Source organism: Chelon labrosus (genome assembly GCF_963514085.1).
Source record: "Chelon labrosus genome assembly, chromosome: 13".
Classification (NCBI taxonomy): domain Eukaryota; kingdom Metazoa; phylum Chordata; class Actinopteri; order Mugiliformes; family Mugilidae; genus Chelon; species Chelon labrosus.
The window spans coordinates 23,402,953-23,463,900 of NC_140346.1; the positions used below are offsets into that span (position 1 = coordinate 23,402,953).

The 60,948-nt window shown below is 40.9% G+C and overlaps 3 protein-coding genes across 4 annotated transcripts; all 3 read right to left on the reverse strand.

The window, feature by feature from the left end:
• Positions 1–3,818: 3,818 nt before the first annotated feature.
• Positions 3,819–11,144, reverse strand: spartb (spartin b). Its single transcript, XM_084558987.1, has 8 exons — positions 10,860–11,144; positions 9,555–10,373; positions 8,064–8,261; positions 6,632–6,773; positions 6,334–6,528; positions 6,085–6,243; positions 5,889–5,979; positions 3,819–4,979 (listed from the first exon to the last, which is right to left on the reverse strand). Exons 2-8 carry the CDS (start codon positions 10,368–10,370, stop codon positions 4,775–4,777), a joined length of 1,806 nt encoding a protein of 601 aa, XP_084415113.1. The 5' UTR covers positions 10,371–10,373; positions 10,860–11,144; the 3' UTR covers positions 3,819–4,774.
• Positions 11,145–33,511: 22,367 nt separating this feature from the next.
• Positions 33,512–45,979, reverse strand: postnb (periostin, osteoblast specific factor b). 2 transcript variants are annotated; one of them, XM_084559287.1, is made up of 20 exons: positions 45,815–45,979; positions 45,288–45,386; positions 42,126–42,190; positions 41,364–41,521; positions 41,120–41,284; positions 40,881–41,027; positions 40,620–40,761; positions 39,621–39,833; positions 39,392–39,526; positions 38,672–38,820; positions 38,389–38,525; positions 38,070–38,200; positions 37,821–37,951; positions 37,506–37,608; positions 37,302–37,369; positions 37,120–37,165; positions 36,586–36,834; positions 35,273–35,341; positions 35,158–35,190; positions 33,512–34,118 (listed from the first exon to the last, which is right to left on the reverse strand). In XM_084559287.1, exons 1-20 carry the CDS (start codon positions 45,931–45,933, stop codon positions 34,090–34,092), a joined length of 2,388 nt encoding a protein of 795 aa, XP_084415413.1. In that variant the 5' UTR covers positions 45,934–45,979; the 3' UTR covers positions 33,512–34,089. The 2 variants fall into 2 exon arrangements, with proteins under 2 accessions (XP_084415413.1, XP_084415414.1); XM_084559288.1 differs by lacking the exons at positions 35,158–35,190; positions 35,273–35,341.
• Positions 45,980–49,486: 3,507 nt separating this feature from the next.
• On the reverse strand, positions 49,487–58,477 carry trpc4b (transient receptor potential cation channel, subfamily C, member 4b; the record flags this gene model as incomplete). Its single annotated transcript, XM_084559191.1, has 10 exons — positions 49,487–50,654; positions 50,753–50,842; positions 50,940–50,981; positions 51,119–51,313; positions 51,408–51,603; positions 51,706–52,052; positions 52,162–52,301; positions 52,411–52,747; positions 56,849–57,367; positions 58,100–58,477. 10 exons carry the CDS (start codon positions 58,475–58,477, stop codon positions 50,109–50,111), a joined length of 2,790 nt encoding a protein of 929 aa, XP_084415317.1. The 3' UTR covers positions 49,487–50,108.
• Between the last annotated feature and the right edge of the window lie 2,471 nt (positions 58,478–60,948).

The following is a 60,948-nucleotide window of genomic DNA, read 5'->3' on the forward strand; positions in this document are numbered from 1 at the left end:
AACGCAGGATTATTCGGATTTTAGCCAACTATTTATTAAAAAAAAAAACAACAACTGTAATATACAACTGAAAGTTAATGAATAGTTAATATTTGTCTATTTTTCATGGGTGGGACAACACATCCCGACGAGGAAACCGATTCTGACACAACACCGTCAGTTATGCTCGTGCACGCTGCTGCTGCTGTGAGAGCGCGCACTTGGAGGAACCCCTTTTTTCCTATTAAGCACGTTCACTTTTGTGACCTATTTTAGTTATCCTACATTTACGATATTTATATAGTAATAAAATGTAAACGAGTATAACACAGTTCAATAACTGTCCCACTAATTAGTTTACAACCGCAGAAAAACATGCGGCTATCAGTTAAATGACAGTAGTTCACCATGGCAACAAGATGGCAACGCTATCAGCTAGCTAGCAAACTACAGAAAACTTACAAACAGGCTAAAGTGAATTAATTACTAACATAAAGTTTAGAAGAAACGTAAAAAGTCGCATACTAGTTATTTTTGTTGTTGTTAATGCAATTAGCTTACCATTTTCGCTGATGATGTAAAGACAGCTAGCTAGTTTTCACCTCACAGCTAACCAAGCTAGCTTTCAGACTAGCATGCAGCTTCGAACTTTCCATACTGGTGCTTATTTCCGGGTTCAGCTGTTGTTAAAAACTACATATAAAATCATAACCAAGACGAAAGAGACGGTTACAGATGGAGCTGATGGACTACTTTAGGTCCTGTTTTCATAGAAGCTCACTCAGGTGTAAGTGATGAATGCAATTAATTGCTTCAGTCAGACTTCCTGTGCGTGAAAAGCGCGTGGGGAGTCTGAAGGACCACGTGGAAATGAACAAGTGGCACTTAAGTACGACCAGAAGACCACCTAATGGGTAATTTGCAAATTTTTATATCAGTTCTTCACTGCAGATTGTCATTAATTCATCAGTGATTTCAGAGGATGACATCTTGCGTGTATTAACTAGAGCAGAAGGACACAGGCCTCACTTTTATGACTATCAGCATTTTTGAGTTTGTTCAAACTCATGCCAACAGTTGCATTATCGTCAGGCTTTTGTCCAACTGGCTTGCTGAAGACATGTTATCCGCAAAGTATAAGCCTTTAAGATTATTGCAAGAAAGTTAGTTTGCTGATCAAGCTTTACCACTAAAAGGTCCTAAAATAGGTTGCATGTAATGTGTGATGTGTGGCTATGGCATATTTAGGCTTTGACTGCACTTTATTTTGTTTTTTAGACAAACCTGGTAACAGCTCACTGCAATCGTTTGACGCGTCAGCACCTGAGCAGTAAGTGAAGAGCAAGAATAATTTTCACTTGTCTAAAGCATAGCCAAATCTGCAAATCAAGTTTTTTTTGTTTGTTTTTTTTTTTTGAGTGCAGAGGAGACGGGTTTATGTGTTTTGAGGAGTTGTGTTCGTTTTCAGGTTAAAGAATGAACTTTCAAATGAACCTGCTCAAGGAAAGCGCTCTAATCTGCAGAAAAGTGAACCCCAGACATCTCTTCATTCACGCAAGAAACCAAAACGGAGGTTGGACTTCTAAATTGTGCATTAGATTGACTAAAGTTGGTTATCTTCTAAATACTTTGGCGTGTTTTACAGTAATCTTAAATTAGGAATGAACTAATTGATTGGTGAGACATGGGTCATTTACTGTACATATTAACTTAATCTCATGTAGTAATTTGCATGTGTTCCCAGGCTTCAAATCAAATCATGTTGCCAACGCTTGTGTGAGCTTTTGTTTTTTTTTGTAGATGGTCAGTTGGATACAGCAGTCACACTAGACTCCTAGCTCTAGGGAGGTTTTTTTTTTTTTTTTTAGCTTTTTAAATCATAATTTTAAGACCTAACTGTTCTATCACAGACAAACAGTCCTGAAGAGGAATACCTCCAAGACAGCAAAGCTGGCTGCCAAGAAGTCAAACAAGGGTATTATTTCTATTATTACTTTTTTTTGTATATTTGTCTGTTGATGGAGCATTAATTATTAACGTAATATTTATTTTCAGACTGTGGCCCTTTAAAAGGCCCTCAGCAGAAGACCTGTAAATGGGTAAATCAACCATCTATCACAATAACTCATGCGAAGATGGATCAAATGCTGCCTCAAATCGACAGCTTGACCACAGTGCATGCCCCACCAATACTGCTGGACAAATCGACTGTTCCCCGGGGACAGATGCTGCCAGTGTGCCAGGATCAATTTCTCTCTGCCTCATCTCACTTTGTGGAAAATAACTGGATAAACCCATCCTCTGCGTTTATGAACCCCACCTCATGTGCTTTCACACCAGCAAGGAGCAGCCACACTTTTGCGCCACAGATGGGACCGGACCCATCCACAAGCCATATGGAGGTCACTTCTGGCCATGCGGATCCTGTTGCTTTCCCATCGGTTGATTTTGGCCAAGCCTTCAGCTCACCTGGACAGAGTGCTGTAACAAATTTCATTGTCTCGTCAGTAGGACAAAGTCAGATTGGCTCACCTCTGGTCGACGCATCTGACAGCGTTTCAGCAGAATATTTTGCAAACCATCTGTTCTTTTCTCCATCTATATTTCAAAGTTCAACTTCAAGTTCTGATGACCTTACTCCAGAAAATGAAGTTTGTTCAGTGTCAGAAGCTCCATGTGATTCAAGGCTTGTCCAAGAAAGTGACCCCTGCAGTAGTAGCCCTCTGACACATGGTCAGTATGATATGATGAGTCCCTTTTGGCTGGATTTGGTTTTTGATGCCAGCAGTAACTTGCGCTGTCCTGATGCTAATCTTGTAGATCTTGATCTTTCATCTGAAACGAGGTCCGACTGACTACACGTTTTTACATTTCACTAATGACAAATACAACATGTTTGTAGTTTTGAATGCCCAACAATTGGAGAATAGATGTAGATATTGTCTACAATGCATATATATTCACCTGGGGATTTAGCAGCATTGATATGTTACACACAGTAATTTGATGACGTGATGAATATCTATATACTATAGATTTACAACAATATGAAGTTTAGTTTGACAGAATGCTTTCCAGTTGCATTAAAGACATCTTTAGTTTTGCTGTCTCTTTAAGGTAAATATAGATGATCCATTATATTTTTCCTGCTAGACCATTTAAGAGTAGACTATTGATGTTCCATAAATGGGGAATCCTTTGCAGGACTGCTGTTTTTGTTCCATTTTGCAGCTGAATAAAATATTTTCTCTTATACTTCATGTAGCTAAGAATGTTTTACTCATTTACAATTTGCCTCTCCTTCCATGTGCACCAAAGGTGGGAAACTAAAGGTGCTGCCCTGGCCCTGCCAGGAGTAATTAGAGCTCAGTGGCTTTTGCCCCAGGACACTTGGACACAAGAAGAGGAGAGGGTTCAAACTGTGAACCCTGTAGGTGGATAACCTGCTAGACATCCTGAGCGGCGTGTTAGATTTTAGTTTTGTAAACAAGCCCTAGTAGTGTTTCCACCAACTCTGGCAGAGAAATGTACAAATAATTAAATCTGTTTTCTCCATCATTCTCTACTTGCAGACAGGAACTTACAAATTTTCTGTTGTACTTCACGTTTCAAAACATCCAGCCACTAGGTGGAGGTAATGAGCTGACTAGATAGGTTTTATTTGTCACATGCACAGTGAAATGTATTCTTGTACCTGCAGCCAGCAGTGAACAAATATAAGTACTACAGTAAAACAGAGTTCAGTGTCACAACTGCTTTAATCAAATGCTGTGGAATGAAAACACAAAATTGCTACTCGCCATGTGCACACTTCATATGCCACAAAATAGTCTCCAATACACTTGATTCCAGTTTCTCTTTAATAGAATTATTTCAGGCAGCAAAGAATCTCAATGTGCAACTCGACGTAACAAAAACGCCATCTGGAAATGACAATCACATGCTGAGGGGTTTAAAGCTACGGTAGACTTCAAAAAGACAAAACCAGAGCACTCAAAAATAAAGCTTGTTTAGAAAGTTAACATCACACTTCAAAATGTCATTAAATGTCATTTAGTTCACACATTACAGTGAAGAAATACAGTTTTTTTTTTCAGAAATACTATAGACATTGAAAACGTGGCTACACCTGACTGGAGTATAGAACACAGCACTGCAGATTGTAGCGGAACATATATTAGATATTTTACAGTTTTAAGCTACGTTTTGAAGCTCTTAGAAAAATACAGAGTATGGACAAGTTTTACAAAATATGAGATTTTTGCGTTACTTCATATTTGCAGGCACAGTTAGCAGTAGAGATAAATGTACATTTTAAACGCCACAGAAAAAAAAACTGTAGCTGACAACGTTATGTCTGAAACAGATTAATTATAAATGAAGATACTAAATATACATACTCGTATTTTCTTTTAAAATATATAGCACACATATATATTTTATTATTATTAAAGGATTCTGTCTAGTCAAGAACAATTTAATTCTTTCTTCATACAAACGGCAGTGTCAGTGTCAAACTGTTACTTTCAAAGCTCAGTGAAATTACCCGAATGTTACACCGTGCAGCAGCACACTATATAGATTAATGTTTGGGTTATATATATATATTTTCTACCTTATATGACATAAAAATTAAAGTGCATACAAACTATATGATATGTATTTAATTGTATCTTGTATCTATCTAAAGAAGATAGAAGATGTTATATAAATAAAAATAAAATAGATTAATTTAATAGAAAACTCTAATTTTGTTTTAAGGCGCTGCTGAGAGAATGAGGCAGAAAACTAGCATCTACTTATTCAGTTTCTCCACCTGCTTCTCTTTCTCCGGTTTCTCCTGGAGCTTGTAGTCTTCCAAAATGGCCTGCGCCGTCTGCTTGCCAGTCCTTTTCGCCACGGCTTTGATCCCCAGGTTGTCAATATTGAAGGCAGTGATACCGACGTTAATGGCAGAATTGACTGCGTGGTCTGTGGCCTGTCCGACGGCTGCCCCGTACCTTGATCAGAGTTAGATTGGGTGAGAGGTCACAGCAAGAGTTGGAAGACAGAGGATTTGGGGAGAATAAATTAATATACAGTGGAGTTGGACTGCAAAAAATGCCATGCTGTATGTGAATTCCAGTGTGAGGATTAGACCCATGCAAGTGCACAACCTGGAATAAAAACTTATCTGTCTGGTAGAATCTGATTTTCATCTCCATAAAATGTAATTTAGCACCCAATTAAAGGCTAATGACACAGATTGGCATATTTGCTTTTAGAAAAATCCTGTAACTGTAATGCCTTTTGATCTCCCACAAAGGCCTAATACAGCTACATTTATGAAAGAGAGAAGGGCACAGCAAATTTGTAATCAACCCTATTGTGTAAATATCTTATCATCAATGAAAAAGTGTAGGACCAACTCATAGAAGATGGGAAAGGTGTTAATGTCAGGCAGGACAGAAACGTGGTCAAACGTGAGGTTTCCTTTAGAAAGCAGCACCGTAATGTGAATTGGCACACGGGGAAGGGAAGTTTAATTGGTGCAGCAGAGAACTCGAGAGCACTTTGTGCAAGAGCAAAGTCATTACAAAAAAGAGAGAGGCTCACGTCATGTTTGTGATTAGTGGGGGTAAAGAGTTAAGCAGCAGTGTATAATTAGGAAAAATTACACATCTCCTCATTAGGTGTGTCAAAGATGTTTTGTAGACCCCTAAATCTGCAAAGCAAATTGAAGAGGAATACATACAGTGAGTGAGTGCACATTAGATTTTGCTTGTATAATGCAGGAGGACGTTTGCAATACACGCATCAAAGACCGGTCTAGCAAGCAGTGTCGAGCAAAAATTTGAATAGTGCATATTTATTTTTTTTAAAAAGCGACCGTGCTCACAAGAGAGGCATAACACAAAGGGAAGACTTACTTATGTTTTATGGTGGTGACTGTCTCTGATGCTACACTTGTAGTAATGTCCTTTGCGGCAGTTTCCAAACCAGTCCACATGGTAGCAAATCCTGGGCAAACACACAAAACTCTCTCATAAATATAGAATAAATAAAAGGCTCGCTAGGCAGATTTTTAACACTCTTAGAGAATATAAAGTCTCGGGGTTACTGTACCTTGCACTCCACTGGCAGCCACCACCATGGCTCCATCAATGTTGGAACGCCCATCCTTGTCTTTCTTCATGGACTCCGGGATCAGCTTGCCGCCGTGCTTTTTCACGTGTGGCGCCAACTCCCGGCCCACGCAGCCAGCAACAGTACACACGCCATCCACTGCAGCAACACAGCATTAACTCAATTAGAGGTCCACTGGCCAGACAACCACGCAAGGTCAGTGAAACATGCTGACAGAAGATGACTCACCTAGAAACTGGCTGACTTTGACAGCTCCCCCTGTCGCCTGCTTTGCAACATGGAGGCCTTTGGTGACTGTGGGGCTGACCTGGGCGGGTTTGTCCTCCGGAGTGATGTGCTCTCTGAGTTTAGACGCACCTTTGTGAATGGCCTTGCCTGTGAACTCGGCACCCTTCACCAGACCCCAGCTTAACCAAGACGCACCTGAGAGTATCGCACACAGGGTTAGTCATTCCGGATGTTTATTTATATGACAAAAAATGCAATCCCACACTAATTACTAAGAAATCTAAACGTATGACCTCACCTGTTAGGATCCCATTTGCCACCTTTTCACTCCATTCGGGCAGAGTTTTATCATCCTCGGTTTCTACTGGTGCAGCCTCCTCAGGTGGAACAATGGAGACCTTCTGACTGAGATTAATGGTGTCTTCTGCCTCATCCGGAGCCTGATCAAACAGACACATTGGTTATTGTCTACTGGAAATCCAAGGCAGAAAATGTGGGCTGAAATAAAACCTACGCGTCACAAAAATTCTTGTGTCACTTTGCGCAAGCTGCACAGATCTCCGTTCAGATGCTCGTCTCCCAATGCACACAATACCTCCTGTCATTGTGGTCCTCTCATTACAGTGCTCCATTTGTTTGCCCCAAACACACTGCCATTTTAAAATGTCACAGTGCAAACAGAAAGCTTTGGGCCGAAAACCTCAAATCATCTACGTCCAAGAAACAGTCCAAGAAGTGCTTACGTTTTGACAGGGTATCACGTCCATCAGAGACGATATCTAGCCTTACTGCATTAATCAAAGTCGACCTTGTTTGGCATCGGCGCCTCTACCTCCATCATGGATGAACTGGCACTTGTCTTTCAGCTGAAGCCCTGAGGTTGTTCTACTGCAGCGGATAAGAGCATTAAATCTGATTAATTCCCCTCACCTGCCTGTGTCAAATCCCCACAGTGCTGAGGCAGGGGTAACACAGGGAAAGGTGCCAGATCAGAAGTAAGCAGCAGCAACACTTTCATGCCAAACCGCTAAAAGGAAAAAGTTTTGGAATCCTCTGAGTATGCCTTGTGTAAGCCGGGAGGCACAGATTTAATTTTTGCAGTATTTCCCTCACTTGCTAAACTCCTTTCTTCATAATCAACTTGGAGAAGGGTGGAGGGTTTTGAAGGACTGTAAAACAGAAGTGAAACCACAAGCCAGCTAACAGCTGCACCATCTTGGAACATGTATTCACATCAGTTTTGCACTTTCCTCTGGATTTCAACACAGAACGTGTAAACACAAAAATGTATTTGTATTATGTCTGGGTAAATGATTTTATTTTTTTTGGTCAACATCAGCAGCTGAAACTCGGGCATGAATATCGCGGAAGAATCTGACTCACGGAGGAGGATCTAAGAATTTAAAGTCCTTGAAAAACTAAAGATGATGGCACATTAACATGCTTGTAGCCACCAATAGTGGGCAGAGCTCTGTAATTTTGCTGTGTCACTGACTTAAAATAGCTCTTTGTGCTCCCCACTGGCACAAGAGGATTTGCCAAAAAGCATTGTGTAACAATTCTTCAGTGACTCCACTGTGGACTTATATTTCACAGAACATTTTCTCAAAACATTCGGAAAAACTGAGCTGATGAGCAGTATTTGCTCATCTCTAATTTAATGTCACGTATATGTACTCAGTTTTTCCAGATATACTGGCCCGCAGCTATGAATACCCAGAAATACTGACCTGAACTCTGAGATCTGTCATCTGGGACAACAGGTCCTGGAACAGTTTTCTGTCTGCATTAGGAAGCTCGGAGGACAACACCACCCCTACGTAATACCCTGGACCCGGCGCCATCATGTCCGGAAACATAAACACCCCAGTGTTACACAGCAACACCGGAGAGTCCGTGGCCATGAGAGGATACAGCCAGTCGCACACCTGCCGGGAAGCAAAATAAAGTTACAAAAACTGTGAAGTAAATAAATAACATGTAAATGTATGGTGCCTTTGCAGTGTGTACAATGCATGCAGTGATCAGTGAATTTACACAGAAGTCAAACGTGACATGGGGAAAGACAGATTTCTAAATTACACATTCTCAAATGTAACATCAACATGACAAGCCTGAGGTTTCTAGCAGTGACGACACAGTAAACAGTCCAAGATAAACCAGAGGACACTGTCGTCCTCTGACTGCTGCATGTCTAACAGGATTACAGGGCAGAACAGTGTAAGCAGGGTTTATATAATTACTTGCACTCATGTGAATCACTGATGTCTCACACTGGCAATAACACCTGGGAAATACCCCAATGAAGAGTCAGGTTTCTGTCTCTTCACCCGCTAGAGTCAGAGAATACAGTGAGAAAGCTACACTGTCATGTTGGAGAAATATGATATGGTATTGATTTAGTCTCTTAACATGGATCTAAGCTGATGCCTTTGCACAGCTTCAGTTATTTCCTTATCAGTGCTTGTAGTGTTTGCATATGACCTCCACATTTACAGATCTACTCAGTGGTTCAAAGACCTTACAACCGGTATGTTACCTGGAGAAAAAAATTACGTAGGTCAATGTGTTCTTGAGTTTGTTCTAACTTTCCATCAAAAAAAAAAAAAATCTGATCCAAATTTGCGCAGTTATCTTTTGAGTATCAAACATTTATGCATCATGAAAAGGCCATTTTTCACACATATTGTCATTGTGTCTAGGCTTGTAGGGTATTTGACTGCATTAGCTCTACCTATTTTACTAGTATTTTTATAACACCATCCACCAAAGCTAAAACTAAAATATATTTTAACACAGATCAATTTTTCCTCTTCAAGTTTTGAGATCATTCAGGTCATAACCAAACTTTCTTACATGCACTCATTTCTGCAGCTTAATAAAAAAGCCACGACTGAGGCACCATTTTCCCCCAGCTTTCAGCCAGATCTGATCCTGACGTGGGATTCCCCAGCAGATGACCTCACTACATAAACACTAGATAAACAACTCACATGATCAAGTCCTCAGGGTGACGGATATTGATCATTAACGAGTCTATCTTCTCATGCTGATGACTCACTGTTTAAAAGATCTTGACGAGCTGTGTAAACATCTTACAAAATCAGGTTAAAGGGCATAAGACGGACTGGAGAGAACCAGTGACACAGCAGTGATGACATTCCACTTTTGCACCAAAAAGATGGCTTATCTCATTGGAGATCATTTTTTTTTAATCTCACCTGCAGAAATGCTGGAGGTCGATTGGGCATGCTGTCAGAGTGATCACTGGTAAACTTCACCAGCCGCAGGTAGCCCGGGTACGATGGAGCGCTCACTTGCCCCTCGGGCGTGACAAAAAATATCTGTACACCATGAGGAATGTACAGCAGCTCCTGTCCCTCTTCCCCCATGCTCTGGGGAGATGGTGTCGAGTTTGACGTACGACTGTAGAACTCATCCCCAACCAGTGACCTCTCCCCTGACTCGGTTCCGTACGAGATAGATAGGTGGCCATCAGCCGCCTGAGGAGTGTAAGCTGGAGGCTGTTCGATTTGGACCGCAGGCTGTCTGGTAGGTGAGAGAGGCAGATTCACACCGTTGCTCACAGGCATGCCTCCTACAGCTCCAGCCAGCTGGCCTTTCTCAGAGAGCAGGTTCTGCGGAGCCGGCTTCTCTTTGGTGAGCAGTTTTGGGTAAAGACCTTCTGTGGCCCCGGCCTCGCTGCCGGAGCTCAGAGTGGGTGCAGATGCGAGGTCAGAGCTGGTCTCGAGTATGGCCATACGAGTGGTTATGTTGTTCAGCGTCTCCTGCATCTTCTGCTGCATCTGTCTGGCTGATTCCCAGGAGCTGCCAACGCACTCGTCTCCCCGTGAAGGCACACTGATGGCCCTGAGAAGGTGCTGTCGTCCTCGCTTGTAAAGCTCCAGGGCCTGTGTCTTGTCGCCAGCTTCATCAACTGTCAGTCCTTTGTTGATGCACTCGAAGGCTCTTTCATAGCCATCTTTGATCACTTGGAGTCTGGCATTATCAAATGCCTTTTGTTTAGCTTTCTCCATTACCTGTCAAACAAGATTTACAATAGCATGTAATGAAAGGATGCTGTGCTGCAAAACAAATTTACACATAACAACACTAGCAAACAAGTGGGCACACTGTCATCTCTGCTACACTTACTATTTCACTTTGCAGCTACAGGTTACTCTACTTAGACTTTACTACTTTCTCAACTTTGCCTACAATCAGAAATAACTGCTATCACTCTTTATGGCATGTGACTGACCCCACAAGCCTCTCAGAACGACAAGTCAGCTAATTGATGACAGTTCCCTGCGTTGGTGTATCCGGTGTAAACCCGTTCGCTAAAGAAGGCTAAAACAAGCTAATCTCGAGGATAAAGTTGCTAGCACAAGTCAACGGCAGCTAACATCACTGTTCATATAACTTTAAACTGATGCCATTGTACCAGGAGCGACTTAAATAAATCACGAGTGACATTGTGACTTAGCATTAGCTCCCCCCTTTTAGCTAGCTGCGTACACACTTACCCCAGCGAATGGAAAAACTCCAAACAACTTAATCAGCAACTTGGCTAACTCGTAGCTAACGCTCCCTGCTAGCTACGGAGTGGCGTGGACGTCCACCAGACACAAGCTTCCTGAGTATAAAGGACCCCGCTGTCAGTTACACGATCTGTATCTTGTGATGTTACGCTAACTATTCACCACAGTCAAGACCTTTCAAATGAAAAGTACGCTGACAGGACGTGCACACTTTAATCAGGAATCAGCCTCGAGCTTAACTACGTATTCGGTTTTATTTTGAAAGCAACGACCGGAAAGGAGTTGCGCGGCACCATGGTTACGCTTGACCGCTTTTGCTGTTCACCACCGCGGCCACTAGGGGACAGTAAACATTCATTCTAAATAGATAGATAGGTTTTATTTGTCACATGCACAGTTATACATAGTACAATGCACAGTGAAGTGTACTGTTGTACCTGCAGCCAGTAGTAAGAAAATATATAAGTACTACAGTAAACAGTAGTTACTACAGTAAACAGTAGTTGCACACAAGGTAAGCGATATAAGTGTAATGTACACCGATAGAGAAATAGAATATAAAAAAAAATAAAATAAAAAAAATGAGAATAAAAATAAAAATATCGACTGAATAAAAATATAGACTGGTAAACTTGGGAGGTGGGGGGGTAGTTGTATATGTACATAATTTACAGTATTAAATATTAAATATTAAGCAGCTACATGAATAAAGTGCAGTGATATTTTAAGTCCAGTTAAGGCTCAGAGTTGAGCAGGCGGATGGCATGGGGATAAAAACTCTTCTTCAGCCTCTCAGTCTTTGTCCTCAGGCAACGGAAACGCCGGCCTGATGGCAGTAGGGAGAAGAGAGAGTGTCCGGGGTGACTGGGCTGTTTCAGGATCTTTGTGGCCCTTAACCTGCAACGTTTGGTGTAAATGTCCTGCAGGTTGGGGAGGGGGGTTCTGATGGTCCGCTCCGCTGAACGGACCACCCTCTTGAGGGCCGGGAAGTCCTGCCTGGTACAATTTCCCATCCAGGTGGTGATGCTCCCACACAAGATGCTCTCGATGGTGCAGGTGTAAAAGTTTCTGAGCACCTTGAGAGGGAGCTTAAAGTCTCTGAGACGTCTGAGGAGGTAGAGACGCTGTCTGGCCTTCTTCACGATGGTGTTCAGATGGTGAGTCCATGACAGGTCCTGTGAGATGGTCACTCCCAGGTATCTGAAGGTGTCCACTCTTTCCACCTCAGAGCCACAGATAGTGAGTGGATGGAAGACCCTCTGCTGTTTCCTGCTGAAGTCCACAATCAGTTCCTTTGTTTTGCTGACGTTCAGCAGGAGGTGGTTCTCCCTGCACCAGTCCTCCAGGTGGGACACCTCCCTCCTGTAGGCTGTCTCGTCGTCGTGGGAGATTAGTCCTACAACAGCGGTGTCGTCAGCAAACTTAATGATGATGATAACTGATGAGGAGCTAGATACCGTTTTTTAACTACAATCAGACGCATTACTGCATATATTGATCATGATAAGAAACTGCAACCAACTAAAATCAGCATCATATGAAAAATATCGCATACACACAACACTTCCGGTGTGTGCTTGCAGTAAAAAACAAACGAGAAAGACCAGAAAGTATTTTATCCTCGTTTCAGATTTCTTGAAGCAAATGGGAACCTCTTAATGTTTGTTTATGCATTCATTTTTGTTTAAACTGATCTGAGAATCATAAAATGTCATGCTGGACACACAGGCATGCATTAAACATGAAGGTAAACTTTTACATTTGATAATTATACTTCATGTAAGTCACCTTTGAAATTGCACTAAGGACTACAACCTGCAGAGGGCGCCAAAACCAATCAATCTGCAAAACTGCATTTTCTTTTTTCTTTTTCTTTTTTCTTTAAATACTTCTACTGAGTTAATCAAAACCTTTCACAGCCCTCATAATTTAAACATTTCACCCAAGCCCGGGAATGATTAGGCCTACAGCTTCGTATAAATGTGCCACTAATGACCATTAAATTGCCTATTTTTAAGCCATCAAACAGAAAAGGCAGCAGACCTTAAAAGCCAGCCGTGCAAATGAGCATGCATAATTAACAAGAAGTCACTTGCTCACATTCTTTCATGTCTCAGTTTTACGTTCTGGCTGCCACCAGCTTTTTCTGTGACAGTCGCTGTGGGCTTGACACATACCTGCACAGATGCCACAGTGCCTGGGACAAGACCCGGACACACTACGCACATTTGGATTCAGTACACAAAGGCTTTCATACACTGTCTTGGATCCGTCACACCCAATTACATGTTCTTATCACATGCAAAACATGTTTATAAAAGAATTCAAGCTCTTAGAAATACTAGCACATGTGTATTTTTGGTCAATTACATGTTCACTGTTTTGCATATTAATTCAATAAAAGTCAAAATGAATAAAAAATTGGATCGTTTTCTTTGGAACAAATTCACAGTTTTCTGTATTTAATTATGTAGCAAGTGCATGCACAGCTTATGATTCATTTTGCAGGTTATTATATCATGTGTGGGAGGCACAGCAAGAAGGTTCTGGGTTGGAATCCATCAGCCGACTGGGACCTTTCTGTGTGGAGTTTGCATGTTCTCCCTGTGTCTGCGTAGGTTAGGTTAATTGGTGATTCTGAATTGGCCATAGTATGGTTGTCTGTCTCTCTGTGTTAGCCCTGCGATAGACTGGCGACCTGTCCAGGGTGTGCTCTCACCCAATCACAGCTGGGATAGGCTCCAGCCCCCCTACGGCCATCCAGTTACAGAAAATGAATGAATGAGTGTATCATATGTGCACAATACTCTGCTCCTTTGTTGTATCACTTGTCAACCATCTGACTTGTAATAACTATACAGCAAATACATGGCATGTCTACACATTGTTGATTATTTTACCAGACAAATCTCCATAAGGAAGTTGTAAATTTACTCCTGGTGAGCTTAACTACAGCCAGTGTCTGTCACGAAACAGGCTGGTAATACATGTCTTCTCTCTTTCATGCCGGTTCAACATATGAGGAACACATGTGCCCTTCAACATTTTGGAAGATTGATGTTGTTTAAACCTATAGAATCATTCATGTGGTTCGGTCACAGTAACGTTGTTTTTATTTTTTTGTTTCGTTCTTTTTTTTTTTCTTTTTTTTTTGCCAGAAAACATCAAAATAGCCTCAACAATCCAAGTAATGCATACTTTGGTAGGCCAAGTCAACAACCAATAGTTACTTCTTTAGCTGCACAGAGTAAAAGAGAATGGTAGAAACGCTCCAGGATGACATTTTAACCTCTTGTTATTACTACGGTTCAGTTTTGGTTTTCCGTGAACAGTCATCCACATGCAAAGAAGCAGCATCAAACTGAATTTAACCAGAAACAGGCTGTTTGCATTCTTTGTTTGAGGAGACTTGAGTGTTACTGAAAGAGATGATAAGGGTGTGATAAACGGGAATCTTCCCAGCCAACATCCAAATGATATGCATGTGGTTCACTGGTTTTGTTGCGCCTCGGTTACTCAAGTAATTTCAGCTCAGTAAGCTGTATTTTTAGGGAGTTTTTGATTTTGGATTCTCTCCTAGTTTTGGTGCATGAATTGTAGATAAACATGCAGTTAGACCTCCATAAATGTTTGCAATGGAAGAATTTGGCACTGAAACCTGTAATCATTGCACAGCTCTGCTTACTTTCACAGGCTGTGGATCTCTTCTACTTTACCACTATTAGCTTATATAATGTTCATTTTGCTCCCCCCAAAAAAGAAAAAGATAATAAAATTGTTTTGCCCCAGTTTCCCTTTGCCTGACCTCGTGTTTTGCGAGACTGCTGGTCTTCAGTTTAATCACTGTGCAGATCAAAACATGCCATTACTTTTACTCACTCATACATCACACACTTTTTATATCCTTGTTAATTTTCTTGTTCTTTGTGTGATCCTTTTTTTTTTTTACTATTTCATATGGATAAACTCCTGTTAATAATTTATTGTTGTATGTATATATTGCTCTATACTTTAGTTCACTTTCGCTTCAGACGTAGTTAAAATTCTTTCCATAACTTCTTCTATGGTGTTTGCATATTATTATGATCTGGAAATAAATACTGTACGGTCAAAAGTGATTGACGATCGCATCAGCTAATGATATGGCTCAATGTTTGGTATTTCTTTAAAACTCCTGCAGGATGTGGGTCAGAGGAAAATATGAGGAGTGAAGCAAGTGAGGTGTGTGTCGGCAATTTGATCAGGTATTTATTTCACCTGTGCAAACCAGTGCCTGCTTGTTTGACCAAAAAAAAAGAGCTTTTCTTTATTTCTTTATCTGTGAAACATAGCATAGGTGGCACATAAGTGGTCAGTCATGATAGATAGATAGATAGATAGATAGATAGATAGATAGATAGATAGATGCTTTATTATCCCAAACTGGGAAATTTCACTGTTGCAGCAGCAGTGTACAAGCACTGAGGACACAGTACACAATGCATAATGAGAGAAAAATCTATATACACAATATTTACTAGAATAATAAAGGTACTGAATGTTTAAAATTATGTGAAATTGTAATGAAATAAAAAGAAAACAACAACCATGTGCAAAATGTGACAGGAACAAGAAGTCCAGCATCTTCTGTCACACACAGATGTGGAGTTGTACAGACTGATGGCTTGTGGCACGAAAGATGTCCTTTAACGTGAGACAATAAAGTTGTCTGAGCCTTTTGGAGGAGGTGCTCCATTGTCTGTCTGTTATATGGCAGAGAGGATGATCAGGGTTATCTCAGAACCAGCCTTAATCAGTCTGTTAATGGCATTCAAATCATTTAAATGTAACTCTAATATTAGCGTTTTAAAGGTGACTGTACCACATATAATGAATCCTGCCAATCAGCATTAGTGATACTGACGTTTTCTTTTAGTATTTGCATGAGCTGCTCCACGTCCAAGGAGATTAATGTCTGCATCAACCGATTTATAGGTCCGCAGGCAAATCCATTAAATGAGCTGGCAACATGAAAAGCCAGCTATGGCTCTGCAGTACAATGTGACTGAAGTTAACTAGAAATAAACTATATGACTGGTGCAACGTCAAGGTGCATGGAGGAGGAAAAGAAATTGTAGAAAGGGGTCTTGTAGAAAGACTCCAGCAGCACTTGCAGTGTATGGAACAACTTTATTAGACCGACATGGCCTTTAACAGTCATCAAATCCATGTAGGCCACGAGCCGAAACGCATCGGTCTAATAAAGTTGTTCCATGCAAGTGATGCTAGAGTCTAGACCTCTTTATAATGGAAGTTACCTAGACGGGAAAAGCTATTTAGTTTAAACTATATAGAAATACCATAAAATAACATTACTGATAAATTAATCCCATGTTTCATGTCCATGCAACAGCTGAGAGTGTCCATGAATGAACTCTATAAACAACAACACCGGATGGAAAGTGTCCACCCAGGACCAAAAAAAACAAAAAGAAAAATGTGTGGGAGGTGGACAACAGACGATTCCAGTTAACACCAGTGTCAAAACAGATGGTGTCTCTTTGAATCTTGAAAAAAAAAGCGCAACAACCCGAAGCTGATGGGAAAAACAGACCCACTGTCCCACATTTTGATGTTTTTCAGTGAATCTATACCTCCTGTGCACCACTAATGATGCCCATATGAATTAATGCATTTTTCTAACAGACATCAGAGCCTCAAGTCACAGTTTCCTCTCAATCCTCCACTGAGGCTCATAAATATGTGGCCTCAAAGTGGAAGGATACACCGGCTGCAATAAGTCACTGCGGTTTCAGGAAAAGCTGTATCCCTCAAAAACCCTGTTCAGAATGAAAAGAGCCTTTTTGGTTTGTTTGGACAATTAGCAGCTAACATGTCAGGATAGTAAATGGGATGTAATAATTCTTTGGGTCATAAGACTGAATATGCTCAAGGAGCGTATCAGGCAAAAGTGTTTGGAATAAGAGCTTATCAAGTAAAAATCCTTGAGTCTCGTGACTCGCATTAATTTTAAAACACTTTTTTGAGATCCGGAGAGGCTGCATTAATCATGACACACAGACGGCAACGAGAAACAACAGACGAGCTTTGGATCATATCAGCAAATCTCTTGAGCTCACTTTAAACTCCTCAGATTTAGTTTGAGGACACTGAAATAGTCTGAAAGAGGTTCACTAACTCTAACTGTACCCATTCTGCTTTCTGTTTTAACAAATGCTCAGTGTTCTTGGTTGACATCCACATGGATGCTGGTGTGTGTTTTTTTTTAAAGTAAAGAAAAAAAAAACTAAGAAAATGGAACTGTATCACCATTCCCAGTAAATCTGCCTCCCCCGGTGATTTACGAGCAGAGAGATCCTGTTCTTTTCTGCCTCCAACAAGCTGCAAAGAGAGAGTGGAGCTATCATCTTTGAGGTGAAACAAGGAAAAAAAAAACACTCTGTCCCCAGTTTAACCGCTGCGACTGATGTGAAATTGTGTTAAATATGGCCCGGTTAATCCGAAACAGCGTTATAATAGAAGTGACCCAGTATAACATGAAGGTAAACTTTTAAGCGCTCCCTCGCAGTAGGCAAAACGTTAATAAATAAATCACCCAGCTGTTAAAGTTTATTAGCTATACCAGAGGCTATAGTAAGCCCCTTCAGCACTCTGACGGCCGTACATGCTCGACCACATTACCTCAGGAGAAACGAGCGAGGTAAAAAAAACAAAAAGTGCGGCTGAAAAGGTGAAGTCATTTGCACAAAACCAAGGTATGCAACCTTTAAAAATTCAGCGCAGGGAAGTAGTTGAGCCTGGCCATACAGTAGTTCAGGGTTCACACATTTCCCTTGGTATTAATCCTTCAAACGCAAATTAAACTTAATTTTTCAACTTGTTGCTTCTTGCATGTGTTCTCCCATTTTTTGTAATTGTCTAATTAAGAAGATTGAAGGGAGTGGCAGCTTCAGTTTTGGCTGCGCATGGCTCAACTACTGAACTGTATCCATGTGGTTAGGAAATATTCTCAGGCTAAAGCATATCTTTGCAGAAGTAATGTTGCAGCTACATTATATTTAGGAAAGATGTTTACACTTTCAGCCCACAGAGGCAAGTCATTTTTTTCACTTGCCAGTTGCTAAGTTGTCTTCTTCCTTCACTAATGTCCATAATCTAAACTGTTTCTGACAGAGCTCTACAAACATAGACACGTGTAATGGTGCTGCTTCCAGCCAGTCTGAAGTCATTACAATTTGCTCCGCATGCATCATTTTCTACCGTCATGGCTGAGGTTCTGCTCCCACAGGGCCAGATTTGCATGTCGACTATCATGCATGTGGGAACCTAAAGACACAGACCATACTGGAGGAGTGTTGGAGTGGATGAGGCGCGCTAATGACAAAGCCAGTGATGGAAGCTTCACAAACACATGCAAGACGTCAGTGCGGCGGATTCCCAAGACGGTAAAATATCACTGGCAGCGAGGAGCGGAAAGAGAGCCAAACATATTGGGTCTGCTACATAAACATCAACACAGCCAGCAACTGATCCGGGCGACAGAAAAATCAGGAACGTATTAAGGCGTCTTGATTTTTAAACTATATTTAGATGTGATGGTTATTTTGTAATTTGTCACATAAAGATGCACGCTACTACTAAAACATGAGCATTAAGTTTGCATAAAGATAACAGAACCACAGTCTTGTGCCATCGCTTGCCTTGACACATCATGACTCACGGCCCTTTTGGCTACGTTTCCAAGTGAGGAGAGCATAGATGTGTTCTGCATGCCAGCGCAGATAGAGGAATTCATTTGCTGCATTCAGGTGGGGCTCTGCTATATTGTCTTTTTCTCAAGGCGACAAGTGAAACCGCTCATTTTCTACACAGAGTTTTGAAAACAAGCTATTAAAAAATGTAATAAATTTTGTGAAATGGTGTGTAGATAACACGGAAGGATGTGATGTTAACGCATTGTAATGCACTGCGTACCCCGCAACCCTATGGCCTGCCAGTCGCTGTTTCAGGATCTTTTAAGGTACTTTTCCATTCTCTGCTACTTTTGCTGCCTTCAAAGGGAACTCAAGAGCTCTTGGTTCTGACCTGGGAAGTCGTGTATAGACTACAAAACCCTTGGTGGTCATCCGAGGACACCCCTGCTAGACAACTGCTGGTGCAAGATATTCACTTATCCACCTTTACCACTTTTGAAACGCAGCAAACACGTCACAACCCAATGGTCACAGCTCGTGAGCTCGGACGTTACTGAAAATTTCGACTTTTTTGGTTGTGAATGCCATAAGAATGGGGCATCCATAAGATCTCAACACCATTAGAAGGCAACACTACATCTGCTCCATTACATTTTGGAGGCAAATTTATTTATTTTTTTTCTATTTTCTATTTATACTTTGCAGATTATTTATTTAAATAGAACTGTGCTGCACCTACCCAACAGTATATACATTAATAAAATGACACCCACCATTACCATCTGGAACATTAAAGATGAACACATATTAACAGGGGGCGGCCTCACAGCAAGAAGGTTCCGGGTTTGAATCGATGGGCCGACTGGGCCCGATGACAGCTGGGATAGGCTCCAGCACCCCCCGCGACCCTTCACAGGACAAGCGGTTACAGAAGATGAATGAATGAACATATTAACAGACTGCTAATTTTGCATGTTTGGTCCTAAAAACAAAATAGAAAGAAAAGAATTACGTGAAGACGCCTTTGTCTCCCCCTTCTGGCAGTAAGATTAGTTACACAAACACTGTCTACATATACGTATAATGTATGAATACAGGCAACTGTATTTGAGTCTCCTCTTGTCATTTATACCATAATTCTTCCACATCTCGAGGATCAGAAATTTCTCTTGGGCCTTCTCTGACCACCAGAGACGGTGCATTCATAGATTCTTTATTCATAATTCTCATTTCTTTGCCGTATGCGCCGCCATACTTGTAGTTGCCGTAGGCTCAGTGACATAAAACACATTGCTAACAGTGCACTAGAGTGGAAACATCCCCACACGCAATAGATTTAAAAGCATGGTATACTGCGAAATATAAAATGTAAACGATTAAAGATTCACCTGGCAACGATTATAGCTTCATTTTGATGCTAATACTTTTGTACTTTTACTAAAGCGCGATTGTGAATGCAGGGCTTTTTCCTTTCTACCACTGGATTCACGTCACATTACATTTTTAGCCGTTATCTCAGTCGTGACTTCCCAGCCTGTCCCATAAACCCACAGGAAAAGTTTTAATACACTTTCCTTTGCCAGTGTGAAGAATATAATACTTCACAGTTAACATCTCAAACCTCACCATCAATCTTTTTAAACTCTTGACAGCTTCAGTGGTTGATTCAAGTCCCACCTCAAGTCAAAAATGTAATTAGTCTTTTGTTACTTTACTTGGCCAATTGACCTTGACAGGGCAGTATGATGAATGTGGAGAGCTTAAGGTTGTTTTCACATTTATCTGTTTAAGTGGGGAGGTTTTGCTACAACGATGCATGTAAAGACAAGAATGACTTTCAGTCATCACAACCAGTTTGACGTCCACAACCAAAAATGCAACTTATGTAATCTAAATCAAATGATCATTCCGCACCGAGTATTTTCATAAGAAATGTCTAGAACATGTTCGATTCCGCATGGACCCATCCCTCACATTATTTCATCCCGCCTGCAGGCTCTAGTCATTTCTTTTTATTGACTTCGCTATACGGGGCATTATGGAAAATTTGAAATAGGCTCGCGTGTGCATTATCTACACATTCTCCTGTGATTCCAGCTTGACATACATAATCCTGTTCTTGGGAAACTAAAAGAAATAAAGCTCTGTGGGTTTGAACCATGCTTGAAAAACTAATAACTGCATGTGCCATTAAAGTGTTTCCTTCCAGAGCAAACAACTTAGATAAAGAATCTTAGTATTTCTTATGCTATATAATTAATGATTCACTATGATTCACTCGGCTGGCTGATCAAAATATGACCCTGTTCACAGTTTTGTGTGTAACTGCGGACTTTGAATCCCCACATTGACGAGAAAACACACAAAGCTAAGAACCAGACCGTTGCTCTACCACTGTGAGAGGAAATAGCACTCTGGAAATCTGGACCCGAAAAGCACAGGGAATCCCATCTACGTGGCTCATGACTCCTAGAGACTGCTGGTAAAGGGGGAAGGGGAGTGTTTTTGGCCACCAGCTAACTTCTCCTGATGGAAGCAAAGAGTAAAATATTGCCTCTCCACTCCTGCGTCCAGCAGCAGAAGCAAAGCTCCTACTGTTTATGCAACCGATAATGAACCATGATTGTTCTGTGAACCATGTGAAAGCTCCCCGCATGCTACATTTTCCATAATATAACTTGAACTTCAATCTTAGGAGCCTCCAATAATTGCAGTGTGTTTTCATGGTGTCATTACTCAGGTTATTATGTCAGACAAAACAAACCCACAAAACCTCCTGCAAAGCCTCAAAACACAATAATCGTGGGTTTATGGAAAGATTCAGGCCTAATTATCGACGTATTTGGTATTTATTGGATAATGCTACACATCACCTTTTACATTCAGTGCATTGTTGGTTGCAGAAAATAAACTTGTCAAAAAGCCAAAGATCTGACATTCACACCCACTTCACACTGTGAATGACCAGAAGATGAAGGCGGAGTGTGTTGTCGTACTCCTTTTTTTATTGCTCTTGTTTATTAGTTACTCAACCTTTTGTGGCACATTTAGTGTGTTTATCCCAATCCAACAACATTAACACTTCTCCTCGGGAGACGATTTAAAAAACAATCCCCGTCTTGCTCTGAATTTTCCTCTCCCCTCCCCCTCCCTGCAGTTCCGCCTCATTGTGGTCTTAGCAGCGTCAAGCAGTGAGGTTGCAGTTTGCAACCAACTGAGTTGCTTCCACCCTTCCCTTCCCATGTGTGTACAAGGTGGCTTACTCATAAAAATCCGAAAGCTTCTGCCTAGAGCACATGTTTGTTTTATTCTTTCTGGACCAGAAGATACATGGTAGGTTTTCAACATGGCAGGCCCACTAACGAAAACACTCCTGTTTGTTGTTACAGGTGATTGTACACTATTCAACTTTGACTACTAAGTTAAGATACGATACCATACAATATAATACAATAATCCTTTAATTTAACCCGCAGTGGGGAAAGTTGCCATGTTACAGCAGCATACGATTAAGGACAGTGCACAAGCCAACTCCTACAGGTCCTTTAAGAAGTACCTGTAAGTTCTTAGAGCTCATAACCCCTAGTCAGAAATGACTGATACAAATTGTTCAGCGTCAGGGTCAGAGTGGGTTTACAATTCTCACCGATGCAGTTAGGCCAGAGCTTAAAGGGGAACTACCATATTTTACAACCTGGACCTTATTTCTGGCATAAAATACGATCGTTTACTCACCCATATAACTTTGGTGTCATTTGGAGTCATTCGGGATATATTTAGATCCGCGTATATCCATATAGTGGGAGTGACTGGGGCACCTAAACACAGCCTCTACATAACACATTATCTGCCGCGAAACTCGTCCATTTCACCAATATTTTGTTATGATTCGCTAGTGCTATTCCCCGTTGAGTCCGGAGTTACCTCTTATCTATTCGTGGACATGCAGCGGTTTGTTGTTCTTTGGCCAGCTGTTCCTCTCTCTGCCTCCGCATCCTTCTTTCATCGAGCTCCTCATCCGTATACTCTGGCCCAAAATGGTAAGGACGTCCATCATAAACAAAGTTGTTGTCCACAACCTCAAAATCGGAAAAATATTCAGCCATGTTTCAAAAAAACTAGCAGTAGCAAATTACAGGTAAACAACTGACCGTTGCGGGTGTGCGTGGCGCTCAGAGATGACATCATCCAGGTCAGAAGTTAGTGGGTCAATCTACAGAGCCAGGTATGATAACAGGTAACTCCGGACTCAACGGGGCATAGCACTAGCGTATCATAACAAAATATTGGTGAAGTGAACGAGTTACACGGCAGATAATGCGTTATTTAGAGGCTGTGTTTCGGTGCCCCAGTCACTCCCACTATATGGATATATGCGGATGTAAATATCTCCCGAACGACTCTAAATGACACCAAAGTTACATGGGTGAGTAAACGAACGTATTTTAAGCCAGAAATAAGGTCCAGGTTGAGCCTTTTTTAATCATGTTGTGATCATAAATTATTTGCATGAAGCAATACATTTTTGCCACCATATTCTATTATTATAAAGAAAGGCTCTCAAAGCATTGCCAATAAAAACAATCTTTTTTTTTTTTTTTTTTTTTTAACAGATACAGTATTAATGTTCCAGCCTACTAACAGTGTGGAAAAGTTGTACACCAAAAGCAACTGCTTCCAGTGTCCCATGCCTGGACATCGTTGGATATTGCTGGTTGTTGGTTTGTGACTGCATGTCAGTGGCACTGAGCTAATGTACATTTATGACCTCTCTGTATAATCATACAGACCTCTGCAAGGTCTGTTACACAAACCAATCTGAACTCGCCCAATAATATAAAATATTCTCTCAGGTGTCACTCAAGCCAAGAGCACTGCAGGAAAATATCTAGTAAAAACAAAGTGTGTTATAACAGTCCACCAGTATATGTGTGCAATATAAAGAAGATGGTGCTCCAGAGAAAAGCAGAATGCTAATTCAAACGTCATGCTGGACTTTCTGAACTCTTTATTTAGAAAAAAATGACCACAGTATTCTTGGTTGTTCTGAATAACACTTCACAGCTGCAAACGTGTTTCTACTCTGAAAAAGAACAATAAAAAAGCACAAATATTGATTGGCTGTGGGCTATAACTCTTTCAGTAGGTTTCTGAATACCCTCACTGTGTGTCAACCAAGCAACGGCTCACGGCACGTAAGGCATCTCACAGTTTTAGGGTTGGCCCAGGTAATGAAAGGTGTTGAAGCCTGTGAATATCATATCCTCAGGTGTCCTTTCGTCAGCTCACAAGAGCTGTCAGTTGTCAGGTAATAAATCAAAACAAGTCACCAGGTCAATGGTACAGCTGCATCTAAAGCGTTCAAAAAATAAAATTAATGTCCTGTCAGTTACGTTGTTGTCTTGCTGATGTGCAAAGAGACAATAATCCAAATACTGGATCCTGTAGTCCTTTCTGTCAGAGAGCTTTATGTATTTTCCGTAAAAATTACAAAATCTTTTCTATCCACCTGCCAGTGTTGGACCTTCTGCCTGGGAAGTTGTTGTATGCGGCTGATCCCTCTTGCGATGCGAGCCAGCCGTGGAATTTGGGAAAAATATGAGACTGCAGCTGGTTGTGGTCAAACTGTCTATAACTTTTTTTTTATGTTAAGATCCTACATACTAGCAGACAGTGGTGAATGCTGAGAGAATGTATTAATGTCAGACTGAGAGTGACATCTTCAAGAAACATTTGAAAGTAAGTAGGATAAAAGGTTAGAGTTTCTGGAAAAAGAATCACTATTCATTTATTTATTTTTTTATTTTTTGAATAGCACAAAAGGACCTGTCCAGAAGTATGGGGCAAACACTGGAGGTTTAGTACTGGAAGTGCACTAAAACTACAAATACTTTCATATCCAAATGTTGTGCTAGTCACTATAAGTTCCTGTACAATCAATGCATCAGTGCAATCAATAGGTCACAGGTGTCAAACATATGGCCCACGGCCCAAAACCGGTCCGCCAGAGGGTCAAATCTGGCCCACAGGATGAATTTGCAAAGTGCAAAAATTACATTGAAGACACTGACTGCAATTTTTCCAATAACAGCAACACTTTTTCTTAGGTTTCATACAGTTTTACTAAGAGATGTGGACATAACACAACACTGAGACCTAGAACTGCACTTTTGCAATAGTTGTCCGGTTGTTCATTTCATGTTTTGTAATAGTACAGTTGATTAAATATAAGCATTTTCATAACGTACTTGTACTTCTTTGCACAAAAACAAAGGGAAACATTTGGAGTTGTGGTTATTTATAGGTTAATACGCTACTTTGACACCCCTCCAATAGGTAATTAATAGTTTACATGAGTAGTACTAGTACAGCGAATGAAAAAAAATATACTTGTGCTGTACAACAACGACAAAAACACTAAATCACACACATGAAATGACCTGATGAAAGCACATAAATCAGAAAAGCACATAAAATATAAAGTGCATGAAATCCAGCAGTCATTGGAGGAACCATGCCACGTTCATACAGTTTAATAGCATCAAATGGAAATAATGGGTCTAATAATCTTCAGTTATACGTTAACAGCCATCTGGTGACCACATCTCATATTTCGTCAAGCAGTCCTAAACGCCATTCTCGAGCAATGTGGACAAAACTTTAATTTTTCTCTACAAAAACATCTAAGAATAACTTGTTGATTCTATGTGGCCGTCCAGTGAATTTGCCGCAGATGCTACGTCACTATTCTCCATTGAAAATTTGAGGATTGTTGGGTTAAGCAACTCCGAGTAGCCTGTTTTGTGTTGTGCCATATTTTTTTCAAAGCTGGCTTTGGCAGGTGGTTGTCCTTAAACGGGAATATGGAGAGATTTGTGGGCAAAGTGATCGTGTTTATTAGCCAGACTCAAGATATTATATAATCCACATGTGCTTTTAACTGTGTTTTATTTTTATTTTTTTCTATTCTTGTGCAACCGTCTACACTGGAGCCAGATGATCGTTACCTTGGACTTTCATGAAGTAATTTAAAACATAATGACATAGTGTATTTCAGGAGAAGAATATTGAAGTCATGTTTAAATCAAAGAGATATGGATCTTTTTTAAAGTACAAATATGTGCACATCAAAACATGCAAATCGTTTATTTGGTCTAAGGCCCAGAGAAGCCTGTTTTTCATTAACAATGAAGCTGGGCTTAAATCTGGGTTTGAATATTTATCAATCTACTTTTCTTAGACTTTAATGCAATATTCAAATTCAACTATTAGGTATGTTTGGATAAAATACTCAACATTAATACTAAAACATAAGTAATTTGGATTATTACGGCCATTATTAGGTCTGTTTCAACTGATAAACAGAAAATGAAATGCCTCTGCATGCAATTGCATAGTCTTACAACTAATCAGAACCACTGAACAAATGCAACTCCAAACCCAGGGAAATACACGTGCTGCCCACTGAGAATACACACTGCACTTTGCACAAGACTGGAGACGGACAGATGTGCATAATACGCTCAGGCATGAATGACAGTGTGTCTGATTTGATTGGCCCAGCTGATCTTAGACGGAGTGACTGTGGACGGGAGAAGTCAGGCTGGCCTCCAGGCTAGACCAATATAGTAAATATGAAAAATTGTAAATTGTGTACAACATTAACATCCAAAAATACAGGCAAAAACAGAGCAATGTAGATTATGCTGTTCAGTGCAGTGAGGAATGTGCAGACTTGTGCATTGAGGAAACAAAACAACCCATCCACAAACACCCAACACAGGAGAGCCAGCTGAAGGACAAAGGACATTCCTTTGAAGACAACAATGTCCACATTTTTGCCAGAGAAGACAGATGGTTTGAAAGCGGGGTAAAGGATGGCATCTATGTCAAATCAGAAACAACTTCTCTGAACAGAGGAGGTGGACTGCCATCAATTTACAGTCTTAACTTGTGTCCTCAAGAAGTTTCACGCTTTGAAACTGGGTCTGTGAAGGTTCTCAGTCGTCCAGGTCATGGTATATCCAAAAAGCATTTAAAAAAGGCAACTGGACTTGTAAAGTTTTTTGAGAAGACATTTCACCACTCATCTGAGTATAGCTTCTTCAGTTCTAAGGGTCTGGTTGCTTAACGTGTTTCTGTTAACGACCAGAAACTGGTACAACTAGTGTCCATTAACGGCTCGATACTTACCTGTCGTTGAGGTGGGACTGTTTGTCCCTGTCCTCTTTCCCTATGACTGGTGCTCTCATGACCCATTCTCAGTCAGAGGTCCACTCTGTGAATGGAGGTGAAACTTCTTGGAGACAGAACTTAGGACTGTATTGTAAATTGATGGTAGATTATATCTCAGTCCACCTCATCTGATCAGAGTAGGTTTTTCCAGTCTGACATAGATGGCTTCCTTTACTCCTCTTTCAAACCATCCGTCTTCTTTGGCTAAGGTTTGGAAGTTGTTATCTTCAAAGGAGTGTCCTTTGTCCTTCAGGTGTAGGTGGACCTCCGAGCTATTTCCTGATGAGCTGGCTCTCCTGTGTTGGTACATGCCTTTGTGGATGGGTTGTTAGGTTTCCACAATGTACAAGTCTGTACATCCCTCACTGCACTGAACAGCATCTGCCTGGGTGTTTTGTCTTTGGGATGGACCAGTATTTGCCTAAGTGTATTACTGGGTTTGAAATAAACTGGAACACAGAGTTTCTCCGATACACCAGCCACGTAGGGAATGACGGTTTTCTTCCTCTTGTTGTTCTCCTTTCTGTCATTTCTGAGATATATTTCCGCGCCTTTCCACATGTCTTGAGTGTTTGTTGGATGTGTTTCTGCTCCTTCTCCGTACCCTCCAGTCTTGTGGGTACGGTCTGTGCTCAGTGCTGAAGGGCTCTGATTAGTGATGTGTCATGCACAAAAGAGCTGGCTCTGAGAGCTGAGTCTTGGTAGTGAATCAGAAGAGCCGATTCCTATAGAGTTAGAGCAGGCTCCCCACTATTTTTTTTTTCCTTTTGCTTGTTCATCTCTACTCGCGTGAGGACTTTGTTTTGATGGGCACTCCATGTGGCCAATCACATGTGAGGATTTACTACGACCATACTATTATGTGAAAGCAGAGAGGGGGACAGACGCTGTGGCTGACTGAGTACGACAATTAAAAGGAGTTGGGTTAAAATATCACGCTATAAATGATAAAGAGCCATACGGGAGCAGAAAGAGCCAGCTCTTCTTTGGGAGCAGTGGCAAAAGAGCCGGCTCTCAGAAAATAGCTGAACTTTCCATCACTAGTTCTTATGACCCCGTCACAATGGGTCGTTAGGGCGTAAGCTATTTGCTCAAGCAATTAACAAACATAAGGAATCAACACTTTTCACAAGGGCTAATGTTAACATCAGGAACACAAGAAAACAAAAGCATGTTTGTGGCATAAGTCAATAGACCTGGTGATTTGATTTACTGAACGTTATAAACACACTGTCATAGGTTATGTTTTAAGGGACACGGACCCTTTCAGAGAGAGACTCTTCTGGAAATGGCTGGTTGTTGTAGAAATGATAAGAGCACACATTATGCCAATGACTGTGTCTGCAATCATTTCACTCACATTTTGGACTATGATAAGGATTTAATGTGCTATAAATGTTGTTTCTCTGACCCTGTGCCACAGTTCAATGAGCCAGATCGTTCAAAAACTTCACTATCATTTACATTTTGAGTAATTGAGTTGCACATCTGTAGAATCAGATTCTGATTCAGTTTTATTTGCCTTGGGCAGGTTAACACATTGCAATGCAATGCTGTGGATGAGGGAAGTGGCCAGCTCAGCCACAAGGAGCCCAAGAAATAGGAGCACAACAGTATTACGGAATTAACAATCATCATATTGTTGTCACCATGCAGTCACTTATTTATAGCGCTATCAATCACCTGGGATCATTGGGAACCCGATGCTTATATTGTCAATACTTACCCATTAATAACTTTTTGGTTTCTACCAATTCCTGATGGAACCATCTGGATCCTTCACATCGAGAAACTATAAAATCCTTTTTTCTTCTTGGTACTCAAGATTTATTATATCCACCAGCAAAAACACAAGTCTAATTGTGTATATCTTGTATTTGGTGATGGGCAAATGGGTGATAATTCTAGGTTTGTTGATACAATCGACGCTATTTTATATTATCACATTGTTGTCACTTTATATTTGACAGCTATCCCGAAGGAGAAAAGTTTGTTGTGCGTGTGAAAGCTTGTTTGTATCACATTCATCCATCTTCTCCTCATGCGTCTTTGGAACAGCCCAAATATTAAGTAATGTCTTGAAATCTCCCAGCGAAACCGGCTTGCAATTAGACACAGCCGTAAAACCAGATCTGTCTAGGAGGACTGATATTATCAATCATGTTGCTGCGCATCTTTGCTAATTGTATTTACAGTCGATGAAAAAGAAAATAAAGCGCTTACAAAAGACGTTAGGGCCTGGAAGTATATGAAAACATACTTATAGCCTTCTAGACAGAAAGACTTTTATCCGTGTTGCTGTAAATACAGCCTCTGGCAAAAGATGTTCAATAAATAGTCTGATTTGCAAACAGAGAAGATTATTTATTGAGCTCCATGTCACTCTGGCAATTATTCCTGGCTGCCTGTCAGCGCATGAGCTTTATTATGTAACGCTTGAATCTGCTCCTCTTCATGACACATACCCCAAAGATGGAAAAATTAAGTCACTGCACTCTAGAGATCCCTATGAACTATGTCAAGTATCAACTACTATTAGGTTTGCTAGGGTTAGTTCTGACTATTAAACAGAACGTATGATACTGAAACCTGCACTAAAAGATTCAGGCACGAATTATCACCATTCAGATGAGTAGGAAAAGCCAGCCATTTGAGAGTGGAAACGGGAGCAGGCTTCCAGGCTAGAGAGGTACATTATTTGGAACCTGTTTCACTAAACTGTGCCTGTTCATCACTGACCACGTTCACACGCACAACATATTCTGGTTTTTGCCCTCGTTCCAAGAAAGAAAGCGTTCCTTCCTGTTTACATGCAGCAGGATGTTTTCGAAGTTCAACCACGAGAAAAAGTTGGCGTTGTAATATCTGCGCATATCCAAAAGCTTTTTGATATCCAAGCCTTTTACGATGTTTAACAGCAGCTGTGCGATCTTTTGTATTATGCATGACTCTTTTACTCCAGCTTCGCAAGCCGTTGGCTAACTGCTTTTAACACAGTGCACTGGGCTAACTCTAAACAAGCAATGACGCAGTGTGTTGCAAACTGCACTTAAAAATCCCTCTTGAGACCTTACTTGGAATTCACTCGATCAAACTATTACAAATGAAGGCCTCAAACCTAAATAATGTTGACATGTTCAGTATGTCATACTTGGAAAATTTCGCAAAAATGTACTAATTTGGAGTTTCCACGTGGGATATGCTTTTTGCATGACCCGTATCAAATTTGGAGTCTTGTCGCATTTGGAATAGTGTTGGTATATTATTGTGCGTGTGAATCTACTGAATCTGATGGTCTCACTAAGCTTTCACAAAACATAACACTAATGCTGATGGACAACAAGGTTGCAGGTTGGAGCCTATCCCAGCTGTCTTTGGACGAGAGGCATATATGGTGATGGTTAAACTGGACGGCAAACAGCCATTGCCACTCACCTGCAGCCAGTTCAGAACCACCAATTAACACCAAACATGCACGTCCCTGGAATGTGGGAGGAAGCCCGGGGAGAAACCACGCAGTCACAGGGTGAACATCCAACCTCTGCACGGAGAGGACCCAGCTGGCCGACAGGTTCGTACTCAGAACCTTCTTCCTGTGAGGCGACACAGGAACCACCACTTTGCTGCCCAAAGTTAACCAACAGCAACGTTACAAAAAAACTTCTTAGTATTTATAAACATTTATAAACCATTTTCAAAGAGTTCTCAAGTCTCTGCAGATGCTTTCCAGTCACTTGGTGTTATAGAACAGTAAAAGTGCCTGATAAATAATGAGTATCTGGAGTACATTAGGTTTGTAAATTCATTACATTAGGTTCCTGTAAATTCTAGTGACTTGTGGTGGTTTCATAGTCATAAAAGGCAAAGAAACGCTTCTCGGACTTGGAACCTTAGCTCTGTTTGAGCACACCTGTACTCCATATGTCATGTGAGTTCACAATTTACTGTATTATTATTACTGCCATGTCTATACATGATGGCACAACATCGGAAACTCATCAAAGAGTGAGCGCACGGCCACGGTGCCAGAAACATGTCAGCTCTTTGGAGCCAGAGCTGCATCCAGATGACGAGTCACATACAGCTGCATCCAAGGCAATCTCCCATATGCACATTTTTTGGATCAGAAAGTTCTCCTGGTATGCGTATATGATTCATGTGGGCCAATTAAAAACAGACGAAAGATTGCCTCAATTCTTTGTAGGTCAGATAAGGTAAGGTTCATCAAGAACATTGTATTAGTCAACACATCTTCGTGAATGCAATCCTTTATTTCAAGCAAACCCATTTCATTAAGACATTGTTTGTGCACCAAATGACAAACAACTAGCAGATAAAACAAGGTTAACTCAACATAAAGATGCTGTACATGTACAGCCTGCATATAGTTTCACTTACGGATGAGCAGACATCTGCCTGTTGGTGATGTGCCACAGCCAAGTCAAGTGAAATTTGAGTCTGTAGCTGGTGATATCTGCAGCCTTTTAAATGACTTAATAAGTCACTGATACATCAGTGAGGACTACAGCATGGAAAATCTCAAGCCAAATGGAAAAGCAACAGGATACTGCAGCAGATGGTTTCTCAATTCTCAGACAATGTTGTAAATGTATAAAATGTTTCCCGCTGTGGTTAGCTAGATGATCGACCTTCGGTGGTGCTCTTAACCTCACACAACAGAGGCTGACACACTTATGAAAACTCCACAAGGATTTAATCTTTAAAGTTGTATGTCTTTAAAGTTTTCTATTTCCCAGCCCACTTCCAGCATTATAAACGTCTTCGTGCTGCCGTAAATCTACAGATCTGAGGACGTTTCACTGATGCTACATTTTGTCCCGACAAAAAAGTGGAATGGCGGTTTCTTCTGTCTTTGTTAGCTTGTCCTTTAGGCCAGTAGGGGGCACCCAAGGTCCGACAAACTTTAAACTACAGCAGTGGCATTGTGGAAAATTTTCAGTTCCCTAAGGGGCTCCCTCCACCTGAAAACAACTCTGCACACTCAGTCCTGTTATATGTTGCGTGCATGATGCTTTATACTTCAAAATAAAAAGACGTTAGTTCTCAGAGACCGAAAAAGGAAAAAAGAGGAAGATCAGGAAAGAAAGCAAGACACTGGTAAGTGAAGAAGAAAATGACGATTAATAGCTCGTCTAGCTTTATCTAGTCACCAGTTGACTTAAGTTAACTATGAGTCTGGAAGAATATTAATAAGCTACGCCTCTAGAATCGCATTTGGCTGCAAAACATCATTGACATCATTGAGTGAAAAAATACAAAAGCCGCGTAGAATTACATAAAAATTGAGCAGCCTGCGGTGTTTTGTCATGTCAGGCATTCAGTAATGTAGCCTGTCAGCTCAGCGTACTTTAATCAGAGATTTGCATATTGACTTGACTGGAATGTTATCAAGTGGAAAAGCTGTGGACGGTATCAACAACAGAGTACAGATGTGAACAAGCTTTTGCAGCAAGGTACAGGCTCTTAGGCCTGTCATGCATATTTTGTTACGCACAGCTGTGCATCAGTTGGTTTTGCTGTGCACAAACATGAAGCAAAGTGTTCTGCCTTTGATTAGCAGACCAGTTATTATTCGACTTGATGCAAATGGCAGTGTGTGAGGACATCATCGTGTTTTCAGGGCCTGAGAATTATTTTGAATGTGAAATTACAGATGCACCAAAAGAAAAAAGAACACTTTGCATGTTGCAAGAGCTCATGTTTGAACCTTGGCAACTGCTCAGGTTTGTACCCATTTTAGTCGATCCAGCAAGTCATAAACTGTACTGAAGAATTTTTCACATGAACCAAATAACACAGGAGCTGGGTCTAACCCAAACGTCTGCAGACAAGAGCTCTCATAATATCCCTGGGGATCAGTAACTCATCCGGTTATACTACAGACACCAGCTTAAGGAAGATTTACACGTTTGTTTTTTTAACCAATTACATGTAACAAAGCATTCATTTAGGTCCATTTAATTGAATAAAATTGAAATTGCTGAAACAATTAACCCCTTATAGGGCACTCATTCAACCCTAGAGTTTTACTGTAGGGGATAAGAAGAAATTTTAACTTTTGTGACATTTTTCAAAATGCAAAATCAAGGTCAATGAAGTTACCATATGTAGTTCCTTAAACTTGAATAAAAATGTAAACATTTATTTCAGCCCATTAGATCATAAGTGCTGATTCAGGCACTCATTCAGTCGATGCGCACATTATCACATTGGTGATGCCTAATACAGCGGCTACACTCAGCGTTCATGAGAGAGGTGGACCTTGCAGACCACATTTGGTCTGAGAACGCTGCCTTGATCTTCTCTGATTGGCTGGATGAAAACCACATGGGTACGCAATTTAAAACGTGTGTGGAAGTTACCAAATAAAAGGTTAAATGCATTATTGTTCTCTTTTATATATATATACTTACTTATAAACTTACATCACACACACGCACGCATACACACATACTGTATATATAAATATTTCTTGATAAATGGACCAAGACAGTTGTTTTTTTATGTTTGACAGTGTCCTCTTGAGCTCCCTCTTAAAACCTGAAGGACATGGCTTAGATCATTTTACTGTCAAACCTAATCACCTTTTACTAAGAAGTACAGGCTGCAGACATAATATTTAGATTTGACCTCTTAGAACGTCTCCTAGGAAGTAACACTGAAAAACTTCGTCGGGACACGGGCACATTCATCTCAACAAAATGCACTTTATTGGATGATGTTTGAAAAACAAAAAAATAAAAAAGAGAATACCTGCATTTAGCTACATCAATCCAGATGATACAAGCATAGATAAAAAATTTACATGAAACCTTAAATGACTTAAAAGCCAAAGAAATAAAAAAAAAAACAACAGTTAAAGTCAGAAAACACATCATTTATTTTCCAATCGTTGTCATGCTGACATTTATTAATCTTCCCAAACAGCTTGTAAAAACCTCATTTTAACCTTCACCTCTAGTAAAAGCATTAAGTAGTTCAGAGCTGAAATGTTTTTTTTATAACCTAATGGATTTAGATGATTTTATTACTGCCCTGACTTGATGCGTCTTACAAGTCATGCCAAAATGTTCATTTGAACTGTTTACATACTGTATACTGAACCTATATACATTCAAAGCACCATTAAATTGTTTATGAGAATAGCTTTCTAAAGTCAGTAGGGAATCACTGACATTTCAGGCGTATCCCCTGCATCAAAACACCAGTTTCAACCTCGGTGTTCTCCGTGCCTTTTCAAGGGAGGTATTCTCATGCGTCCATGATCAGTCCCTTCCTCTCCTCCTGTTGCCAGCTGGAGAAAAACACACAGAACAATAAATACATGACAGTCATGGCGAATAGATTATTCTCTAAATTATATGTTTTTATTTTGAAGCTTGGCATCTGTGCTCATCGCTCCCAGCATGGAAACACCAAGCTCAGCAAAGCGAGACGGTGGGACTGATGAGTGACAACCGTCCTGCGGGAGCGTATTGACTCACAACATACAGGTGGAGGTTGAAATGTAGCATTGGCACTAGGTTTAAGCAGAGATGTGCTTTGTGGTGGCAAGCATGGCAGCAGTGAGTGAGGAGCGCACAGCTGGCATGAAGGAACTGGTTCACTTTTTGGGGAAATACACTCATACGCCTTCTTGCCAAGGTTAAGATGAGAAGACTGATAGGATCCCTGTGTCTGCCTGGGGAACATGATGCTACATCCAGCAGCCGTTGGCTTGACTTAGCACAAAGTCTGGAAACAGAGGGAAAAAAGGCAACCCTGGCTCGGTCCAAAAGCAACAAAAACTGACGGCAGCTCCAAAGTTGTTTGTTTAATCTGTACAAAATCAGAAGCGTAAGAACGACACATTGTGGTTTTACGGAGGGTTACGCGCAAGATCTTGGCTAGACTCACAGTGAGCTCTTGTCACCGCAGCCAGTGAAGATTCAGGATGTAATTGTGCCTGGCCAAGAAATACTCCAGTAAACAAGCATTTGTTTGCGATTACAAACAAGATACTAGTTAGTGCGCCAGTTTTGCTATCTTCAGACATAACCAGGTTGTTTCTCCCTCTTTCTGGTGTTTGTGCTAACCTGGCTAATGCATTTCACTTCATGTTTACCACGCGTGGTATCAATTTGCTCAACCAACTAACAGCAAGTAAGCAAGCAGTGTGGGAAGATTACCCTCAGAAATCACACTGGTCCTTTACAGACACCCAGAAGAGTAGGCTATATGAATGCAGCAGCTATCTCAAATAAACCAAGGTTGTGCTGCATCTGTAATAATAAATGCAGCACAGCCTGTTTACTGCAGGATTCGTCTCTTTGTCTGTCATTTATTAATTTTACCTCTCCGGGTAGCACCTCCTATTGGACCACGAACTATAGGCAAACACACAAACAAATCACACACTGTTCATAAATTATTTTCCCCAGCCACCTAGATTTACAAAACGAAACTCACGTTCGGGCTCTTCTGTTTGAAATGTTTCAGTATTCCCCTCAATGATGCCAAATTCTGAGAGGTCAGCTCCTGCTTGAGGAAGAAAATATCCTAAAAGTGAAACCGCTGTACTTTGCAGGTTATATTCAGGTTACTTTACGTGTAATGGACATCAATGATAACATTCACATTGTACCTAAACATGTTTAACAGTTAGTATGTGATGGAATTAACATGTGATGTCTGTTCTACTTTTTTTATTTGTGTTGCAGATTTAAAACCCTAACCCTAACCCTATACTTCTTCTGGGGCTGAGCTTCAAAATCCGTTTCTCGTGAACACTGCAAGCTGTTTCAGACTGAATTTATAATATCTGCCTCTGGAAATTCAACGGGAACTCAAAATCTTGCTTGTTCTGCAAACAAACTATGTTTCCTAAAGCAAAATTTGCATTTTTAATTTGAATACAGAAGATGTTTTGGAAGATTTTTTGGGGTGTAAGTGCTAGTGCAAGTGTTTTTGGCCGGTGCATGGGCTTTGGTAGTTTAACCAGTCTCACCTGAGATGGTGTGGATGAAAGAATGGCTGAAGGGGCCTGAGAACACATCACTCTTCAGCTGCAGAAGCTCACAGTGGCCCACGTGTTACCCTTTATCCTTTTTAAAATGAAATAAACCCTTTATTTGTGTAACTCTGGCATCTGTCTCCACTTTACGTTGTGGCCCTCGAGCCTGGTCTTTACAATTGGCCGACTCTGATAGACAGCCAGTGTTTAATTTTCTTAAGAGAGAAAGCAGGAAGCAGAGCTGCAGAACGGCATTAGCCTAGCAAGAAGGCACAGCTGCCAACAAAAATCGAATCATTCTTCTATGAGGATTTTTAGTGTAGGCTATTTTTGCTGGATGTCCGCCCAGAGGGACCTTGTGTTGGCTTTCCCAATGCACAAAAGTTTTGTCTGTGAAAGTTGTCAGTCATCCAGGTCGGGGTATATGACTAGGTCTCGCATGACTGTGCCTCACCCACAGATGTTCCTATCAGAACCCTAACCCTCAAGAAACCCTACGACCCTACTTTCCTTTAGTTTTACTGTTCTTTGTTGTTTTTGAACAGGGATGTAATCCTGGTATATGCAGGAAGCGCAATAATGGACATGCAAGCAAGACAACTCACAAAACTTTGATGAATCTGTTAATGTAGCAAGCTAGCAGAAATGTATTGCTTCCATTGACCACAATTACTATCAGGATGTCACGGAAACAACAGCATTTATGAGATATTAAGATGATCGGAGAGACGTGGAGCTGCAATAATGCTGACTCAAGGAAAAAGTTTACCTGAGACCACCCTGGTAACCTTGGTGATGGTGGGATCACCTTCTATGACCCTCGTAACCTTGGTGACGGAGGGCTGACCTTCTATGACTCTGGTGACCTTGGTGACGGAGGGCTGACCTTCAATGACCCTGGTAACCTTGGTGATGGAGGGTTGACCTTCAATGACCCTGGTAACCTTGGTGACGGAGGGCTGACCTTCAATGACCCTGGTAACCTTGGTGATGGTGGGCTGACTTTCAATGATCCTGGCTGCAGTGGGGACAGTAATGTTTCACACTGAATTTCCATGGCGGACAATATCGTTATGGATTACGCGCCTTTTTCTCAATTTTGTGCATGCAACTGTTTCATTAAACAAATTAAAATCCAGCAACTTTAGGAATCACATGAGGATGATACTCTGTAATCACCTTTACTCTACATTTTGATGACTTGAGTGGTGAAGAGAGATAAAGCCATTGCACAGATTGAAAAAATTAAGAATTAAAACTATATAAATTATTATATTAAATATATTATATTACTACTACTTACTCAAAAAGGTGAGGGGGATTTCCTGATATCTGAATCCTGAAATAAACTATAAAACAACAACAGCAAAAAAATGTTATAGCAGATTTTTCTTTTTAAAATGGTGTATATAGTGACAGTGTGTTGCTGACATTGTGTTCAATCCTTGCAGCTTTAATTATAAGTCAACTTTTGAGTTATGTCACCTTGATTTGCATGTAACTGATGAGCCTCCTGAATAACGTGAGCAGTTCCTGGCTTCCAACAGGGATATCTGGATGAAAGCGCAGGGCGTTAACCGACACTCAGACGTTTACAACAATTATTAAAACCACACATAATGTGATCTCTTGACAGATTTATAACGGGATGGGAATATTATAACAAGGCCGGCTGGGTGGAATTCGTACCTCCGGGATACAAAACTTGGTTGACGAAGTGAATGACTCCATTTGTGGCCATGGTATCAGATTCGGGGACTTGGAGAGAATTCACCTGCACTGTGTTGTTTGCCTGAAGGAGAGGGGAATAACAATTACAGAAAGCAAAACGTGAACAGACCTGTTTCAAAAGACGAGGAGAGAACTCTGATATAAATTGAATGTGGATGCGTTAGTATTCAAAACACATTTTTTTGGATACCTTTGTACTTAAATATAAGTAAAGGTATAAAGTTTATGGACTTTAGAAGAAACAAGGTCAGTCTTATTGCACTAAATACCTACAAGCATCACTCTGAGATTGCTGCCCTGGAGGGTCTTGAAAAGGTTTGTTACTCCAGGCTCCAAACCATCACCAATGTAGATGCCATTAGTGACGTGATAGAGGAGAAGGGTCCTGAGGGCATTTATGTCACCTGAAATAAAGAACGGCAAACACATGAGCTATTAATTTATTCTGCATTAGATTCATCTGGCGACATACAGTAACGGCCTGAAACACATTCAAAGATAAAGGAAACGTGTTAGACTTACTCTTCAACAAAGACAAATCCCTGTTGCTTAAACCAGCAAAAGCTTTGTCGCTGGGGGCGAACAGAGTGAATGCTCCCTCCTGTCGGAGCAGGTCGGTCAACCCAGCCGCTTCCATCAGAGACAAAAAGATCCTGCAGAAAGGAGAAGAAAACTGTAACTTGGCCGTTATAGAAACCACAGAGAGGGGACATATTGCAGCATCAGCACTTTCTCATTCCCATATGTGCCATGTGGATTTAATGGAAAGACACAGAAAAGATGTGGTTTTGCCGCATTTAAAGACCACAGTCCCTTTTCATTAGCATGTCCCTGCACTTACTTGAACCCTCCATTTTCTGTCAGGATCTCGAACATCGATTGGTCTGCAGGTTTCAACAGAGTCCTCATGAGATGAAGGGCCCCGTTGCTTCCTTCTTTACTGCCTCTTATCAGGCAGGCATTCTCAATGCACATAGCCTGCAGATATAATCCACAAGTCAGAGACAAGCTTTAATGTTATGTCTCAAGGCTGCAAGAAGTGATGACAAAGTTAATACACATAATGTCTGTTTAGTGGCACGCAGCCACTATTTCTGGGCTCAACTTCAGAGGAGAGGACGCACTGTGCGATAGATGAAGACCCGAAGAAATTTTCCTCCGATGGTTTCCAGCCTCTGTCCGTTGTACAGTTCACGCAGGACAAGCTTATTCTTCAAAATGTGGTTCTCCAGGATAATCTTGAGTGAGCTCTGATCAATGGACATAATTTCATCTGCAGAGGGAGCAAGCGGTTAACAGAGCAATGAACATCTGCATTTAATGTATTGACTTTGCATTTATGTTCTTAATGTGTTGGCAACAACAGCAATACTCTGAACACAGGCACATGAGCTATGAGTGACTTTACAGTCTTCATGTAGATGGGCCAACAAATGATATCTAAAGGATTCACTGCAAGGTTCAAAACGCAATCGCTAAGTTATAGATATCCTCTTTGACATGGCTCAGTTAAAGACAAAGATAAAGAAATGCTTTGTGTATTCGTTAAAGTTTCTTTCTAAGTTACTGTGGAAGTATCCCTCCTCACTGAAATGCACTTTCTTGTTATAGAAACAAAACATAACTGCTCCTTTCAGGAAATGTCCTGTGGGAATAGTGGCTCCTGTATATCCGGAGGCTCCATAAATGTACATATGTTTCTCACTTATGAGTATCAGCAGGCAAGAGGAAATACTATTTTCACTCCAGACAGTAAGTACGGACCGGCCAGCATTCCCATTAACCACCTACTGAGTGGAAAACAGAGGGTGAGTGCATGATATAATGAACAGTGTGTGACTTACCAGTGAAGGCAACATTGTGGGGAGCCAGAAAAGTGTACTCAACTCCTGGTCTCATAGCAGCGGCAAGGCCCAGCTCGGACACCATGTCACCAAAGATTGACTGGGAAGTTCCCAACAGTTCTTTTACCTGCTTGGCTTAAAGGGGACAGGAATTCCTGACACTTTTACAACATGAACTACAAAAAATAAACCAGGTATGATGAATAAGGAAGAAAAGAGGAGATCTAACCTGAGTCTGGAATGAGCACTTGGTCAATAAGGTGGATGACTCCATTGGAGGTGACAATGTCCTTCTTCAGCACCATTTTGATGCCGTTAACTGTTAAACTTTCTCCATCACAGCCGATCTCAATGTTGTGGCCCTCCAGGGTTTCATGAGAGCTGCCTGCCATGATGGCCTCAGAGCACTGAACCGAGTTCAGGAGGTGGTAATTCAGAAGAGCTGAAATGAGATGAAGTATATAGGCAGATGTTTATGTAATGCATTGGTAAGTTTATGTTCTTTCTCGTGCTGCACCGCAGATGAGGAAATAAAGCCCAGGAAACCTTTGGATCCCTGAGGTCCCTGAGTGGAAAGACTATGTGAAATGGTTCTGATCTCACATCATATGGCAAGCTATGGGCAAATAAAAATGTTCAGACATGCTGCCAATTTGATGAGCTTTCTCAAAGATGCAGCTGCTTCCTGCTGTTCACTGTGTGTGCAAAAACAAAAAACCCAAAAAACAAACTTGTGTTAAAAACAGTGAAATGTTGTTCTTCCTGTGGTTTTTCAAGAGCTCACAGTTTACTGAACTTTAATTTATGTTTACTATTATAGTTTCTATAATGACTGAGATAGTGACAGGAAAATGTTTGAAATACAAATGAATGATCAACATGTATATTGTAAATCTAAAAATTAAAGAAAGAAAAACACATGTCAAATGACGTGTAACATTGTTTGACACTCCACTCACAAGTTTACACTAGAGTTTGAATTAGAGACGTCTTTGTTATATAAAGCTAAATGTGTGTAAGCCCCAGACCACTTGTGGCTTCATCTGTTTTCAATTAGAAGAAGCCGAACATTTGAAAATGATCACTTTATGGAAGACAAATATACTTCCAGCGCCCACTAAATTTCTTTTCCTATTCTTCAATCTTCAAAATTTACTACAAATATGGTTCACCTACTTTTCAATTAAAAACCTTTTAGCAAAAGCACTTGAAGAATAGCTTCATTTACCTTTAAGGACTCCTTTGTCGCTCTGAAACCTTTCCAGCATATCGCTATCAAGCTTGTCGAAGGCGTCGTTGGTGGGAGCAAAGAGAGTGTAATGTCCTGGCTCACCCAGTTTCTCCGCCAGTCCAGCGGTTTGAACCAGATCCTAGAAGGTGATCGCGCCAGCAGCATTACATTTGCAGCAGTCAACTTCAATACAGTACAGTGGACAGTGGTCGCCCATGAGGTGTTCATACTGTTTGGCCTACCCCCGTTTGTACTTACACTCAGAGTTGTCAAGTCATCGTCAACATCTAGGACGTTTTGGATGGTGTTTCCAACAGCTGTGATGACACGATCAATGACATGCACCACTCCGTTGGTGGCAATCTGGTTGCCATAGATAATCCTGGCACAGTTCACCGTCACCACCTGAACACAGCAGACACTTCAATGCTACAACCCCGACAAGTGTTCTTAGGTCAACTACAAGAGGGACTATGATAACAACACTGAATACTCACCCCATTGGAGTAATGGTTAATAAGGAGACCAAGGTCATTGTACATGGAAGTTACAGTCATTCCGTTCTTTAAGTCTTTGGTTAAGAGGCGTTGGTTGGTCATGTGATAGTGAAGGGCGTTGTACAGTTCAATGTTGACGTTGCTGACCAGTGCGCTCCTCACTGTCTGTTTGGTGAAGAAAATAAGATGTCAAAACCTCACGTTTGGAGAGGCTCCAAAAGCTTTTTGTTTAGTCCTGACTCACCTCATCCAAAAGTTCCCAGGCGTCATTGCTGGGTGCGAAGAAAGTGAAGGATCCCGGTCCCTCGATTTCAGGTCTCAGCTTGGAAACGTCGGCGTAGTTTTGGGTTGTAGTGGCTTTCACTATAGCCAAACTGCCGTAGACGTGGTCGATCGGGGCAACTAGGAGAGAAACAGGCATTATTGGGTATCAGCGCAACAGCGAGAATGAAAGGAAAAGTGTGCAGGACAGTGGTGAGACCAGCAATGCTGTATGGTTTAGAGACAGTGGCTTTGAGGGAAAGACAGGCGGTAGAGCTGGAGGTAGCAGAGCTGAGGACGTGGAGATTTTCTCTGGGCGCGACCAGGATGGATAGGTTCAGGAATGAGTAGATTAGAAGGACAGCTCATGTGAGATGTTTCAGAGTTAGAGAGGTCAGGCTGCAACGGTTTGGGCTTGTTCAGAGGAGGGATAGCAATGCTGAGGTTAGAGCGAAAGGTCTAGGTTAGGGCAGAAGGCCTAGAGGAAGACCAAAGAGGTAGTGAAGGAGGACATGAAGGTAGTTAATGGATGAAGGCTGTGGCGACCCTTGAAGGTAACAGCCATAAGGAAAAGAAGAAGAAGAAGGTATCAGCACAACAACACAAACAAGACAATATGTCTACAATATGCTACGGCTTCACCTTCTAGTTTATTTGGTCTAATTTAAAAAAAATAGCCCACAGTTGGAGGATATAGCCTTTACCTAACATTTATACACTGACTACATTGTTGCACAGGTTATACCTGCAGGGCAGCCGCGCATGTTGTCCATCTTCATGTACCCTGGACAGCACTCATACAGCACCATCCTGCAGGGAAAAAAACATACAGGTCACAAATCTTGCGCATCCTTTCCTGAAATTCCGTTTGCAAGAACCTTTTTAAATTTTCTTCTGGTTGCTATGTTTCCAGCTGAATCATCATTCTCGGATGTCTGGCGTTTTCACTGTTTCCAGATGTTACTCATTATCTCGTGCGTTACCTAAACAGACCATGTGATCCAGTAGCCAAGGCCAAAATCTAATAGAAATGGTGCCTTGAGGCTTGAGCCACCATTACAGTAGTAGATTTATATTACCAAGACCTCCGCTTTGAAGCCGAACAATTAGCGGTGACTCTATTTGGCTAAGAGTTTGGCCTCGAAATGGCTGTAATTATAATTGAGTTTAAGGAAATTCTGGTTAACATGGGAAACATTGGTTTTGATGTCCTGTATGGAAACAGTTGTCACAAGAGTTTTTACTATAATTTTTTTTCAGACCATTATTGAGAAGGGTCACTATGGTTTATGTTTAGATATGTTTTTTTGTTAGTTTTTTTTTTTTTTTTTTTGCAGTCGGAGAAATTTGTGAGTGTCTCCTTTTCCCCATAGTGCCCGATACCATAGCCTGAGGAGAACAGTAAAATTCAAAGAGCAGCTGCGAGATATAAAGATGACTTGCGTCAGCGCGTTTGAGCATGTTGGAACTACAGCACTGTCTCCGGCTCTGGGAAAACTAGACACTTGGAGAAGTGCATTTCACCTCAAATAACTTGAAACAATAAAAGACCCAAGAGACATAAAGAACACCCCAGATGTGGCTGTTAAGGGTAAACAATACCATATGCGTCCAGAGTTGGCTGTGGAGTTCATTAGGGTAGATTACACAATTTTTATTGCAAGGAAACTCTAACCACAAAAAAAGCTTACTTTTTTCCCCCCCATTTTGAGTTCAACATGATTAAAATAATCATGACAGACTTTAAGAACTCAAACTTTGTGTTTTACAAACTGATTATGTGCAAATGTTACGGCATAATAATCAGGATTGCATCCTGTTTTGCAGACACTGATTGTGCACAACAGACAAATCTGATCAAGGAGAATGGATGCTGAAGTGTTCAGGCTGGGCTGTACCTCTTTTCTTCTTCCAAAATCTGCATACCAGGAAAGATCCACGTGTGTGCTATTTGCAGTTTAAAATACACAGTCATGCATTTATGCACACAAGATTACCACAGACAAGGACATTCACACGCATATGTATATATATATGTGTGTGAATAGCTAAAGATCTTTAAAAAGTGATGACTAAAAATTAAGACTTAAGACTTCACAAGCAGAGTGTACTTTAATGCAGCACTTTGTTCTTTGCTGTAGCCCCTGCAGATGTTTCCGACAGCATACAGACCAGTGCTTCTGGGTCATGGCTAACTGCACCTCCATAGCCGCCGGCCTGGGATGAGATCACAAGCCTCAATGGGGCAGAGTCAGCAAAAGCCCCATTACACAGCTTTCCAACTCTGAGGGGTTTTATCTGGCACTGGATTCGGAAACTTCTGACTTGTCAGCATCTACACAGAAGTATTGTTCAGCTGGATTCATGACAACTTTGTCATAATATATGCTGTGTTTGATTTTACAGTTCAGTTCAGCATGTCACCAGTCTGGAAGTTTGGTAGCGCGGCGGTCTTTTGGAAACAGACCTTCTCTGGAAGGAGAAATATCCTCTCAGTGGGTGAAGACAAATACTTTGTCTAAATTAAGTTAGACTGAGCAAAGCCAGTCACAAATGGGAAAGGACAATGTAAGCCATGTTGTCTCAGATAAACTTGGGTCATGTGCTGCTGGGGAAACACAAATCTTCGCTAACCCACAGATTGTATCGCATTACCTCCCTCTCTGGCCCCGGTTGATGTACATCAGTGTGACAGACACGTCGTCGGTGTACATGTGTTTTGTAGACACTGTGCTACCGGCCAAATTTACAACAGATTGGCATGATTACTTCCCTCTGAAAAGCATTTTACTGAAGTTAAGACTGAAACTATTATCTGGAAAAACCAACATTTTTGTCATTACTGGGAAGGAACAAATCGGATTTGTGTGGACAAACGTGTTGGGAAAAACAATAACTGTAAATAAATGAGCCTTTAAGACATTTAACTGATATTAAATTTAAACGATAATCAGTTGATTATTGATCAGAGTTTACATAGTTTAGTTTGTTGAGTGAAGTTAAACTAAGGAACAATAAGAATAGCTCTGCTCCCAGTGCAGCTCTGCTTTGAGGAATCTACTTGTAGAAAGTTTAATTTTAACAGTCCTTGCTTTAGTATGTTTAAACCAGTAAAGCAGTTTACTGTGTGAATTCAACTTTTAGCCTTTCGCAGCCTTTTGATTGATTTCATAGTTCCATGTCTCCCACTGCAACAGATACAGATACAGAATTCTTTGGCTGTGTCCAGCATTTTCATTTGCCAAGCTCAGTGCTCAATGTGTATTCATCCCAACTAAGCCTATTTAGAGTGTTAATCATGACTCAGTGAGGCAAACTCTGCGTGAGGGCAAACTCACTGTGTGTGTGTCTGCGCTATATGTACGTATGGGTGAGAGGAAGAGAAAAGAGTAAGAGAGACATAGCCTTGAGGCCTGTTTAAACTAAAAACTGCTGAGCGAGCTGGAACAGTAACAGAAAAAAAAAAATAAAAAAAGAGGATTCCCGGAGTGATTGAGCTGAACACTTTTCCATTCAAGAATACAGTCAACATTTTGCAGCCACATCATATCCTGGAATCGGTGGTTCACCACTGTGGCATCCAACGACAACCAGGCTATCCCATAAACTTAGAGTTTATAGGATGAAATGGAACCGTCCTCTACACAAAGAGTTTAGAGCTGCGTCCATGAATGTGTTTTTCATTTTAAGTGGTTGCTAAGTTCAGATTTAGATAACAGATGTCTATCTCTATGGAAATATCCAAGTTTCCATGAAGACTCCTAAGAAGAATTAGTAGTAGAGGAGGAGGAGGAGGAGGAGGATGCAGACAGTGTAAATCTTTCAGTCACTGAAATTGCTTTTTAACGCCCTTAAAGTGGATAGATTACTTTTCTGTCACCTACTGGAGACACAAAACTGCACTTACGCTTTCTTTCCACAGATGGCCCCTTGGTACCAGTTACGACAAGTACTAAAGTACTTCTTCTTGGTCCCCATGACTTGCTGGAGTGCGCAGACATTGGGTCTAAGGGGAAAAGGGGGACATGTTCAGGTAAGATACAAGTAAATATCTATGAAATATGAGATAACTCACATGTAAATTATGTTGTGAGAAGAAAAGCCCTGTTGGCAAAAGTATCAGACTGTCAAGTATGAATAATTATTTGGCAACAGTCTAATATGAATAATCTACGCCTGCGGTGCATGAAATGTGTTTGATTTGAGTTATAATTTGACAATTCATTAGTTTAAAGATTTTCTGTGTGAAATGCAAAGTAATTCCTTGTCATTTTAAAATACTTAAACAACTGATATTCAGAATACTGAAGATTTTATCAAACAAAGACAAAAAATGCACAGATTTAGATTCATGCATGCACGGTAAAACAACATAAAATCACAAGGTAAAATGATAATATGGACTTAGTAAAATTAAAATATTGAGGAGCTTACCCTTCTTTCCTGGCCCTTATGCGACTGTGGGCAACTATTTTGTCATATGCCGAGGATTCAGCACTGTCAAATGTAGAGAGCACAAAGAGTGCAAAGGCGGCCACAAAAAGGAGCTTCATCCTTGATTCCTCAGCCAGCCCTTCCAGACCCAGAGTAATAGGAGCAGGCTCAGAGCAGGAGTTTATATACCGCAAGGCTCACCCTCCACTCGAAGAGGATGGCAACATTTCTTACATGCATGGACCACCCAGACCTTCTCCAGAGCCACAGCTCTGCACACGAATACTGTACACTGGGTTTCATCTGTTTCTTGTGTAATGAATTATGAACTATGAATCTGTATGTTTGCAAACCCCTTTTAAAATTAAATTATTTGTGCAGGGCTTATTTTGATGAGAAAAAAAAAGTGGGATAATGTTCACATTTTTAATATGCTTTGCAATCTTTCCTCACATGCAGGTTTGAATACACCTGACTACATAGCATTGAAAACAAGTTAAATTATCTGGCTATTTTCTGCATGATTGTTCAACCACATACATACATTCTCAGCGTGCTGCTGGAAAACTGCTGCATGCAACCTGAAGCTGATTGACACATTCATAGATATATAGATATATACTGAGCAGATGGGTTCTAGGAATGCAGAGTACGGCTTATCTTGCCTATAAAAGTGTCATTTGTTTGGGCTTAAAACAAAGACCCATTACATAATGTCTTCTCAGAACAAATGCCAGAGTTTTAATTCTGCGAATTTATCAGAATGCAGTTTGCTCCCCCTAGTGGCAGGAGGAAATGCAAGCAATACGGTTCACACAGTAGGGACATAGAACTGTCCAGTGAACAGTTTTTACATTGTGGTGGAGCTCAATACTAAATACAGTATATAATTATTTGAAATATGACTGTCTTTCTGTTAAGCCAAGAACAGTGCAGCCTAAACTCAACACCCAATGTCAAGACTCAGTTTTTTAGGTTCAGTTTCAGTCAGAAAGCAGAACATGTGTACATTATTTGCTTCTCTTGTTAAATCCATCTGGAAATCTGTCAGAAAGAGTTGTCTCATACTGTCATACCATGTTTTCTCAGCAGATGCACTACAGCTTTTAAAGCCACAAAGCACAAGTGAGGTCGACTCTTAAATGCTGTAACACGAGATTTAACAGGACACAGACATTTTCATTTTCATGTTCAACAAAACGTTCATGTTTTTGCATCTGGATTACAACAGACACACTAAAGCACAGGGAATAATTAGCAGTCAAACAGCTCAGATAGGGTGGCACAGTGGTATGGTGGTTAGCACTGATGTCTCGCAGCAAGAAGGTTTGAATCCGGAGCCACACTTTCTGTGTGGGGTTTGCATGTTCTCCCTGTGTTTGCGTGGTACTCTGGCTTCCTCCCACTATCCAGTTAAGTTAATTGGTGATTCTAAATTGGCCATAGATGTGAGTGTGAATGGTTGTCTGTCTCTCTGTGTTAGCCCTGTGATGGACTGGCGCCCTGTCCAGAGGACAAGCGGTAACAGAAATTACTTACTAAATGAGTGAATGACTGAATGTCTCAGATATACGCAATGTAAAATCCCAGAACTGTTAAAAGTAAGTGATAATAAGCTGCCGTTATGAACATTAACACATGTCAAACATATGAAAGTGGCTCGTTGATATTGCCATTTTATTTATTTTTTTGTAATTTGTAATTTTTCTCTGTAGCAAAATGACAAGAGGCATTCAGATAAACGCTGCATCTCAATTTGCCATGAAAACATTATGCTGTAAGTAAGTCCCAGATGTGCAATTGTTGTTTTTGTTGATGTTGGTAGTCACAGCTACAGCACTGAGTTCAACCACATGTTGTTGCACCTCCTGGCTATATAGCCAGATTTTCTGAATGCAATCAGGATAGTAATGTCCTGCTGGAAAGCTAAGTCAGTTTAAAAAACAAACAAAAAAAAAAGACACAACCCAGGAACCAATGCAGCAAGTGTCTGGGACTGAAAACCTATGCTCTTGATTCAAGGCCTTTGCACAAACCACTTGCACATGAAATCCTCCAAAAACACTGGAAGAACATCAACTTTACTGTCGATTACACACATCGCATTACACAGACAGTGTTCAGATTAAACACTGAACTTTCTTGCATGAAAAGAAAAAGAAAAAAAGATGGCATTGCACTCACTGCAGTGTTAATTAAATGCACCAAGGCTTTTGCATTTCGAACGCTCTCTGTCTGGATCAGTCACTTTCAAAACGTCGCTTTAACACAGAAACACAAACCCTGCACGAGCCAGAAAGAATAAAGCAAGTTTTTGATCCAAGTACGTACGGTCTCCCCTCTTTGTGTATCACTAGTAAGCTCTTTTTAAGTAGAATGAAAGAGAAAAAAAATGTGGCAGCAATCTAATCTGAGAGAGCGTTTCAGACGTAGCACAAAGAACAACACACTAAACTTGACTGGCTTTCTAAAGATAGTGTGGCTGCTATGGTAACAGAAACTGACTTCAGTTTCATCCAGTACCCGAGGTTGTTTGCAAGCGTGACGCTATTAAGGTGTTAAGTTGTATATTGGGGCAGATAAGTAACTAATCTTCTATAGAATAACACTGATAAAACCCATAACAAACGGCCGCTTCCATTCATCAATAATACACATATGTCAGCAATACACTAATAACTGTAAATCAAATAAACACAGTGTTATTGACTACAAGTTAAAAGCAGCTTCAAGATGGATGCGGCTTCTTTTATAGCTCGTTTTTGCACAGACTTAGAAGGTTTCTAGAACATGAGTGGAGCCACTGTAAGGCTGGATATGCAGTAGTTACTGATCCAGTCCCGTATATGCTCACGTATCACTAGAGGGAGCTTGAAGCCTGAACGATAGTCGCATTAAAGCATCTCTGACACACTTTTACACAATCAGTTGCATTTCTGGTGATAATAAAATCTACTTTAAATGTTCTATAGCCGTTAGACCAAGGATAGCATAAAGAGGTTGGACTTAATTTTTACATAAACGCATTCATTCATGATTAAACGTCACTTTTTAACATGTAAACAGCACTTGATTGTTGCACGCATTTACTTATGGGGGTTGTGTCATATTTTAGGGTTATTACAGCAAATGTTTTGTGGGTAAAAAAACATTACATAAATATGAAAAGACGTCAAAATTGTAAATGAACAGTACTTCTTTCACTAATAAGGAAAAAATGGCCCAAAGTTGTTGCAGAAGAATGTTGTTTGTGGAAAGAGCTCCAGGTGTAAGAGCTAATTTACCGTTTATATCAAAGAGTCAGAGTCAGTTTACACCTAACTGGCAGGATATGAAAAAAAGTGAGGATTTATTTTGGCAAATAAGAATTTAATCCTTCTTCTCTGACAGGTCACACTGTCCAAGAGAAAAGAGGGCATGTTGACGCCAGCTGTGCACAGGGACAAGTGTATATACGGCGAGGGAGAGGGTAAACTATTTACTGAATGCTTTTCTCCAGTAAACACTAAAGATTTCCGGGAATGTCCAGTTCATGCAATATGTTCGGCTCATTTCTAGTGTTGCCATGCACTAATTTGCAATAAGAGAAATGATAAAGAGAAGCTAGTGTGTCATGGATGAGACCAAGAAAAGATAGAAACACTTTTAAATAAGCATTCATTTTTATTGGATCACAGAGTAACTTCACATCTCACAAGAAACTAAACTGCACGATATATTTTTAAAAAGTCCTGCAAGGTATGGCGACGAATACGAGAGCACACGGCTGAGGAAGAATACCGCAGCAGCTCCTGGAGCTCTTCTGCCTCTCATCCTAATCGTGTCAAGGAGGTAAAGGTGGAGTATAACAGAAGCTGCCTCTAATCTCTGGATTAGCTTGGAGGTACATTGCTCATTAATTAACTAGATAGCGCGCCGGAATGGAATATTGAACTAGCTCAGGTATTGAATACAATTAATGTGTTTATATTTGATTATTTCATCCTGCACAATTAATTATAGCAAAAAGAACCCGTTTTTTAGTTTTTCCCAAAGAGAGCTACGACACAATACGTTTTGCACATGACAGTAAGCGGACAGTTGTAGGTAGAGGAGTAGAGGTAAAACACAAACTACCAGCCTGTTTCCCTGAGGGGTCAAGTCAGAACTGAAATCAGCCCTCACTTAATATTTGAAATGTAATGTTAAATAACAGTAATTTAACATCAGATTGTCTTTAGTTCATTAAACTGTCTGAATATATGTGTAAAAATGAAAACAGAAAGATGATTTGTAGCTTTCCCTTGCTGACAGATTAATTTTTATACTTCTTTGGCCCATTTTTCACCTCCTGAGTGGGGTCTTTGCAGGAGTGTTCAGTCTCTTGAATATCCTTCTCCATTTTCTGCAAGACTTCCACAGTTTCTTTCTGTAGATGTTCTCGGGTCTGTCCGTCAGATTCCAACATGGCTTCATCGGACAGCGAAAATATCTCGTCACAGTTCTTGGAGGGGCGTTTTCGCCGCCTCTGAAGGGACCCAGCATTTGTGACCTCTGGGGCTCGCTCGTTCAGAGTCACTCCCGTACTGGACAAAACAACTGAGCCATTGGTTAGCCTTTTGGAGCAAACAGAGCTGGCTGCAGGTGCGCTCAGCAGGATGGGGGTGGCGGTGGGGGTGGGGGTGGTCACAATAATCTGCTTCTGTTGAGGCTCATCGGTAAAGACTTTGGAGTATCTGAAGGAGTTTCCAGGGTAAGCCAAGGTGGAGCTTGCGACATTACTCGCTACACCGCTATGAGATTTGCTCTTCATCATTCCCAGGACCTCGTAGCGGAAGCTGGAGATATCCTGCTTAAGCTCCTATTGATTATTGAAAACCAGAGGTCAAACAGCCGCAGAGATTACATGATTACATTAAGAAAAAAAAAAAAGGCTCAAATATTGAACTATCGCTCTACCTTGAAATTGTCTTCTGTCAATCCTTCCTCCGTCTTGGCATCTCGGATCATTGCAGCGACATACCGTTTCACAAGGTTCCTCAAAACCTCCTAAAAGAATACACAATTTATTTATTTTTTTTTTTTTTTAAAACAAATGTCAAAGTGTCAAAAACACAACATCACTTTAAGGAAAACCAATTACTACCTGGTACTCGTGGTGTGATCTCACATTTTCAGCTGCTCGTCTCTACAGTTAAAAGAAAAAAAAAAAACACATTTTATTTCTATTTTCAGTGGTAGGATGAATTGTTTCTCGACTTTCTGAACATAACAGCAATAACACAGATCAGAAATTTGCTGTCCAACTCGCTGGAAACTCCTTACCCCCAAGGTTTCAAAGTTGTCAAGCCTTTTTAGGTTGCTTCTCTTAAACAAATGCGAATTTATCCATCCAAGTATGTAATAAACCGATTTCGGGCTGGGGATTATGTTGAATGGCGATGGCAAAGTTCCCCCTTCCTCAAAATAGCTCATCCATAGTTTAGTTCTTGCAAATTTCCACTCTATATCCGCATGATCCTGCAAGGAAAAACAATTTATCAAACCTTTTTTTTTTTTGCAAAGGAGCACCAGCAAAGTGAGAAAAAAAAAAAGGGAAATTTACACTACTCACAGCAATGTGCTGATAGGAGTTGTTCATCATCGCAATTAGCATGTTTAGAAGCACTACTAGGGAGATGACATTGTAAGTGCCAAACATGGTAGTGCCCACAAACTCAGTGAATTCGTGGTTTTCATCCACATTGGTCACATAGAGGGAAATCAGGCCAAAAACAGACCAAAATAATGACTGCAGTGTTTCGAACAGCCTGAAAAGCAAACAACCATACATCATTTCATGCTGCTGCAAAACAAACATATTAATTATTAACAATGCATACTTGTCAGGGACAATTTATTTAAGAACTTGCGTTGAGAAGGCGTTGTTCTGTTCCTTACAGCGAATACCCCTGCAAGTATAGTTCTTGGCTTTTTCAGGAGGAGAGAACACACTTGGACTTGGCGTTTCATAATAGAAATAGAGCTGGTTGAGGCCGTTGGCAAAGGCTAGCAGCACCAGACAGTAGATGAAGAGGAACTTGAGGATGTCCAGAAGCATGCGGCCAAGTGAAATCTGTAACGGGCCCAGATGGGAGTTGGCAGTGAAAAGAGAGATGAGGCGCAAGGAGCTGAAGATGTTGGCGATGGCAAACAATGCCTCTGCCACCAAAGTTGGGTGCCACGTGTTCCAGTTACATCGATCTTTGGTCCCACTGTACTGTTAAAAACAAGGACAATAAATACACAGAGTACAATTAACTATAATTGCTGCAAAGCGGCGGGATTTCCATAACGTCACGGCTGTCCGATATCTTGATATACATCACCTTTATGTATGCGACAATCTTCAGAGAAATGGTGGCGAGATACAGCGAGTTCATAATGAAGTCCATAATGTTCCACCAGTCGTCCATGTAGTCCTCAAAACCACTGTCCCACATCTGTTTGATCTCAGTCCATATAAAGCCTCAGAGAGAAGAACAAGTATCAGATCAGATCAGCACCTTAGTATTACTTATTTTCAAATGCACAACAAGAGAAAGGACTACAATCTGTTGGTGTGTGTTCATTATTACCAAGAACCCAGGGCAGGATCATCCATTCCACAATGGTGGGAGCTGGGCCCTGCAACGTGGGTTGAGCAGCAGCAATATGCTGCGAGGCCAAAAAGAGCAGGAACAGGAAGGTCAAGTAAGAAGCAGTGTGACAGATGAACTTGATGAAGGGCTTACGAATGAATAAGCCATAGCGGCTCTTCGGAGAGATCAGGTAGAAGACGGATAACAGCGGAAAGAGGAGGCCGATGAAGATACAAGTGATGAGCTTTCCTGCCCAGTGACGCCTCCTCCAGCCTGGGAATTCATCATACCACCGAGACGCCAGCAGCTGCTGGCAGTTGGGCTGAGCAACAAACTGAGGAAGAGAGAGAGAGAGGGACAGAGACAAAGACAAATGAAAGACTCGCGTTAAACTTTGTTGACTTTTTCCTCAAATTCAAAGCCAAGGGAGTTGAGCTTCAGCTTTGACCATGACCGGCAAACACAATGCAAAAGCTAAACTATACTCAAAACTAATCAAACAAAACATAAAGGCTGCATTTATAACGCACTGCATAGAATCACCATGAAACTAAGGCACAAATCCACTAAACTGATTTATGCCATCTTGCAAAAAACACTACATATGACATGCGGGATACAAAATTAACAACAGAAACATTTCTCTAACTCTCTGTAAAGAAGTGGCTGTCAAATCCGTTCCACAAACACATTTTCCCTGCCCTCTGAGATCTGCTATAAACATTTGCAGGACATCTGCAGGCAGTGATGGGAGTTCATTTCAGCTTAACCAAGTTACGGCCAAAACAAATCACCATGATGGTACTACTGTATATAACATTAAATTGTGGGAGGTGAGGTCATCTGTTAGTGCAGAACCTCAATGTTCATCACGTCTCCTACGTGTCCTTGGGAGACGTTGACGTGCTGTAACTTGACCGGAGGCAAAAGGTGGCATCTGCAAGGAACAGATTTTATCTAAGGACAGTTTTTGCCACACCACACACAGCCAATGTTAATTCTGTCCCAAGGCACACTGATGTTGACGACATGCAAACTGCAAAATAATTAAAGTAATCAGTTTCACAGAAAATCCTACCACTGTGTTGCCTTTTTTTTTAGTAGATCTTATTAGATACAGTCAGATTGGCCAACTACAGATGCCAATTGCACATGGGGTTAAAGTGCAGACTCTCAGCGTTGATTATAGGGTCTAAATTGGACCATAGGTGAACGAATTCCAACAATTTTATATAAAACTACAATATATGTAAATTTACCACAGACATTGTGAACATATACATGTACAAACTCTATCCTAGCACGTGTATATACACACACAAATGTCTATTTTTTCTGTTTGCATTGTTCTATTTTTCTGCTTCTGCTAATAATAATGTTCCTTTATTGATGCATCTTGGGGAAAATCTCTCTCTGTGGTTAAAACATTTACTCGTACACCTCAGGAGCATTAAAGGGGTCAGGCATTTGCTCAGGGCACTTTAGCCGTGGACATACATGGGATTCGAATCAGTGAACTTGCAGTCGCAAACCGCATTTACCGCTAAAGCACAGCTTAAATACTGCTTATACGACACTGCATTTTTAAGATAAAACAACATGTTTTATGCAGCCCATCATGGTGCAACGTGCAACAGCAAAGAACCGAGTAAGATTTCATGTTAGATGGCATCGTGCGATTCGTAGCTGTGAATGTGAGTGATGAGAATTTAAGATTTGATCTTAACTGTAGCCAAAGAGTTGCAATCCCACACTCAGCTCAGCAAGCAACGAATGTCTTTTGATTAGACTTGATTATTTCAATCATCCTCAATGTTAACAAACTGTGCTGTGCAGCTTTTTCACAGAGGAGAAAACTCATGTCAGAGCAGGTTGTGTGCAAAAGTAGAGCGGCTGCAGCAGAAACAGAAGAAAAGATTGTTACTGAATACATTAGTGAGGATTTCTTTTTTCTTTTTCTTTTTTTTTTTAAACCACTAATAATGTGAACATTTCGTACAGTAAGTGCTGGTGGTCTGTGTAGTCCATTAAAAATGTAAACATTAAAAATCTAAGCACTTCCGGTCTTGAGAGAACTTCATAGCGGTGCAGCTTAAAGGATGCGTGTCATTTGTCTGGCCGTTAGCATCCTATGTACCACACAAACACACACATATAACATAATGCACTGGCCATTTAGCTGTGGCCACTTTTTTGCTGTTAAGGGCGGGCCAGGACAAACAATATTGACACTTATAATAATTTTCCTTGCTTAGTACAGCTTCCAGCCTTGATTAACAAGTTTTGGCAGCATGCAGCTCTCACATATATGCAGTATATACAGCTGTCTGCTCCCTTTAAACATTTTCATTTTCCACGTGTGAAAATGATGTCTCATGCTCCCTGAACCACTCTTTCACAATTTGAGCCCATGAATCCTGGCATTGTCATCTTGGAATATGCTTGTGCCATCAGGGAAGAAAAATCCATTGATGGAATAACCTGGTCATTCAGTATATTCAGGTAGTCAGCTGACCTCATTCTTTGGACACATAATGTTGCTGAACCTAGACCTGACCAACTGCAGCAACCCCAGAGGCTTGTACAGTAGGCACTAGGCATGATGGGTGCATCACTTCATCTGCCTCTCTTCTTACCCTGAAGCCCCCATCGCTCTGGAACAGGGTAAATCTGGACTCATCAGACCACAAGACCTTCTTCCATTGCTCCAGAGTCCAAACTTTATGCTCCCTAGCAAATTGAAGCCTTTTTTCCAGTTAGCCTCACTGATTAGTGGTTTTCTTAAGGCTACACAGCTGTTCAGTCCCAATCCCTTGAGTTAACCTTCACATTGTATGTGTGGAAATGCTCTTACTTTCACTATTAAACATAGCCCTGATTTGATTTCACCAAACGTTTAAGTGACCGGCAATCACGATCAATCAGGATTTTTTTCCGACCACATTAATTCCTCGAAGACGATGGTTCCCCACTATCCTTCCAGTTTTTAATAATGCGGTTCTTAACCCAATTTTAGTAGTTTCTATCTACAGAGATGTTTTCTCTGCTTGATGCATGTCAATGATTTGACCCTTCTCAAACAGACTAACATCTTTTTCACGACCACAGGATGTGTCTTTAGACATGGTTGTTTAAGAAATGAGAAGCTATTGCATCAGTTGGGGTTAAATAACTTTTGCCGGCTGAACGATAATCACCCATGCAGTAATTATCCAATAGGAGGCTCGTACCTATTTGCTTATTTAAATCCAGGTGCCAACGTTTTTTTTTTTTTTTTTGCCACGCAGTGTATATCTGTAAAAGTCTATAAAATGTGCACTACAAAACGGCAAAAACAAGCGCAAGAGGGTTTAAAGTGGACAATGGAGCAATAAAAAGATGTGACATATAGATATTATGATCAACAGTCAAAGAAGTAATATCTCAGACACCAGTTGCATGAATTGAAATTCAGCTCTATGATCATCAACGTGCATGAACATGAACCAGCACCGAAATATGTCCTACAATTAGCTGCAAAGCTGTAGTGAGGCCAGCAAAGATATTTGTTAAAAACAAGCTAAAACAGTGCATGCAGACTCTTAAATGCTCAATGCCGAGACTAAATTTAAAGGTACACCGCCATTAACTCTGCAAATACAACTCTGCTGTAACAAACAAGTCCCAAAAGCTCTAAGTGGTCTCTCTAATGAGTGGAACAAATAAAAGACTCCCACTGAGTGTGAGTAATATGTACAGTTATTTGTCGCCGGTTACGCAAAACAAACTAAATAATAGTGTAGCTTGGTTTTCCTAATTGTGCAGACCAGTTTCTATCAACTTGTACTTTCAGTGTTGTCACCTAGTGTTGTGTTCAACCCATGCAAAATATCTGCAAACTAAATTTTTGTTTGATTAACATAAAACACATGTGACAACAATTGGCACAAAGTTGCATCTACAAATGGACAGATACTCCAAAGAAGATGTTAAAAAGACAGTAAAAGGTTCCCTCCCTAATTAAAATATTATGAGTTCGAATTTCAGGGAAATGGCCATTACTTCTTCCATCATTAGACCCAATTATCAAATCACCATGGGACTAAGAGGGCTACTGTAATGCGTTGCTGAGAGCGAGCCTGGCAATTACATGTTTCTCTAGACTCCCAAAGGATATCTCCACCCATCTCAGGCCATTTACAGCTTATCTCGGAGTGTTTCTTGTGATCTGGCCTGTGTTGTTCAAATGGTGTAACACTTCGTTAAATGTCCACAAGTGTTGGTATATACTGTAAAACCCTGTGACTTCTAAATAAACCTGAATGTGTACTGGTGTAACCGAGACAAATAACTGTCCTTTCCTTTATTTGTTTTATTTTTTTCACCTTGACGATATCCATAAAAAAAAAAAAAAAAAACAGTTCCTATCCACCGTTGGTCATAGCGGCCACCTTACCTCCTTCTGGCAGTATTTGATAGCCAGCTTTAGCCTGGCCAGATCATTAGCGCTCTCATCCAGCAGCGGGTTGATGTCATCACGATAGTTGAGGATTGTTTTCAGCTCCTTAGAGCTTCGGGTCTGGTCCAAGAGGTCCTTTGCAAACTGTTTACAAGTTTGAGACAGCTCCTCGTACTCTGACTTGAACTCGTTCTCCACTGTGCTGAGCTCCTTCAGCTCCCAGCTGAGCTGAAAAGCCGTGAGGAAAGGATCCTCGCTGGAGACGGCGATGAGAGACGGGCTGGCGAGGGCCTTGTAGATGTTAAGCCGGGAGCGAGAGTGACGCAGTCCGTCCACGTCTGAACTGGACAGGCACTCCACACAGTTGCAACGCACAGCGTGTGGCTGAGGTATAGAAACACCTCGCTGCACCAGCAGTTTAATGATCTCGTAGTTGTTAGTGTGAGCTGCAAGGATGATTGGAGTAATATCTGGGGTGAAGTCAGAAAACTGTTTGTCCAGCAGAATCGGTGGAACCTTTTTCAGGAGGAGAGAACACACAAATGATTAATTTTATCAGACAGCGCACAAAAGAACATTGCTTTTAATCCCCCAACAGGAAGTGAGGCGTGCTGTTCGAATGGGTCTAATTTGATCTGTCTTCAGTTTGACCATCTTGCCAAACAGCAAGCACACAACTAATGGCCTGTGGTTCAGCTCGCCTCAAAATATCTTTCTGGCTGGAAACAACAACAACAACACCCTTTTTTCTTTTTCTGCTCTTTTTTCATCGGGAAAACATCATTTCCACAGATGTCACGAAGCTGAAGGCGCTTTTATTTGTAACTGAAATACAAACTGTGGAAAAGGACATTTTGTTGTGAAAGTTGTGGCAGAAAGACAGACAGAAGAATCAGCCAGCTCTGTAACCTCTGAGCAAAAAAACAAAAACATGATAGATTCCCCAAAAAAACACACTCGTGGCTGAAATGCGAGAGGACAGCAGATAGTTTCTCTCTTTTATCACTTGCTCTATTCTTTAGATTTATACTAAATTGCTCCTAGAAGCTTTGTGAACATATTATATAGTATACAGCCAAGTGACTGCACAACTCACAATTGTGCACTTTATTCTTTTTTTTTATGCAAAAGAGGCCCAGAAAGATTTCTAAAAGGAAAGTTAAATAGACAAAGTATAATAATAAAACCTGTGTTGATTGCCCAGCAATAACTGCACACTGGGGTGTTATTATGGATTTTGAATGGTACCTGTTTTTCCCCACGTGGCTTCTTGTGGTTGAGCAGTAGCTCCACGGCCCCCACTACTTCTTTCCGGATGGCATGTAGCAGGGCATCGCCCACGTACACATTATAGCTGAGCAGCAGCTCAATGATCTCCAGGTTCTCGTTTTCGATGGCAATGAGCAGGGCCGTGCGTCCCAGGGGGTCCACGCAGTTGATGTTGATCCTGAAGTAGATCTCAGCCTCTTCCAGGGCTTGCTTCACACTGGCGTAGTCCCCCTTTTCGATGGCCCCCAGGTAGGCCCTCTCCATGGCAGAGAGCTCAGACTCAGCCCGCACAATGCGCAGGGGGATGCGGTCCCTGTATGAGGAGCCGTCAGTCTTCCTGTAGTACAGCTGTGCCATGGCAGTCGCAGCTGAGGGACAAGAAGACAAGAGAAAACAGGGCGTCAAGTTTTAGGAAGTTGATGTTTCAGACACAATGTCAGTACCTCCCTTCCATAAACACACTGAAATAAATATAATTTCAAATTAATATAAAACACATCTGACAACACATCTGCTCTAGCCCACCCCTTTTACTGATGTTTAGTAGTATTTTATGTATAAAATATTTTAAGTTATGCAGTATTTGAGCAAGAAAAACACTGAAAACACTGTAAAACAATCATGCTTCCTGTGAAACAGCCAATAACATAAACTGAAACGTGATTAAAATGAGTTTTTCCTGGAAATAAATAAGAAGTTCGTTAGGATTTTTGTTCAGACGAACTTAATCATCATTTAATCATTCATTTCAATCGCGAAAGGAAAGAAACAGAAACTTTACCGTCCTCCTCCTGTTGCTCTCCGGCTGTGATTTACATGAGTGTCTGGACGCGGCACGGTCCGAGGCGGCTGTCAGAGAGGGAAGTTACGAGATCACAGCCTCATTTCTCATTTCATCGCCGAAGCCTCCACCAAAGACGCCGCAACTTAATGGCATGTCATGTCCCGAGCCCAGCCCCTTCGATTTCTCAGGAAAACACAAGCGCCTTGGAGATGGGTGAGATTGAAAAGTGACATTTCCGCTCGGAGACGCTGGTTTCCTGCCATCACCGCCCCTTTGAGCGCTTTCTGTGTGTAATCAGGAGCGAGGCTGGTGCAACAGGTGCTGGTGAGGGTTACCGTGCAAGACCAATGTGGCTGCGAATAGAATTTGACTAAATAGAAAGGACATAAGTCAGTCACTTATTTTCACAACTTTAGGAACAGATGCATGCACTTTCCAATAGGGAATATATTTAAAATTATTATTATTGTTTTGCATCATGTCACATTATGCAATTATTTATTGCAATGCAATCAAAAACGTGTAATTTTAATTTTTTATATTGGTCATGGCAAATGTCCTTTTCCTTTGGATATGTTTGGGGATCATGCCGCAGTTTTGCTTATTTTAAAGCTGCAGAACAGATTCTGTCCACTAGGGCTACTTTAAGGTTTTAAGGTTGTGCTTTGGTGCAGAGCTGAGAAGTGAAAGCAATACAAGGGGTTTTTCCAACTGGGTAATTTGTCCATATCTTGTGAGGAAGATATTTACTCAGACCACTCGATTACTAGACAGATAAAATACTGACAAGGACTGCTCTTTCTCAGTGGTATTCTTGCCAAAAATAATATCCTGCTTTCTAATCTCAGCTCAACTTTAATTGCATAGTCTGGTGAGTCCAGTTCAGTAAGGCTTAAAATTGTGAAAACTGTCAAGATCGTTCTCATAGATTACATTCTTTATATATTTGAATTTTTATGTTGTAGCCGGTTAGCTAGTGAATGAGACTTTCCATGAAAAGGTTACTGGAATCAGTCCTGATTTCACTGAGGGGAGAATTGATCATTTTGTTTGTATTTCATTGCATTTCTATTTCATAATTCTAGATTTGCTGCGCCTAATATATAACTGGATGAACTAAATCAGATGAGTGTCAGGGGTCTATTTGAGTATTTGCCCTCTATACTAAAATACATTTAACAGCGCCGGTGCTGGGCCGATAAATGGCAGCCATCTAGTGGTTACTGTTGGTATTGCTTCCGAAGTAGAACATCAAAAAACAATTGTCCAATGCATCGTGACGATGTAAAGTTTGCACGCAGTTATCTTCCCTGAGAGATTTGTCAGGAGCTGCCATTGTGTATATTAGCATTACATCATCTCATGCTAATTAATGAAACAAAATATTTAAAATTGGTCTGGTGGTTAGATAATGTAATAGAGAAGAATTACGTTAGGCTACACCTTTAATCACATCACTTATTTACCTAGTATTGTACTTAAGCCCAGTATCTGCAGCGCACTGTGCTGTGCAGGTAGCTAGCTTAGATACAGGCCCTTTTCAAATGTTTGGTGAGAACGGAAAGAATCAGCCATACATGTGCCAGCTGTGTTGACAAAAGCAAAAACTTGGATTCTGCGTCAATCCAAAATGACTTCACTGGAGCTCTAAGTTGCACAGTGTCAAGATACATTCGGTATCAATGTTGGCACAATTAATGCTTTCACGCTAGCTATCTTTCACATAGGATGGCCATAGCACAAGCTTATAACTGAGACGTGAAATAATACAGTGCCCTCCAGAACATGTGGAGTGAGAGATTTGTGTCTGCTCAAATCCTGAGGCGACACAGTAATGCACACTACCGCTAATGCTGTTGTGTATACCATAAGGGATTTTTTTTTAAAGTTAACAATTATGCTAATGTAACATGTGCTCTTTGCAGAATACAAAGAAACAACAGAAGACATTAAAGTCACTGTGGAGCAGGTACTGAGGGCATAAACAGACACAGAGGCACTGTCATTAGAACAAGTAACGTGATTTACTCTAATTGAAGCACTC

Bases quoted from the DNA above. Each gene is read 5' to 3' on its own strand.
- spartb (XM_084558987.1), bottom strand. From the start codon at position 10,370: ATGGAGAAAGCTAAACAAAAGGCATTTGATAATGCCAGACTCCAAGTG. The intron at 6,529-6,631 runs GTGAGGTCATAC...CGATACTCTCAG, and splicing joins GGCAAATGGGATCCTAACAG to GTGCGTCTTGGTTAAGCTGG. The intron at 6,244-6,333 runs GTGAGTCATCTT...GTGTTGCTGCAG, and splicing joins CAAAGTCAGCCAGTTTCTAG to TGGATGGCGTGTGTACTGTT.
- postnb (XM_084559287.1), bottom strand. From the start codon at position 45,933: ATGAAGCTCCTTTTTGTGGCCGCCTTTGCACTCTTTGTGCTCTCTACA. The intron at 36,835-37,119 runs GTAAGTAGTAGT...TCCCCACTGCAG, and splicing joins AATCCCCCTCACCTTTTTGA to CCAGGATCATTGAAAGTCAG. The intron at 35,191-35,272 runs GTGAGTTTCGTT...GTTTGCCTATAG, and splicing joins TCAAACAGAAGAGCCCGAAC to TTCGTGGTCCAATAGGAGGT.